Source organism: Durio zibethinus, chromosome 16 (assembly GCF_047325235.1).
Source record: "Durio zibethinus cultivar Kanyao isolate XHJ-2024 chromosome 16, ASM4732523v1, whole genome shotgun sequence".
In the NCBI taxonomy this organism is placed as follows: Eukaryota; Viridiplantae; Streptophyta; class Magnoliopsida; order Malvales; family Malvaceae; genus Durio; species Durio zibethinus.
This window is the reverse complement of record NC_143177.1, coordinates 1,557,600-1,622,706: the sequence shown is the minus strand read 5'-3', so window position 1 is coordinate 1,622,706 and position 65,107 is coordinate 1,557,600. Positions and strand designations below refer to the sequence as shown.

The 65,107-nt window shown below is 31.8% G+C and overlaps 9 protein-coding genes and 2 pseudogenes across 15 annotated transcripts; 7 read left to right on the top strand and 4 right to left on the bottom strand.

Moving 5' to 3' along the window:
- The first annotated feature begins 4,374 nt into the window (after window positions 1–4,374).
- Window positions 4,375–11,422, top strand: LOC111292240 (pre-mRNA-processing factor 19 homolog 2-like). 2 transcript variants are annotated; one of them, XR_016328545.1, is made up of 18 exons: window positions 4,375–4,535; window positions 4,625–4,710; window positions 4,991–5,062; window positions 5,154–5,216; window positions 5,585–5,671; window positions 6,198–6,342; window positions 6,430–6,551; window positions 6,667–6,783; window positions 8,440–8,535; window positions 8,626–8,685; window positions 8,885–8,959; window positions 9,080–9,184; window positions 9,651–9,767; window positions 9,862–9,939; window positions 10,015–10,111; window positions 10,252–10,323; window positions 10,420–10,471; window positions 10,715–10,785. XR_016328545.1 is itself a non-coding variant. In XM_022884511.2 (18 exons), the coding sequence occupies exons 1-18, from the start codon at window positions 4,523–4,525 to the stop codon at window positions 10,980–10,982; spliced, it is 1,572 nt and encodes a 523-aa protein (XP_022740246.2). In that variant the 5' UTR covers window positions 4,375–4,522; the 3' UTR covers window positions 10,983–11,422. The 2 variants fall into 2 exon arrangements, 1 of the variants encoding a protein (XP_022740246.2); XM_022884511.2 differs by lacking the exon at window positions 10,252–10,323 and adding an exon at window positions 10,867–11,422.
- A 2,370-nt stretch (window positions 11,423–13,792) lies between these two features.
- Window positions 13,793–15,602, top strand: LOC111298288 (plasmodesmata-located protein 2-like). Its single transcript, XM_089744993.1, has 3 exons — window positions 13,793–14,652; window positions 14,825–14,938; window positions 15,080–15,602. Exons 1-3 carry the CDS (start codon window positions 13,866–13,868, stop codon window positions 15,085–15,087), a joined length of 909 nt encoding a protein of 302 aa, XP_089601119.1. The 5' UTR covers window positions 13,793–13,865; the 3' UTR covers window positions 15,088–15,602.
- Window positions 15,603–21,080: 5,478 nt separating this feature from the next.
- On the top strand, window positions 21,081–23,724 carry LOC111298555 (28 kDa ribonucleoprotein, chloroplastic-like). Of its 2 annotated transcripts, none has more exons than XM_022893274.2 (4): window positions 21,081–21,679; window positions 22,724–22,825; window positions 22,996–23,268; window positions 23,356–23,724. In XM_022893274.2, exons 1-4 carry the CDS (start codon window positions 21,245–21,247, stop codon window positions 23,407–23,409), a joined length of 864 nt encoding a protein of 287 aa, XP_022749009.2. In that variant the 5' UTR covers window positions 21,081–21,244; the 3' UTR covers window positions 23,410–23,724. The 2 variants fall into 2 exon arrangements, with proteins under 2 accessions (XP_022749009.2, XP_022749008.2); XM_022893273.2 differs by having other exon boundaries at window positions 21,112–21,679; window positions 23,344–23,724.
- Window positions 23,725–25,183: 1,459 nt separating this feature from the next.
- On the top strand, window positions 25,184–27,141 carry LOC111298556 (uncharacterized). Its single transcript, XM_022893275.2, has one exon. The coding sequence runs from the start codon at window positions 25,530–25,532 to the stop codon at window positions 26,934–26,936; it is 1,407 nt and encodes a 468-aa protein (XP_022749010.2). The 5' UTR covers window positions 25,184–25,529; the 3' UTR covers window positions 26,937–27,141.
- Window positions 27,142–34,879: 7,738 nt separating this feature from the next.
- LOC111298557 (auxin-responsive protein IAA12-like) lies at window positions 34,880–37,084 on the top strand. Its single transcript, XM_022893276.2, has 5 exons — window positions 34,880–35,398; window positions 35,581–35,891; window positions 36,210–36,327; window positions 36,524–36,585; window positions 36,659–37,084. Exons 1-5 carry the CDS (start codon window positions 35,040–35,042, stop codon window positions 36,706–36,708), a joined length of 900 nt encoding a protein of 299 aa, XP_022749011.1. The 5' UTR covers window positions 34,880–35,039; the 3' UTR covers window positions 36,709–37,084.
- A 2,152-nt stretch (window positions 37,085–39,236) lies between these two features.
- Window positions 39,237–44,111, bottom strand: LOC111292260 (3-isopropylmalate dehydratase large subunit, chloroplastic-like; annotated as a pseudogene). Its single transcript, XR_016328544.1, has 15 exons — window positions 43,902–44,111; window positions 43,676–43,810; window positions 43,413–43,583; window positions 42,833–42,985; window positions 42,653–42,721; window positions 42,440–42,559; window positions 41,680–41,754; window positions 41,443–41,519; window positions 41,225–41,320; window positions 41,028–41,077; window positions 40,518–40,572; window positions 40,198–40,329; window positions 39,945–39,992; window positions 39,678–39,834; window positions 39,237–39,515 (listed from the first exon to the last, which is right to left on the bottom strand). The product of XR_016328544.1 is annotated as a 3-isopropylmalate dehydratase large subunit, chloroplastic-like (transcript).
- Window positions 44,112–45,533: 1,422 nt separating this feature from the next.
- LOC111298289 (F-box protein SKIP23-like) lies at window positions 45,534–46,888 on the top strand. Its single transcript, XM_089745703.1, has 4 exons — window positions 45,534–45,659; window positions 45,784–45,980; window positions 46,022–46,344; window positions 46,449–46,888. The coding sequence occupies exons 1-4, from the start codon at window positions 45,534–45,536 to the stop codon at window positions 46,886–46,888; spliced, it is 1,086 nt and encodes a 361-aa protein (XP_089601829.1).
- On the top strand, window positions 46,491–49,018 carry LOC111298559 (universal stress protein PHOS34-like). Its single transcript, XM_022893278.2, has 2 exons — window positions 46,491–48,571; window positions 48,734–49,018. Exons 1-2 carry the CDS (start codon window positions 48,153–48,155, stop codon window positions 48,897–48,899), a joined length of 585 nt encoding a protein of 194 aa, XP_022749013.1. The 5' UTR covers window positions 46,491–48,152; the 3' UTR covers window positions 48,900–49,018.
- A 248-nt stretch (window positions 49,019–49,266) lies between these two features.
- On the bottom strand, window positions 49,267–51,842 carry LOC111298558 (uncharacterized). The gene is made up of 7 exons (XM_022893277.2): window positions 51,371–51,842; window positions 51,089–51,158; window positions 50,748–50,803; window positions 50,517–50,592; window positions 50,363–50,399; window positions 49,960–50,074; window positions 49,267–49,880 (listed from the first exon to the last, which is right to left on the bottom strand). The coding sequence occupies exons 1-7, from the start codon at window positions 51,655–51,657 to the stop codon at window positions 49,640–49,642; spliced, it is 882 nt and encodes a 293-aa protein (XP_022749012.2). The 5' UTR covers window positions 51,658–51,842; the 3' UTR covers window positions 49,267–49,639.
- Window positions 51,843–53,195: 1,353 nt separating this feature from the next.
- On the bottom strand, window positions 53,196–58,881 carry LOC111292266 (histone-lysine N-methyltransferase family member SUVH9 pseudogene; annotated as a pseudogene). Of its 3 annotated transcripts, none has more exons than XR_016328542.1 (3): window positions 56,573–58,881; window positions 56,228–56,382; window positions 53,196–53,606 (listed from the first exon to the last, which is right to left on the bottom strand). The product of XR_016328542.1 is annotated as a histone-lysine N-methyltransferase family member SUVH9 pseudogene, transcript variant X2 (transcript). The 3 variants fall into 3 exon arrangements; XR_016328543.1 differs by having other exon boundaries at window positions 56,278–56,382; XR_016328541.1 differs by lacking the exon at window positions 56,228–56,382 and having other exon boundaries at window positions 56,573–58,879.
- A 3,145-nt stretch (window positions 58,882–62,026) lies between these two features.
- On the bottom strand, window positions 62,027–63,618 carry LOC111292293 (uncharacterized). The gene is made up of 2 exons (XM_022884593.2): window positions 63,528–63,618; window positions 62,027–63,267 (listed from the first exon to the last, which is right to left on the bottom strand). The coding sequence occupies exon 2, from the start codon at window positions 63,265–63,267 to the stop codon at window positions 62,218–62,220; it is 1,050 nt and encodes a 349-aa protein (XP_022740328.2). The 5' UTR covers window positions 63,528–63,618; the 3' UTR covers window positions 62,027–62,217.
- Window positions 63,619–65,107: the final 1,489 nt, after the last annotated feature.

Sequence of the window (65,107 nt, the reverse complement as noted above, 5' to 3'; positions counted from 1 at the left end):
ATCATCTCAATGATGAATCCTTATTTAATTCATTTTTTACTTATCTCAAACTATTTGTAACAGAATATTCCACATGCTTTAACTTATTAGTTTCTGCAAGTAAAAGGAAAATAAATCAACTTTTCCGAACAAAGTAAGGAAAGTAAATCAAAAAGGGAATTGAAAGCAAAAGTAAAATGAATCAAACATGTGTGCATTACATGACATCAATGTAGTCAATTATTCTTCCAATACCAAATCCTAACTATTCTTCTTCTTTTTTTTTTTTTTATGGAACATAATTTTGTACTTTTAATTGTGATTTAGGAACATGATTACATAAAGATCTTTTAAGGTAATACAATTCACAATTAGATCACTCAAACTTATTTTGTACAATTCAAGCATAATAATTTACAAAATTGTTAGTAAATCATTTCATCAAAAATTAATTAAATTATTATTATTTTTTTGTTAATTATTATTTTTTGTTAATTACAAGGGGAGTTTCAAGTATAGGGATGGTAGGGAAAGGGGAATTACAAGCAATAGGGATTGAATTAATTGAACTCAAAACAATTCAATTTTGAATATGAAATTTAATTTAATTGATTTATATAATCATTATTTAAATATGATAGTTAACATATCTGAATTTAAATTTTAACATTTATAATATCTTTTTATTTCGATATTGCGATCTATGTAAAAAAAAAAGAGTTTATATTCCATATCTTTAAATACAATATCATCTTGTTAATGAGTAAATATCAATTTTTAAAATAAATATATAAAAATTAATATTTTTTTAAGAACTTACTTATTAATAAAATAATATCATCTGATTTATTTCATTAATGAGATGGTATCGTCTAAGTCATTGATAGTATAAAAAATCTATATACCAACATTACATCAAATATAAATTTATAAAAAAAATCTACTTTTTTAACCAAATTTCATGGGTTTCTTTTGTTTCCTTCTTTGTTTTTTAAAAGATCAATCAACTTCGGGAATTTCTCAAGACACAAATTTAAAAACACAATCAACATTTTGAGTTTTTTTTTTTTTTCCCTACTCATGTGTTTGAATGAGTCCATTAATGTGGTGCTATAAGAAAGTGATTGATGGTCTCTATGCCAAGATTCTGGTGACTGCAATTATGGGCCATTGAAAGATGAATTTTGTAAAATGGTTCCTCCACAAATTAGAAATTAGGTGCCATATGACATGAGCAACTAAAATCATCCTATTGGCACATCCAAAAATTTTTCTCATGTTCAAAGAATCATATTTCAAAGTCCCATTACTTCATTAGGTCCAACACTAGTTGACCATTTTTATATGCATGGTATTTTGGTCTTTATTTGCATCAAATGGGATAGACAAAGGCTAAAGAAAATTGCAGCATGATTGGATTTTTTAACTACCAAACCAGACAACCACCTTACAACTATTCTTCTAGCCCTTCATTCATTCTAGTCTAAATTAATTAATGTAATTTGAAATGGAATTTTCATGGCTCTCTTACATCAACTCATTCTATATGAAATATATGAAATCCATTTTGTTTTGATGTGAAATGAGAATTACAAATTTTTATGATATTTTTTTATAAAAGAAATCGTAATATGATAATAGCAAAAAAAAAAAAAATTATAGGTGATGAGATTTAAATTTTATAGCTATCAAATATCTTTTTTTTTTTAAAATAATAAGTCAATTACCTTAAGCCTTAAATTCACATTATTTTAATTTTAATAAATTACATTTGAATGTAATTTTTTTCTCTTAATTTATTGTATACATAAACTTAATAATTTAAAATACAATACAATAACATAACATGTAAATGATATGAAAAAAACAATAAATGAGACATGATTTAAAATTTTAATAAAAATTATATATGGGTTTAATAAATTCAAAAAATATATTTTATATTTTTTTATCGATACAAATTATGACATATAATTTTCGTATAAATTACGATATCAATATATGAATTGCAAAATTTGAAAAAAAAAAAAAAAAACGTTGGCATACTTTCGACTGGTGTTTAGTATATTCTCCCAAATTCCTGGCATTTTGATAAAAGGTATATCCAGGAAGATCATAAAATAAACAATTTATCGACTCAATCAAGTGAATCTTTGAAAACGAGGAACCTTTTGATTTCTTAGGAACCGGCTAACCAACAACCTCATTGAACCAAAGAAAAAAAAAACACCTTTTTTGTTGTCTGTATTCCAAAATATACCTAACTTCGTAAGGTTCATTTTTTCAAACCCTAATAATCATGATGGAGAATGGTTGTTTTATGGGATATATACCATAATACCAACTTTACTTTAATCTCAATAGCCTATATATAGCAAGAGGGGGTGATTGGAAGTCTTTACTGACATCAGAATGAGTTGTTAAGGCACAGTGAACCATGGGGATAAGGTCTAATCTCTTATTAATTGAAGGTAGAAAGGGTGGAAGCAAAAATAAAGTCAAATAATTCTGTTATACCCTTAAGTTCATAGGCTATTTGACCTTAATTTAATTGGTAACATGCTTTTTCATTTTAGCTTGAAGTTATGAACACAATAAAAATAGGAACATGCAATGCAAATATAATCTTAATTTTAGATATTTTTGATTTAGGGAAAATGGAGATTTCAACTGTGTTCTTTGAACATAAAATTATTATGTCCAAATATATGGATGCAATAGCATCTATCTTCAAGGAAAGAAACATTCTTGCTAAGGCTTGGGCTTAAGCATAAATTGCTTTGAGATAGATATAGTAATTTGTGTCATCGTATCATATAAAATATTGTATTCATATCATATTTTATATGAAAATTATATGTTACAGTTCGTGTCGATACAAAAACATAAAATATAATTTTTTTATTTTATTAAACCTACTTATGATTTTTTTAAAATTTTAAATTGTATTATTTTTGTGTCCTTTATCCGTATCGTATTACTATATCTTGTTTCAAATTACTAGATCTACTTTGAGATGCTAAGTATTAGTGAGCAAGAAATGGGTTTAGTTGAAGCGTAACCAGTTGTAGGCCTAAGCTAGCTTGATAAATCCCCTAATCATAGTAAAGTTTATAGCAATTTTGCAGTGGGAAATTGGCTATCCAAGAAAACCAGCACAAAAAAAAATGTGGATTTGACTACATAAATGTAAAATATGAACCGATGTAAAGGGCATCATTTATTTGCATACCATAGGACACAATTATTTCTTTTTTCCCCCCCATTTTGTTGTTTTTTTCAAGATCAAACTCAGATGGAGAAATCCTGTCTGAAATAGGGGTCTTGCAAAATTGTAGCAGACTTGTTGTTTAATTAAACTATTTCAAATCCAGGACTGGATTTGGTAATTGCATTTGAAGGAGTTGACACCACTAATGTGAGAAAAAAATATATGAGGAATCAACCATTTCTTCGTCTTCTTTCACAACAACCTGTTGGGGAAGTGACAATAAAAGTATAAATAGATATATCAGAAAGAATTATAAAGAAAATAAAAGAAAAAAGATCTTTACTTCATCATCGATCATCTTCTTCATGACTGCTACATGCTTGCCTAGAGGTCTCTCCATAATCATCATTCTTCACAAATCTTCCTCTAACTCGAGGTCGACTATCCGCTAGTGTCTTGCGGCAGGCATACTGCAGATTTGATTGTGACATTAGTACTTTAGTTCTTCAAATGAAAAGTAAATTAAAAAAAAAATTATATATATAATTTAAATTTTTATTACATAAAATAATTATTTTATATATAAAATTATTTAAATATATTAAAATTTTTATTAAAATAATATATAAAAACAAAATTTAAAAATTTAAAAATCGATAAATTGAATCAAACTAATAAAATTCAATTCAAATTAAATCAATTTAAAATAAAATCTATTTAAATTTAGATTTAATTTAAAATTTTATAATATTATATATTATTCAAAAAATTGAATCAAATTCAATGAGATCCAACCCGTCACTTTTAAGATGCAGTGAACAAAATTTTATCCCTTTTATTAGTGGTGTGAGTGTCCGTGGCTCTAAGCAACCCATCAAAGCCCGCTCATTTGGGCTTAATTATACAAAAATATTATTAAAATATTAAAAAGTTATTTTTATAATAATAATTTTAAACTATAAAATTAAAATTAAATAATACTTAATTAAAAAAATAATATCTTACATCAATTGGACCGTATTTAAAAAATCATGTCTAAGATTGGTTTGGGCCCAAATTTGTCCTCAACTCGTTTAGATTTGCTCCCAAATTCGGCCCAAAAGGCTGATGAATTTCCCTAATCTGTTGACCTTTTTTGACCCATCTTGATTTGTTTTTTATTTAATTTTCTTGGCCTCTCCCTCGCTCTCTTCCTTTTTCTCGGGCTCCTCTTTTCGCTGCTGGCTGGTGGCTGCTGCTTCGTTTTGCCTATCGAATCGTTTCGAGTATTTACTTCAGCACTGTTCGCCCCCCAAAAGAAAGGGAAATCAAAACCCTAATTCCTCTTTCACCATGAACTGCTCAAGTAAGCTCTCTCTCTCTCTCTCTCTTAAATTTCTTTTTGTTAAATGCTGTCGGTTTCTTTGATCTGAGATTTTTTGGTTGTCTGTGCAGTCTCCGGCGAGGTGCCGGAAGAGCCCGTCGTCTCCAAGAAATCTGGTTTGCTTTACGAGAAACGCTTAATCGAGAGACACATTGCAGTTCGTCTTCTCTTTTTTTACCCCTTTAAAAGAGCATTTCTAGGGTTTATGTTTGGTTTCTTAAAAATTTACTCTCGAAGTTCATTTTTTTTTAAGTTTTAGTTCTTAGAAAACTGTAAAATTGCAAAAAAGAAAAAGGTTTCCTTTTAAAGTTCTCTTTTTTTCTCGGAAATTTGATTTTTTTTTTTACTTTTATATTGGAATTTGGACATTACTTACTTAATATTTAGATGAATTAGCTGCATGTTTGATAGAATAGTTGTTTTGCTGTTTTGATTAGGATTATGGGAAGTGTCCGGTCACAGGAGATCCACTTACAATGGACGACATTGTCCCAGTCCAAACCGGAAAGGTGATTTTATTATTGGTATTTTCCTTGCAAGCACTTGTTTCCATTTCTTCTTTCTGAGCTGATTTGTTTGTTTTTACGGTGTTTGATGCAGATTGTGAAGCCCAGATCGTTAACAGCGGCTAGTATTCCTGGGATGCTTGGAATGTTTCAGAATGTATGTTTTCCTGATACATTTATACCTTTATTATGTGGTTTTTTATGTATGAATTAGTGTAAATCATTGCACACTTCATGTTTTGAGACCATGCATTCCTTTTTGTTATGCATGTATCCTTGTGAGTGCATGGTGGGTGGGTGGGGGGGATTTCACTTGTTCTGTGTAATTTTGTTACAATTTTGTGGCCGGTTTTACTGTGGGGGTCTAACTTTGCAGCTTTTTTTTTTTAGCTAGATATGATTTCTCTTCATTTAATTCCTTTTATCTTTTCTAAGGAATTGTTACCAAAGCAAATTTCCACTTACCAATAAATTTCATTGTGTTTACATTGATTTGCTTAAGTGTTTTGCTTCTGATCATTGCAGGAATGGGATGCTTTAATGCTATCCAATTTTGCGTTGGAGCAGCAGCTACATACAGCTAGGCAAGAGCTAAGTCATGCACTCTACCAGGTAATTAAAATAAGGTTATAGTTGTCTAATTATCTTTTGACATTCCTATAACCCTTTTAATTTATTGGTTTTGTTTATTATGTTATGTCACTGCATGAGAAAGAGCATGACATTTACTTTAGTCTAGATTGAAACAAAAAAATCTTTTTAATTATCTGGTATTATATCTTTTTGTCAAAATCTATTTTACAATCTTGCTAGTGGTTTAATTCCTTTTAACATTCCCGAAGAAGCTGAGTAATTTAGCTCAATGGTTGTATAAAGGCTTTTGTTTTTAGCCTTGACTTTTAATGTATAGTGTGTGTTGCAGTTTCTTCATTGGGGATGCTTTGCTTCAAAAATGTTTACTTTCAACTGTAAAGTAAAATGATTAAAAAGATCTATTTTAAGGTCCGTATGGTTGTGAAATCTGGTAATTGAAGGATATTGAGTTTTAGCCCACCTGGTGAATTTTGTGTCTTTTGCCTTCTGATACTTTATTTTTTATCAAATTATAATGTAGTTCAATTTATTACTTTTTATACAGCATGATGCTGCCTGCCGGGTGATTGCAAGACTTAAGAAGGAAAGGGATGAAGCCAGGTCATTACTTGCGCTGGCTGAGAGGCAGGCACCCTTGCCAACATCGGCAGTTGTTGCCAATGTTTCTACTCTTAGCAATGGAAAGCGAGGTTCTTTCTCAGTATGCTTTTCTTTAATGTTTATTTACCTTTAACTAATCCAGTATCTTATTTTAGATTTATTTTTTGTGATCATAGCTGCCGAGGATGAAGATTTGGGCCCTGGTGCAAAGCGAGTGTGTCCTGGGGTTTCTGAGAGCATTATTGCTGAGTTAACAGAATGTAATGCAGCTCTGTCACAACAGCGTAAAAAGCGCCAGGTACCCTTCATCCATTTTAGTTTGGTTGATTCCAACTATCTCTTTGTAGATAACATCCTCATATTGTCCTTGTAATAGCCCTCCATCCAATCTTTTCCTTGTGTTTTCTTTTCAGATACCTCCAACATTGGCTCCCATTGATGCTTTGGAGCGATATACCCAACTTTCTAGTCATCCCCTCCACAAGACAAACAAACCAGGAATCACTTCAATTGATATCAATCTTTCAAAGGTGTGGTTCTGCCTTTAGATAATCCCTCTCATGAAACTATAAGAGTTAATAACACTTGTGGTCTGCAAACTTTACGCGAAATTCTATTTTGTCCTTGATCTTTAAAAAGTTTTAATTTGATCTTAAATTACCTAAAGTTATCCTATTTTTATCATTTCGTTTATGGAACCGACTAAATTGATGATAAGTGTCAATTGGCCTTATGTAAGGGTGCAAAGATGTTGCTATCTCAATTTTTTATATTTTGGATTATAAAATATTAAATTTAAAATAATATTTTTATATTTTTATTGTAATATAATTTATTAGTAAAATATTTTTTTAATTGAAAATAGATTTTCAAAAATAAAAAATAAGTTAAACATTTTTAAATCCTTTTAAAATAGTTTCATATCATTTAAAAAAATTAAATAAAAAATTTTATATTGGCTTAAAAATTAAATAAAAAACTCAATATCGTTTTAAAATGCTAAGTAGAAATTTTCATATCACTTAAAAAAATAAATTTTCTATTGGAAAATTTTGTTTTAATTTTATTCTTTATTAAAATTTTGTATTTATAAAAAATAAAAAATAAAGAATCATAATGGGCCTTACCTTTGTGAATCTAGTAAGGGGAAGAAATCTTGTTATTGAAAACAATATATTTTATTTTTTATAAATATAAAAGTTTAATAGAAAATAGATTATTTGTAAAAAATAGATTAATAATATTTTTAATAGAAATAGATTTTTTGTTTTTAAATTAATATGAATTTTTTTTAAAAAAGGATTTTGAAATGTTTAACTTAATTTTAAATTTTGAAAAATTTTTTCTATTAAAAAATATTTAACTAATAAATTATATTACAATAAAAATATAATTTTAAATTTAATATTTATAAAAATATATCTAATATATAAGAAATTTGAAAATATTATCATTATTTATCCCTAAATTGACTCTTTGAGCAAAATTCTATTTTAGTCCTAAGTTTTTCATGTGAGATGTTAGTTGATGTTATTCGCATAGAGCCAATTGGCATTTATTTAATTTAAACAGTTTCATAGATGGATGGACTAAAATATGATAACTTTGGGCAATTGGGATCTAATTAGAACTTTTTAAAGATTAAGGAAATAGAAATTGGTTCAAAGTTTAGGGACTTTAGGTGCTATTAACTCAAACTATACTTATGCCTGCACCTCTCAAGGCAGAAGGTGGTTATGTTTCGGATATTGCATGTTGTGGACTTGATATTTAGCTGCCAAAATTAAGAAAAATGTGAAATAGATCTCTTAGAAACATGGTTAGAATTTTAATTTTGGAAATTATGTTAAAGAGATTATCAAGATGATAGGCAATTTAATTTTTGTTTTTATGGACTCATGTCATGTTAGACTAGCAATTTCCAATCTTTCCATTATTTTTTTAAGGCCGTATTGATCTAGCCTGGGGAACCAAAAAACCTGTGCCAGTTGCCAGTCTACTGACCGTATTGTTTTGCTTTTCTAGGAGTATAAATTGCTTAATGCTATAATCACTGGACTAGTGTATACTAAGGGAATTTGTTTTGCAGATTACAATGTTAAATGTAATTGGAATAGCCTCTACTTTTATGTTTCTACTATTCTTCAAAGTTTGTCCATTTACTTCCTTTTACATCTGTTTGTTAGGACATTGTTGCCACAGGAGGAATTGATTCAAATGCTGTACTCTTTGATCGAACATCTGGAGAGATCTTATCAACACTAAGTGGTCACTCTAAGAAGGTTTTTGTCAGTTTCTTTTAGTTTGTTCATGGACTGCTGTTTACAATTTTCTTTTGAAATTTATTCTCCAACTGCATTCTTCTTTGGTAGGTTACAAGCGTAAAATTTGTAGCTCCGAATGATGTATGTCTAAGTGGTTCAGCAGATAAGGTAAGCTAAATTTTCAAGTCTCAAGTTCCAGTTTTTGTTCTATTCTTGTGATCCTTATGTAAGGTTTATGCTCCATAGGATATGTTTTTTAATAGAATCTAGTGTTGACATTTTAATCATTTAACCATAACTAAACTACTCCATATTTTATTTAGGTTTTAGCTTGCGTCACAGTTTGATTGGTCTTTGAATGTTGCAGACTGTTCGCATTTGGCAAGGTTCTGAAGATGGAAACTATGATTGCAGGCATATTTTGAAGGATCATACAGCTGAGGTAAATAAATGCTCAAATCTAAATATTCTGAAATACCATCTGCTATGATTATCAAATTCTGATTCCGGTTTATTTGCTGTCTTGTGGACATGAGAATAAATCTAACTTTCACTCTTTTAGGTGCAAGCTGTCACAGTCCATGCCACAAATAACTACTTTGTAACTGCTTCCCTTGACACAACATGGTGCTTTTATGATCTTTCCTCTGGCTTATGCTTGACACAGGTCCTATTCTTTCTCTCTCTCTGATCTTTAAAGTTTTCCATTATAGTGAACATCTTATTTATTGCTCGTGAAGTGAATTGATTAATTGATCTCTTATTAATTAAAAGTAACTTATATTAGTATTTGAATCTCTTTAATTAACCTTGAATGCTGCGTTCGGACAGTAAATATAACTTCTGTTTAATTGATTCGTGAAGTGCTAAAAGTTAAACTGTGAAGTTTTAATTGTTTCCCATAGTCAATAGAGTGTTATGTGGGCTATTAGTAGTTTCTTGTGAATTTCTAGCATGTATTCAAGTTTCCCCTAAATTTCTTTACTACTTTCAATGGAAATATGTAGTCACTGTTTTCTTTACTGGTAGGGGTGATGGTAAAATGATTTCTTTTTCCTTGAACTAAATTTTCATTTCATTTCTTTTTTTAACTAGGAAATCCTATAATGTGACTCAGATTTTTATTTCTACAGGTTGAAGACCCTTCAAATTCCATGGGCTATACATCTGCTGCTTTTCATCCTGATGGTCTCATCCTTGGAACAGGCACCACAGGAGCTACCGTTAGAATTTGGGATGTGAAGAGTCGGGTATATAGAAACTATGTTATGAGACCTGAACTTATGTTTTCAGATATTTTGTCTTCCTTTCTTTATGAATAATCGTTATTTTATTACCCTGCAGGGAAATGTTGCCAACTTTGATGGACATACTGGGGCAGTAACAGCCATATCTTTCTCGGAAAATGGTTACTTCCTTGCAGTAAGCACTTAGCCAAATATGCACATTAGATTGATGGCCATGAATTCCTCTATCTGATTTGTGTTTTAACTCCAGACTGCTGCACATGATGGTGTTAAGTTGTGGGATCTGCGTAAATTAAAGAATTTCCGATCATTTGAATTATATGATCAAAACACACCAACTAACTCTGGTATGTAATATCTGGATAACATACCCTGTCTGGCTATATATTAGCATGTCTTCTATTGGCTCTCTCTTAGGAGTGAACAACATATCTGATGATGTTTTTGGTATAATGCTTTCATTTACTGTTTTGTCTATGAAAACTAGTTTTTCCATATGCTCCATGCTTTTCACATTGGCAACTCTTGAGCTAAAGGGCAAAAAAAAGAAAGTGAACAAGTAAAAATTCACTGTCTTGTGATCAGAGTTGGTAATCTAGAAAAGCTATATTTAGCAGCAGCTTTAATTCTGTTTCTTTTTTTTTTTTTTTTTCAGTGGATTTCGACCATAGTGGGAGTTACCTTGCTATTGCAGGCTCAGACGTAAGGTAGGTGGTCTTAAGGTCTCCAAATCTTGGTATAGGATAGTTCTCTGGACTGAAAATTGGATGTAGAGACTGTTGCTTGCACATGATATTTCAATAGAATGCTTATATGTTGGATTCCTCTTAACTAAAATTTCAAATAACATGTTTAGTGCACTTCTCTCTAGTCACTCACGCTCATCCTCTCCCAAATATTATTTCAAATATTTACTTTCTTGTGACACTGATTTAATTTTGTGCTTCCAGAGTTTACCAAGTTGGCAGTGTCAAAGCAGAATGGAATTGCATCAAAACTTTACCTGATTTGTCTGGCACCGGTTTGTCTTCTGTTCATTCAGTCTATTGTTATTTCTGATTGCCAGCTGAAGTTGAAGTCCATTATTCTCCTCTATTTGCAGGTAGAGCAACTTGTGTCAAATTTGGTCCAGATGCAAAGTACTTGGGAGTGGGATCAATGGATCGCAACCTCCGCATATTTGGCCTTCCTGAAGATGATGCTTCAACAGAGCCATAAAAGCGACCCTTTCTGTTTGGCATATATGGGAAGTTGGCTCTGAACACTCCTGCAATTGCTAGTTGTGACTGTTGTGTTTCGTGGTTGAAGTAAAACACCAGATTCTGAGGTCCATTTAAATCTTAGTTTTGTGCTTCTGTTCCCAAAATGCTGAGCAGTTTTGGCCATTCCTCCAGCAATGTATGTGCCGGTTGTATCATCTAAGATGTGAAGAAATGAAAGCCAGTCAATTATCTGTCATTTTATCAAAGAGAACCTAGAGGCAATTTGAACTCCTACTAATGGGATTTTCCCCTACTAGCCAACACTTCATTGAATTTTTATTTTTACCTTTTTTTTTCTTCAATTGTGTAGCCTTGACTAGTATTTTATTTGTGGATGGCATGTGCAGTTTCATGTACCATTATTTATACTGGCTAATCAGACCATATTTCTCTCTTTTTCTCTTTCTCTCACCCTGTGGTAATCTACTTATGGGAGATGTAATGCCCACCATTGAAGGGGAATGAGTATTCCTCAATTCTCATTACAACATTCTCTCCGTAATTCAAACGGTTGCTTCACTAGCATAGTGAGACATTCTTGGTTGATTGGCCAACAACTAAAGGTTTGTAAAGGACAACTTCTTCATATATAGCTTACGGATAGGGAAGACAAGGTATTGTCAATTGTTGCCTTTAGGGCTTTGTTCAAAGCTTGGAAATGTTTCTTGATTGTTCTCTATTCTCAAGCTTCATTTGATGGATGGAAAAAATTTTCAGCCTACAAAAACTGTCGTTTTGCCACTAAGAATTCCTCTCACCAAGAGTTTCTCTCACCACTCGTCCAAATTAAGTATCAGTGAAAAAGAAATGACATCCAAACGAAGCATTAGTGAAAAGGAAATGAATCGTGGGACTTCCAATTAACACAAGGACAATTACCATTCAAAGACCCATAATTTAACCTACAAACAATATGCCATCACATTCAATCTATCGGCCCAAAAATGGGGCCGAAGCAGGAATAGTACCAAGTCAAAGAATAAAGAATGGCAACTTAAATACTTCCTAAATGATACAGATTTCTCAGCCTTGCTTTCACTTGAAGTATTTGTGATGCATGCATGAATCCCCATAGCTGCGCAGTTAAAATCACGTTGAATACGAAATACAATCAGACGAGTTAAAAATGGAGAAAAACTGTAAAAGTCTCGAACATAAATAAATGTCAAAGGCGCATGATTGCTAAAAAGATGTAAACAGGGTATCCACGAGAAATGCACTGGAATTCCTTGAAAATGAAGCTCAAACTTAGTGTTAAATTCCTGACCCTAGTTTTAGAAAGAGCAACACAGAATTTTTTGAGAGTTCAGTTCAATAGTATGTTCATCAATATTCAGATCACAAGTAAGAGCATCTCAGCCAACCGAAGCAATTGTTTCATCGCCTACGGTTGAGAGGAGTTACAAAGGCTGGCATTACATAGCCAAAGAAGAGAGAAATTTCCTTGTTGGCAAGTTGTATGCATCAAATAGAACAGGCAAGCAGAGTTTTACTATGTACATTTACTAATAGTAGGCATTTCAGGGCTCAATGGTATGGTAAATTTTTGGTAGTACAAAAAATTATTTGTTTACTAAATATTAACCTTCTATCTTTCGTTTAAAGCTATTAAGTTGAAGACACATCAGCCTTTTTTCTCACTTTTTCACTTGAGAACTGCCCCATATTTGAGATTCAATTGGCAGCCTATCAGATGATCACTCAACTTTTTGTGTTAAGCTTTATGCTGAGAAAAAAGATAACTAAAAGTGATTATAACAGAAAATGGTCCAAAGAAACTAAAATTACCTCGACATTCTTTAGCTCAAAGTCATCATTATGAGCTAAACACAAGTTCCCAAATGTTTCACATGAAAAAAGAATAAGAAATATCTCTAACAAAAGACTATTTGGCAGAACTTTAAAAGAGAAAACTGTAAATTGCAACTTACAGGTCTCCATCCAAGCACAAAGCAAAGTCGCTACCACCACCAAGTGCTAATAAGTCATTCACACATATATAATAATAACGATGGATGAGTGGTTACATAAATATGACGCACGATCAGAGCCTATAATAGCATGGAAAATTGTTCAGCAGCAGCTCAAGCAACGTATTTAAAACTTTGTCAGATTAAAAGATACTAATCTCTCACTCAATGAAAAACCAGCATATTAATCCTTATAACAAAAAATGTTAAAAAATGTTAATTTATGAATAAATTTTTTTGTATGCTTTAATATATAAATTGCTAATATGAATATAATTATATTTTATTAATCATAAAAATTAAATAAAAAATCTTAATAAACCAATGCTAAGATGGCAGTTATGAATGATTCAAGGTTTTGTCATGAGATTTTCCTTATGGTTATAAATTCTTCCCCAGGCTGTCATTTTCTTGTGAAAATAAGGCACAAAAGAACAATTTCAATTAATGCATCATTTCTTTCATATGCACATCCATGCCTTATGTACCCTAAAATTTAAACAATGCCTCCCCCAATAAAACACTACTACTACTACTGATTCTTTAGCCAATTATTTAATTTAAACACTAGCAAAGCAATTCTCTAGTGAGATGTACTTGAGTTAAACTCCATGGCACTTTCCCCCACAAAATCAGTACATTCATACCTCCTTGCCATCTTTTAAAGGGAATCTTGCTTCTACTCTTCAAATTTATTTCATCTTAAATAAATATATTTCTTTATTATCAATTTTGTTGTGCATAACACTTCGAAAACTCAACCTTTTAATCTATGACCAGTTTAGTTAAAACCCACTAAGCTGCTACAGATACCTACCAAAGTTGCAAGGAAGTTGTCATGATTTAATCCAAGAAAACTACCCTAACAAATGGGCTTTGGCTTTTCTTCAAAACCCTTCTTCCTTTTCCTCTCATTTCTTGTCTTGTTTACCAATCTTCAACTTTCTCCGCTAGTTGAATCTGCTAATGATTACACAACCCTGGTCTACAAAGGTTGTGCAAATCAGGCTTTCACAGATCCAGCTGGGGTATACTCACAGGCCCTATCTGCCTTGTTTCAAACATTGCTTTCACAGTCCATGAAGGTCAAGTATTTCAAGACAACAACAGGCACCGGTCAAAATACCATTACTGGTCTTTTCCAATGTAGGGGAGACCTCAGTAACAGTGACTGCTATAACTGTGTCAGCCAGCTCCCAACGTTAGTTAACAAACTTTGTGGCCAAACTATAGCTTCAAGAATCCAACTTTATGGCTGCTATATGTTGTATGAAGTTGCCGGTTTTTCTGAAACTTCTGGCATGGAAATATTGTTCAAGACATGTGGTGCTACAAATGTTGCTGGAGTTGGATTTCAAGAGAGAAGGGATACTGCCTTTTCAATTTTGGAAAATGGGGTGGTTAGTAGCCATGGTTTTTATACCACAAATTACCAATCTGTTTATGTATTGGGGCAATGTGAAGGAGATGTGGGAGATTCAGATTGTGGAGATTGCATAAAAAGTGCAGTTCAAAGAGCTCAGGTTGAATGTGGGAGTTCTACCTCAGGTCAAATCTATCTGCATAAGTGCTTTTTTAGTTATGGTTATTATCCTAATGGGGTTCCTGGAAGATCCTCATCTTCTTCATATTCACATGCTTCTTCATCTTCATCAGGTAACCGGAAATGGGTTGCCTTTCCTTCTCATTAAATTTGATTCTTTGAATCTTTGTTTGATTGATTAGTTTCTACCCTTTGGTTCTAATAGTTTTTTCCTAATTCAGATTCGCGACTTCAAAATGGTTGAACTTTAAAAAAAATTTATTGGGATGTTTTTGATTGATTTAGGGACAGAACAAAATACAGGAAAAAAAGTGGCCATAATATTAGGAGGGGCAGCAGGAGTAGGATTCCTTGTCATATTGTTGATGTTTGCCAAGGGTGTGATGAAGAAACATGATGGTATGTATTTCTGACATACAAAAACTAATCTGTTTTCTCCATTCCTGCATTCTATTGTTGAATAGCAATTGGTAATAGTAACTTTCTTTCCTTTGGGTTTCTGTGATTGCTGATATGCATTTATTTATCTTTTTTGTTCAGATCCTTGATGGGGTCAGAGTTCATTTAGAGGTGGATTCTTACTGGTAGAAAATTTCTTTCCTTCTTTTGAAATTTGATATGGCTTTTTCTGGTGAATGTAATTGCTGAGGAAAGAGGGGCAGATAAAAAAAAGTAAGTGGGATTTTGCTGTTACAGTTGGGTAAGAATTTGAGGGTCAAACTTCAGAAAAACATTAGCCATGAGGGAGGCATGAAAAATGTAAACATGAATTTTTCACAAAGGTGAAAAAGAGGATATTGCAAGGAACTATAAAAGAATTAATGTTCTGTCATCTTGAACAGATGATAGAGAAGGAGATTTTGAACAATGTGGATGTTTTTCTTTTTTCCTGGCCATGTGGGTGTTTGTCCTTTCTTTTCTCCCTTCTCCATGTTAATGTTTCTTCATTTTCTTCATATATTTATATGCTTTTCATAAAGCAGTTCCCTATGCCCCACAATCACTGTCTCTCTTCATCCTTTTTAAATCTTTTGTATTAGGAAACCATGATGCTCCTTTATTTATTTATTTATTATCTCTCTTTCTTCTGCTTTTGATTTTGATCATACAATGTTTTTCCATGAGTTTCTAGAAAATGTTGCCCTAGATTGAACTGAATCATTATTACTAATTTTTTATTGCAAGTAATATGTATTAGTGCTTGTCCATGTTAAAGTTCCCTCCCATGGCATAGTTGGGGCTGCTGATAGTGATATATTGGATTTAGCAGTTTTCTTTTCTTTCAAGCTAGTATTATTAATCTTTTCTTTTTCTTTCTCCTGTATTCTCCTTTAAGTTAGCCTTAAGTAAATTTGACGATTTATATTATTGTGTCGTATTTTATATTATAAATTATTTTAAACATGACACAAATAATTTTAATATAAATATGACATGAATAATCAAAACATGAATACGATATATTTATTATACGTATTATACACGACATGATATGATTAATATATATATTTTAATTTATTTTAAAAATAAGTAACACAACATAATACAATTAATATGATTATATATGATTAACATAATTAAATACGATTAATAGTAACATATCTAATCAACAACTCAACATTAAATCAAATAATAATATAATAAAAATACTTAAACATGACTATATGTGTGTTGTAAATATGTCATTTACTTGTATTAACCACTGTTGGCTTGTCAAAAGAAATCATAAGGAAATGAGTTTGTTTTTCCCATTTTTAATGTTAGCTTAATTTCCTTTCTCCATTCCAACTTCTGTGTATAAACTGCAAAAGAATGAACAGCAAGCTGTAACTACCACAGTTTGGCTGCATGCTGAGTGCTTGTCTTGTACAGGGAAGGGCCTGGCAAGTTGCTTTCATGACCCAGATTTTAGAAGGGAAGAAATGTCATTTATACTCTTCATTTTCATCATATATTAGTGTTTAAATCATAACCAATGAACAGTGCTAATCATTCCATACAACTTCTTTTAGAAGAAGAAAATGGGAAATTGAAAACTTCGGAAGCAATCAAAGCTTAAATGTAACCCTAAAATCTCAAAGGAAAACGTAACAAAAAAAAAAAGAAAAGAAAAAGACAGGTGGAAAGTGAGAGCACATTCATAATCACATGACTTGCCTTTTGTAGGGTTGGCTGAGTTGTTATTGAGTAGAGATGATAACGGATAGGGTTAAGGTGAATTTTTACTTATCTTGAATTTAATATAATTTAATATATTTAATATTTAAATTTAATTTGATTTGATTTAATTTTTTTATTTTTTAAATATTCAAACATGATTGGATTTGATATTATATAAAATTATATTCGACTCTAAATTAATAAAATATTATTTTTAATATAAAATATTATTTTTAATAAAAATATATGAATATAATATTAAATAATTAATTATATATATATCGGATAAAGACGAATTTATCAAAATTTGATTCAATTTTTTTAATAATTACACAATTACTCAATCAAAAACTTTATTTTAAAAAAATATTTATCCTATAAAATCGAGTCAGATAAAGATTCATCGACTTCATGTTAGATTGCCATCTCTACTAAGTTCTTTTTGTCTCAAATGACCAAAATTAAGGGTTGATTGTTCTGTATTTGGTAAATTTTCTTCTTCCAATGCAAAAAGTAAAGGTCTTTTTTCCATTGGTTGTTGGGAGAGATTTCCACCACCTAAGCCTTTTTTTTATAATTGAGACATGCACTTTTAAATATATACATAAAAAATATGAGATTTTTCTCATCATGTATCAATACGAAGTCTAAGACATTTAATCACAACACATCTCCTTTTATCTCAAAAAAATATTTAAAATTGATAAGAAATTCAAAGATTAAAATAATAAAAAAATTTATGAATTCTATCATTTTATTTAAATAATTTTTATTACAATTCAAATAAGCATTTTACGTTTACTTTGGATTTAAATAAACTCATAAATGTTAATTTATTTTTAAATAATTCTTTAATATTTAATTTATACTTAAAACAAACTTTTATCATAAGTAATATAAATAAAAAATAAAAAATTATTTGAATATAATAAAAATATAAAAATTTATTTAAGTAATAAAAGACAAAAAATTTGTTAATATTTTAGTCAAATTCAAGCTGCTTATGTTGTGAGGTCCACTTTCATAAACCCAAAGTTATTTCTTTTTACAGTATTTATCAAGGAGTACGATGATTATGTCTCTCTTGTTTTTTTTTTTGGAATTTGAGCTAAAGAAACTGTTTCATGGTAGAGTTAGGTTGTCAGAACCATAGCCTTCAGTCAGTGTCTTGTTCACTGATCAATTTTGGTTTTTTTTCTCGAAAAGAACAACAAAATGTTTGGCCTTATGTCTCAAGCATTGTCTTTAGACAGAACCTATGCAACTTTTTTCATTTTTTTCAACTTTTGCTGTGTATTATAATTAAAATGATGGATTTGAATAATAAAATATATTTAATTTTAATTATTTTAAATCCTTTTCACTTCGTGAAAACGACAACATTCTTCTTTGTTTGATCAGCTTTAAAGTGAAACACCCTCCAGCGAGATTCAACAGTTTGTTGCTGTCAACAGCTGAATAAGCTCTCACAAGTCAAACCTGATAAAAACAAGAGGTTTTTTTTTTTTTTTTTTTTTTAAATTTCTAACCTCTATTTGAGATTTGATTATTGAAAGTTTCGATTTTGTCAGAGATGGGGTTGTTTTTATTCTTTGGAAATTTTGTAGTGTATCCAAGGAAGAAGGTGAAGGAACTGAGACCTAGATGATCAATCTGCCAGGCTTGATTACAAGATAAACTGTTATCACAAACAATATTTTAAAATTTATTAATTAATCAAACAGATTATAAATATAATAAAATTTATTCATATTCAATTTCTTAATCTTAAATTTTTCGTATTGATTGACAACTGATTATGATTTTGATGCTATTACTCAAATGAACAAATCATACTAAAACTTCAGAATAATATCAGGATACAATCCAAACTATGATTTGCTATCTTTGGTGTTAGTGTTGTTTATTCTATTTCTTTAAAAAGGAACTAATTGGTGTATAAAAAAGGCTTTGCACTATCATTAGAAAACTTAAATAGAAGCATAATTGCAGGTGGAGCCCTGGGCTACATGCTATATCCTGAAACAATCTATAGGATGTTTCTTTTAAACGTAGGAGTTACATTATATTGTTTTCTTGAAAGTAATGATGTTTATTTGGGTGAGAGAAAGGCAACAGAAACAACAAATAATTAAAATCTCTAATTCATTACTCAAATTGCTGCAACATTTACTTGATGTGTTTACATTTCTGTGTACAACCATTAAGTACTCTTTTAACTCAGAGCTTTCTGCAATATTTTGTTTAGATAAACAGGATCAAAGGCAAACGTTGCACAGCCTTGAAAAACGATAATATGGTTCAAAATAGACACACAACCCGAAGCCATATCTTTGCTGCAAGTCCTGTAAAGACAAGGAAAGTCCAAGGATGATGCTGTCTGTAATTTCAAAATTAGAGGAAAGAAAGGGTCGGGAACAACAGTTTCGAGTCAGAGAAGACATGTTAAACTGAAAGACCAAGCTGGCAAGATCCATAGAAATTTAGGTGTATTAGTATTTTCAACTGGACCTGTGCACTTACTTGAAGCTGATAGTCCACAATTAGAGTATCACCTTTTTTACCCAAACCTTCTTTTTAGACATTTCTTTTCTAGTATGAAAACAGCATATTCCTTTTGCTAAGGTAACTGATACATCTTTTGTAGTTTTTTCCTGTACATTTTTTGCATTAATTATGATGAAAGGTCAAATGCTTGAGTATAGAACAAATCTTAACTTGGTCAGCAGCATATATTTCAACAACAATAATTTATCAGGAGAGATCCCCATGGAAGTGACAATCTTATTCGAACTGCAGTCATTGAATTTGTCACTTAATCTTTTGACTGGAACAAAAATTGGTGAGATGAGATCACTAGAAGCTGTTGATTTCTCTGTGAACAAATTGTCCGGTGGAGAAACCAGCAACAGATTTGAAAATAGTTTTGTTCAATTTAGGCATGGCACTAGGATTTGTTATCGGCTTTTGGAGTGTCTATGGCCCTTTGGTGATTGATAGGCGATGGAGATTCATTTATACACTTTCGAGTTATCAAACAAATATGGCGTTGGTGCCAAGCTGTCTTGATAACGGCAAAAAGCTATAATCACGAGATGAGATAAGAGGTTGGATAATAGTAAAGATCCAAGGTTTTTTTAATGTTTGTGTTTCGACATTTAAGTCAAAGTTAATAAGAGAATAAAGAAGAGAAATTTTTTTGGTTGATATCTATGAAAATTGAATTACTAGCATAATATAAACTAGCAGTCAACAATCTAACAGATGACAAGTCAACATTCTCATGTATCATCAGATGATTAATTGAATTGATTAAACTAATGTTGATTTCGAGATTTTAGGTTGACTCAACACATTAATTCGGGCTTAAAAAATCGAATTAACCCAGATTTATGACTTATGTTTTGAAGCAAAACGTCTATTTTACATCTTGGACCATAAAATATCCCTAACATATGAAAAATGTGTAACTATGTAATAATGTCTCTAGACAATTTCTATAATTATATCTCACAAACAAACAATATGAATCAATCATTTTTCTACATATGTGAATTTACATGTTCATTGCTCCATTTGCAGAAGTTATGAGTTAGTAAATTTAAGTTTGCACAATCACTTGTTTAACAGATGAACATTAGTTCTTTCTTTTGAACAAAGTTCTCAGACCAATATTTTCTTTTTTTCTCTTATCATATGACATCAAAAAGGCCCTATCTGGTTTAGATGTTCAACAAAATTAATCAGAGGAATTGTTAAACTTGGAAGCCTCACATTTCGAGGGCAGATTCATGTAATAGAACACTTATGCAATTGCCTGGAAATCTGTACATGGTAATGTAAAGGTCACGAAATTTCCAGGAAAAATCACTCTTGGACAAGACAGTATAAATAGCAGATATTTGAGGACAGAATTATGGGCTGGAAATGACTTCCAAAGTTTTAACCAGATCTCAGGTTGTCGTTATGTGAGTGTTGATTGTAGCCAATGCCTGTAATTTTACATCTTTACTCAAAATTGGTAGATCTAATTACTATAATTTTATGAGACATGAAAAATCATTTGACAAAGTAAACAATTTCAGTTAATTTATATAATTATTTTTATAAAATAAAATTTAATATATTTAAATTTAAATTTTAAAATCTGCGATTCTTTTATTTATTTAGCCTATGAACTTTTTTTTTTTTTCAAAGGCAACTCCTTATGCTTAATTAAGACCAAAACCCACCAAAAGATCTAGGGGGACAAACTATAAATAAACCAAGATCTAGTCCCATAAGGAAAAAGACCACTTTAAACAGTCTAGAAAAGCTGATCCATGCTGACGTGAACTGAACTCACCTTATCCCAATCTTTGGACAGAATCTGCCCACATCAGCTTGGATAACTTTACACTCCCTCCGGTTGCATGCATTGTAGCACCTTTTTCAGCTCCCATTTCCATATCCCTCTTAACTGAAAAACCACCACTAACAACACCACCACCACCACCACCACCACCGACTCCATTGCTGCCACTGGTGCAGTACATCCACATAACCATGGCTGCAACAGCTGCAGCAGCAGTGGGCTCATCTTTCTCTCAATTCATCCAGACCCTCAAATGCATGCGTTTTAAGAAATTGACAGCTGAAGCTGATCATTCTGTCCTCAATTTTCCATCTACTCGCATGATATCATCGATATCTCACTCTTACTTCACTCATGAGCTTTTCCCCACAAACGGCACAGTTCAAAAGTGGCGTGTGCTTAAGGTATCTGCTGCTGTTACCCAACAAGAAGCTGCGGCAACTGCCCAAGTGGAAGAAAGTTTGGTGGAGGAAGAGGAGAAGGAAGGAGAAGCTGAAGCTGAGGCTGAGAGTGAAGCTGAGTCTCCTGTGAACACTAAGCTTTACTTTGGGAACTTGCCTTACAATGTTGACAGTGCCCAACTTGCTGGGATAATACAAGAATATGGCAGTCCAGAGCTTATTGAGGTATGTGATATGTGATTAATTTGACTGATCAAATATAGACTTCTTGATTACTAGGAGAGTTGTTAAAGATGCCAGGATCATGAAATAAAGTTTATTAGTTGAAGAATCCATGAGTTTAGTTCAGGTGGATCACACAGCCACAACGATAGGGTCACATTTACAGGATTGGATTCAAATCCTAACACCTGCAACTCTTCCTATTACAGCCTCATTTGTAAAATAGAAAGTTATTAGTTGACAATTGAGATAGGCAGATTAATTCTCATGCCACTTCCTCAGCCGGCATGCAATTGGGGGATCTTGTAGTTGATCTGACAGAATTATACAAGGATTATATGCTTTGAGAGTATGAGACCTATTTGCTACAGAAAGTCGAACTCTTGAGGCTTGATAAATTCAACACCAAGCTAATTTACACACCAATTTCAATTATTTATATGATGAAACTGGGTAGTAGTATATGAAGTTAAATTTGTAAATACAACTCAACAGAAGTTTTGAGATTGTTGAGATGAAAGGACACAGCTTCAGATTCAGCTTGGTTCTACACAGTAAAATTTTGAATAAGTTCAGGCCTGCTAAATACTGAATGAACAATTCTCAAATGGGATACTTGATGTTGATTGAGCTTTGGATAAAGAAGGTCAGGCTTCATTAACTTCAATCATGTTGAGTTTGAGTCTTGAACATCTAAAAATGCTGTTTAACATCACACTTTGATCCTTGGAATAATATCTAGAATTACGTTTGACTACATAATTACATAATATTACATTGCTATAGTGGATGAAAGAGTAAAGATGGATTATTTCCTGACTTACAAGTTTAAGATTTAAGAGCTGAGAAAAGAGAAATGCCGAGCAAATTAATCAAGCACTCCAGGTTTTTCTTTCCTCATTACTGATATAGTGGTATCTAGATTTCTAGTTAATTTATATTGTGTTGAATTAAGGGAAAGGACATAGCTCACACAAATCACTTTCATGGCATTCTGTGTAATATATCATTTTTCTGTTTTCTAATAGATTTTGTGAATGGTTTTAGGTGCTTTACAATAGAAACACTGGGAAAAGCAGGGGCTTTGCATTCGTGACAATGAGCACCATTGAAGATTGTAACGCAGTTATTGAAAATCTGGATGGAAGTGTAAGAATTTCTCCATTTCATTTATGTATTTCTTGTTGTATGCGTGCTAGTGCATACTTGAGCACACAACAGGAGACTAGTTCTCATATTTGAATTGGCTGAATAACCCGATAATTCTAAACCAAATGTTTGTTAATTCAAAATGTTTCACTCTTGAATGTCTGTTTCAGGAATATCTTGGTCGAAATTTGAGGGTGAACTTTTCGGACAAACCAAGACCTAGAGAACCTTTATATCCAGAAACCGAATACAAGCTTTTTATTGGGAATCTATCATGGTCTGTCACATCTGAAAGTTTGACACAAGCCTTCCAAGAATATGGAAATGTCGTTGGAGCAAGGGTTTTATACGATGGGGAGACAGGAAGGTCGCAGGGTTATGGCTTTGTCAGCTACTCGACAAAATCAGAGATGGAATCTGCTCTTCAATATCTTAATGGAGTGGTATCAATTCCTACTTTTGTTCTTTCTGTGTGCTTATTCTTAATGCATCAGACATCCATTTACCAAGGTCTATAGTTCACTTTTCAGGAACTAGAAGGAAGGGCAATCCGGGTGAGCCGGGCTCAAGGAAGACGATCATAAGATCACGATTGAAAATGTGAATTCCAGAAGCATTGGCAGTAACTATCAATCTCTTAGAGGAGATAGAAGGAGGGAGTCATTCAGATAATATAATCAATCACCCTGAGTGACCTGAAATTCCTTTTCATTTCTCCTTGTGATATATACTTCATTTTCCCCTTCAGCATCTTATGAGTGGAACTCATAACAAATCTCATTTTCACCTTTGATTGTTCATTGGACTAAGACATGAATTGTTCTTTGTGGTTCATAATTGACAACTAACAACTGCTGTTGTTACTTGTAAGGGTGCAAGAACAGGCAGTGTCTTGAACATCATAGTTCGCAATCTTGATAGCCTGATGGCAAAGGAACATCATCTTTAATCATTCCCCTCACTCAAAAAAAAAAAATAGAAAAAATCTAAGTCTTGATTCATGGAAATTGCAAATTTTACTAGTTATATGCCAAGTTGTATTAGTTGCAGAAATGCATGCTGACATTTCACAGCAAAGGAGCCCCAATTTATTGAATCTCTGATAGAGTTAAAAAGTTCCATTGAATTATTGCATGTATGTTTCCATTGTTCATAGAAGTTTAAACCTAGGAACACTTATTTCACTCAAAGCATTAGAGTAAACTCAACATGAGAGATCTGCACTAAAAATGATGGCTTCGAAGGGAGTATGTCACTTACAATCATTATAGTACAATTAATCAATCACAATTAAAAAAATTATATGAGATTCATCAAAATTTATATAAAATTCCCTATGAGCTAGTGAACAACAAAAAAATGAATAAACTAAACTCAATTTGACTTCCACCATTAATAAAATGAAGGTAATTCACATATAGTTATGTCAGCAATCTTAACAGTAAAAAAGGAAACCACATGAAAATTGCTTTATCAATTGCTTAAAAAATGCTGGTAAGGTAAGGTGAGCGATGCCAATTTCTGGTGGGTTAGATGTGCCTTAGAAGAGTGTGAGTTTATCTGACAAAATCAAGGGATTGAATTGAAGAGTTGATGAGTTTAAGATTAGAAATCTATCATTCTAATAATTTCATTTGTTTTCATAATAATTTGAAATTTGAACATTGGTTCTTCTAAATTTTCATGAATCAATACAAAATAGAAAGCTTTCTGAATTTGAAGGCCCAAAATTCTAAACACTAACCTATGTTAAGAAAAATTTACCTAAAATTTTATAGGTGAAATTCGTAAAAGTTTTTATTAGATGAATAAATAAAAATTAAAATAAAAAATCAAAACAGATAGATTAAAAAATCTAATCACATAAATCACATATGCAAAATTTCAAAAAAAATTTAATTAATTATGATATATTTGTTAATTAAATATTTTTAATAAAAATATTAACAAAAGTTTTACTGTTAAATAAGTATTGATCAAATTTGAATTATAAATAATATTTTTAATTTTTTTTACATGTTATTGATCTTCACAATAAACTCAATCAATTTATTAATTCATATTTTTTATTAAAATTTTTATTTACTTATTTTTAATTAAAAATTTTACGAATTTCTCTTATAAAATTTCATATAAGTTTTATCCATCTATGTTTGCTAACTCTTGCACTAAGTAATCAATAAATGAGTTTTTATTTTTCAAGTTTGGCTTCATGTAAAAAAAAATCTTAAATATATAAATAATCACATGAATTATAGATAAAGTATTAAATTATTAATTTTAATAATCAATATTCAAATATTCGTGATCTTAAGTATAAAAAAAATCTTATATGATTTAATCAAAGTCAAAAAAAATTTTAATTGACATTTAAAAACAAAACGATCTCAACTTTCTAGCTCTCAACAAGACACAAATATTTTTTTTTTACCCAAAAAAGCACAAATTTATTACCACAAACATTTGAAACAACGGTTTCATCTGTTACACAAATCCCACACTATTTCTATATGCCCTCGATTTTATTCTCTTCCTCCGTTATTCTCTTCAATATTTCTTCGACGATAGTGGCCCCCACCTTTCGTCGTTAATAGATATAAACAACAACTTTAACGACGACGAAAAGAAAAACCGACGTTAAAGCCCCGAATCATTTAACGTTAATATTAGCAGTTTTTTTTCTTCCTTCTTCTTAGCCAAAATTATGAGCATTTTGGCACCATACCAGATATTGGAACTCAACTTGATCTCCGCCCAAGACTTGGAGCCCGTATGTCGTCGCAAAATGCGAACCTACGCGGTGGCTTGGGTCCATCGGGAACGCAAGCTTTCGACCCGAATCGACACCCAAGGTCACACCAACCCAACATGGAACGACAAGTTCATTTTCCGTATCGACGACGAGTTTCTCTACGGTGAAACGTCAGCTGTCATGATCGAACTCTACGCCGTACATTGGTTCCGTGACATCCAATTGGGAACCGTCCGAGCCATTATCGGAAACCTTTTCCCCTCAATATCCCGGCCGCGCCATCGTCATGAAGTCCAACTAGGGATGAGATTCGAGGTGCTTCAGGTTCGGAGACCGTCGGGTCGGCCACAAGGGATTTTGAACATTGGGGTGGCGTTGCTTGATAGTTCCAAGAGGAGCATGCCTTTGTATTTGCAAATGGGGTCGTCGGCGGTCGGGTATCAATATTTAATGGGCGAGGAAGACCCGTTTCAAAGCTCCAAAAACAATCCTCCGAGCTCTACCAAAACTAATAAAAATGACCATCAGCTTTCGCTTAATGGGTTAATCAAACCCGAGCTTCGACGTACCAAGAGTGATTCCAGTTCGATTTTCGGGTCAGATCTATGGCCCAGGAGACCCATCAAAGGGTCATCCATTATCAATGGCGGGTCAGCGGTTAACGGGTCAGAAATTGGTAAAAACAACTATGGATCTAATTCAACGGGGAGTTCTATGGCAAATTACAAGTTTGAAAAAAGTAATAAAAAGGGAAAACCAAGTTCGATTATCAACGGATCGGATGATCCAGCAAGAAAAGGTCCTGAAATCGTGGAGGTGTCAGCGGAAAAAGGCAACAATGGTCCAAAAACTAGGTTGAAAACACCACCTGGCAAGTCACCGGCTGGGTTAAGATGTAAGGGGTCGGATTACGGGGCTCCGAAAAAAAAGGGTGGGTCGACAATTTGGAACGATTCAGAAATGAGTCCATCACCATCAGAAGTGTCGGCTGCGGTGGTCAAAAACATGTACCTTAACAGGATAGAAGAGACAGAGAGTTCATTGGTCGGAGGGTGGAGTTTAGACGAAAGCAATGAAGGGCTTCGATCAAAACTTGAAAGATGGAGAACCGAACTGCCACCAGTGTATGACAGAGGTAGTGAAATTTCTAGTCACGTGTCCAGTGGGAATACTACAACGACCAAAAAACCAAGACATGTTAGAAGACATACAGAAACAGGGGGAGTGTTTTCATGTTTTGGTAACATTTGTGGGTGTGAAATTTCCATTAGTTGTGGACCTGGTGGTGGTGGTGTTGCCGCTAGAAAAAAGGGGAATTTGCATCGAAACCTTTCGGTGGATGACTTGAGTTTCCTTTGAAATTGAGAATCAGGGACTTAATTGAAACAGTAGTTTTTTGTGAGGCCTTGAGGGCTCTTGCTCAAAGTTCATGAACCTTTTTTTGTCATAGTTGAAAGATTAACGTTAGTTTTTGGGGGGCTACTAGAAATTTTTTTTTTTTTTTGGGTACATTTCTCTTCTTGTAATGAGATGAATACTGAATATTTACTTCATTATTGTTCTTTTTATATCATGACGGACTATACCTATATTAGACAAGTGTTTTATTTTGATAGATTTAGTTAATTTTGAATTAAATTAATTAAATTGAATTTATTAATTTTAAAAATTAATTGATCAATTTAATTTGATCGATTTGATTAATTTTTTATTAATCAAATAATAAATATATTTAAATTAAATTATATTTTAAACTTTTAATTTTTTATATTTTAAATAAATTAAGTAAAATTATTTAATAAAATATTTAAATACCAAAATATTACGTTAAAAATTTTAATAATTTATGAAATAAAATAATCATTTCTTGTATTTTTAATTTTATATTTAAATTATATTATATTTTGATTAAAATTTCAATTAATTTGATTTGAAAATTGAATCAATCAAAAATTAAAATTTCTCTAAAATCATTTTTATTAATAGATAGAAATTAATTTAGTAATCAATCAATTAATCAATTAAATCAATTTAATTAATTCGATTAAAATCAAATTATAAATGCTCTTAATATTAAATACTACATTATTGTTGGATTAGAAGTTCTGACCTCTGAACAATGGAACTTCCCTGATAATAGTAACCCAGTTTTGCTGATCACAAATACATATTTCAGACAAGTTAAACTGCAAGGCATACTGAAACAGCACGATTTACAGTTGATGCAATGTTCCCAAGTACTATTATCTGCTGTGCTTTCAGGATATAATTAAGGATTGGTTGCCTATTTGCCTTTACATTTCTCCTTTTATAATGCAAAGCTCCATAACAGCTATATGACACCAAATAATATGAGTTCTGAAATAAAATGATGATCTTACAATTGCAGGTTTGACTAATCTTATTAATCTCCATAAACAAATTCATCTCTCTATTCAGCTTTTGAAACTTTCTCTGACTTGTTATAAGAGTCAAGATCAGTGTTCATGGCTTTCCCCAACAGTGGGTCTTTTTTCTATGATGCTCATTGATGACAAGCTATCCTGAAAACATATATATAAAAAAAAAAAAATTCACATTTCCATACTAATATTTCCTGATTTGCTATTTTTCTTTTTTTCACCTAGGGCATGTTTAATTTACTTACAAGGGAATGAAGAGTTACCAAGTTAGAACTCATGCTCATGTATCTTTCTTGACTAACAAGTGAAAGGATTAATCTAAACTTTATTTGAGTGTAATTTCTTTCTCACACAATCTTAAGGTTTATTCTTTAACTTATAGTGTATTTAAAAAATTTTTTAGACGTTCAAAAATTTTTAGATTTTGTCTTGTACATATTTTTTCCGGGTTGATTTAAATAAATTTATTTACGTTGGATCTAATAAATTTATGAAAAAAAAATTGAATCTAAACAATAAAAATAAAATACTGTCTTTACTACTTGAGAATAATCCCATAGAAATTGATTTGCTCTTTGTTTGTGCATCTATCTTTGGTTGAAAAGAAAACAAAGCTCTTCTACAATTATTTTCCTTGTATGCTCTTTAATTGTGTATCTAATCTAATCCAAATAGGACCTTTCATTGCTAAATTGGCTTTCAGTGTCAAGACCCCACCAGCCACCACCTTCAGCCTTGAGATATAGATAATGTAAATAAATCAATCTTGTTGCTAATATTATATGAGAGGAGTCCATTTTGATTCCTGTCTCCATGACTTTTTCATTGATATTACTTCAACATACTAAAAGGGGAATAATTTGAAGATAAGTTTATCATATATGCGGTCATTGATCCATGTTGTGAATCTTATCTCCTTTACCCTTAAATTCCCAAATGCATCTTATGCCTAAAATGATTCTGAGTGCCTCTCAACTTTAATTTTCCTGTTTTTGTCTATTTTAATTAGGGACGGCAATCAAGTCCGTCCCCGACGGGTTTCAGTCCGACTCGAATCTATAGGGTCGAGTTTTTTTTTTTTTTTTAATTTCGAGTTTCGGATCGGGGTCGGATCGGGTAGATTAAGTAATAATCGGGGTCGAGTCGGGTTCGGGTATGCCTAAAACCCGACCCTACCCGATCCGACATTATTAAAAAATTATTTTTTAATTAATTAATTAATTATTTATATATATTTCTATAATGATATTTTTAAATATTTATATTTAAAAAATAATATTTTATATTTTAAAAATAATATTTTATTAATTTCGGGTCGGATCGGGTCGGTTCGGATACGATTTACATATTATCAGGTCAGATGAATTCGAATTTAATAAGCATAAAATCGAATCGAGTTCGGAGCGAGCAAAACCCGACCCGATGTCATTCCTAATTTTAATCTTACAAATAGACTTGTCAATTGGACAAATCAAATCAAGTTTAAGTCGAATTAATTCAAGTTGAATTATATTATTTACATTTAATCATAATCTATTTCACAATGATCCATGGAGAGAGTGAGGATTTGAACCTCGTTTTTTAGCAAAAACTTATATATACAAACCATTAAATCAATTACTTGAGTACATTATATCATTCTATTTCTTTCCAAATAATTCCATTTGCATCCCTAAAAAACTTGCTAAATGTCAATAATCAACAACATCTTCATTGCCTTTATTCTCCGGCAAATGTTTTATCTTCTTATTTGCTTATTTCGGACAATTTGCCATTTGCTGTGTTTAACCCTTAAGCACACACATAATTTGGTTTAGACCTATTTAAGAGTTGGATTATCCGTTTAAGTTTGAAGGCTCATCCAAATTTTATGAGGGCATGAACAAAAAATTAAATTTCATTTAACAGTTTTAAGTATAATTTTTTTATTCATTCAAATTTCAAGCTGTATCTTGAACAAAAAATTTAAAACTCGAACCTAATGCAACTCAACTCGAATTCATATATATATATAAATTTTTTATTTTATATATATGTTAATTATATATAAATTAATTCATACATATATATAAATTAAAAATAAAAAAAAATATATTTTATTAAACTTAATTATTATTTTTAATTTATATATATTTAAATTAAATATAATTTTATTAAACTTAATTTAATCATACTTTTCTTAATTTTTTTTATTATATAAATTAAGTTTAATAGGTGAATTTGAAATTTATTTTTTTAATTTGAGTAGATCTTGAAAAAAATTTTAAATCTGAATAGAACAGACTTGAACAAATATATAAGTTATTAATATAAATATGAACTCGATTTGAACTCGAACCAAAGGACTTTGAATAAATTTGAGTTTTTTTTTTTTTTTTTTTTAAGTTAAGACAAAACATATTGCATCTCAGCTTTTGCTTTAGTTTATTCTTTTCCTGATAAAGACTTTGGTTCAAACCTTTGGTTGCACCCATTGCAAAATGATATATAAAGTTCCTAAAGAAATCATCAAATTTAACTTCTCAAACATAAAGAAATGTAAAGTATGCGTAGGGTGTACATGATCGTGCTAAAATTGAATTAACTGATTGAATCGAATAAATTTTATTAATTCGATCAATGATATTTTTGGTTGATTACTAGAAGAAGTTTTTAGATATTTTCATTAGTTAGTTCATTAGGTTAACTGAATTACCCAAGAATTATTTTTAAATCTTTATTACATCTTTCAAGTTTTATATTGTTGGAGTTTCTGACTTATTATGGGTATTTGAGTATTTCTTGGGAGATTTATGTTTTTAAGATGAAATTTTATTTTGTATAGATGTTAAAATTTAAAATTAAACTTGATTAAATTAATTAAAATATTTTAATTCAATTAAAAAGATAATTCGATCAATAAATTTTGATTTTCATTGTAATCAAATTAATCAAATAAATATTGTACACCCAAGTAATCAATAGAATTTAATATTTAAATTTCATCATTTTTAATGAAAAGATAATAGATTCGAATCTTATCGATGATCATTTGTTGAAATTATCTTTAATACACGATTTATAATTATTTATTATAAATTATTAGATATGATATATTTTATCTTGATCTAAAAAATTAAATAATTTATTTATTTCTAAATTTAAAAAAAAAAAATCAAATTTAAAAGTTAAAACGAACCAAACAAAAGCAAGGCGACCAACCAACCACAAAATCATTAAAAAGAAATGTAAAAATGAAGTTTTAGAAACCCACGCTTCCGTACCAATGTCTCTTTAATGTATACTCAAGGAAGTAGGAGTAATAAATGTTGCATTCCACGCGCTTCTTCACTTGTTTGACTCTCACTGCCTTGAAAAAACATTTTTTTTAAAGAAAAAGAATTAGAGCAAATAAATATTTTATATTTTTAAGTAATAAAAAAACAACAATTTTTCAAAGAGAAAAATAAACTCAATTATAATGCTATTGAATTTATTAGGAATTTATATTATTAATAAAATATATTTTATTTAGTTTTAATTTATAACATATTTAAAAGTATTAATATAATATAAATTTTAATTATTTTAATAATATTTTTAATATAAATAATATTAAAATAAATCAAGCTTGAATTCAAATTAACATTTAAAGATGTCAATCAAGTTTGATATTAGTTTATTTAAAAAGTAATTATTTTAATTTTTATTAGTTCCTTTTTTATGACATAGAGTTTGTATTAATCAAACTTAAAGGGTATCTTTATTTTTAATTTAACACAATAGTTAAGTATGAATGTTAAATAGATTTGATAATTTATATATTAATTTCGTATAAAATATAAAAATTTTTATATTTATATCGTATTTTATATAAAAATTATTTATCATAAATCATATTTTAAATAAAAATATAAAATATATTTTTTAATTTTATTAAATTTATATATATACTTATTATTAGAATTTTAAATTGATATTTTTGCATATTATTTTTATTCGTATTTTAAATAATCAAATTTATTCTCAAAATTTTTTTTTATAAATTCTTGAAATTTTTTGAAAAAATTGATAAATACAATCAGATTTTATCAAAATTAGAGAAAATATGTAAAAAAAAAAAAAGAAAAAGCACGTGGGAAAATTAGGGAAAATTGTGTATTTTTTAGTTAGAAAAAGGTGCCAAGCTCTCTCGGACTAAAAAAGCGTAAGCAAAAGAAAGGTTAGGGTAATCCACTGAGCCGCGTACTTTGTCGGCTGACGTGGCATTTGAACAGCGAATAGAAAGCACGTGGCCTTGTCGGTTTTTCCCTTAACATTGACTTAACCCCTCCCGTCTTCTTTGGATCCTTAACATTACGTTAATAATTCTAAAACCTGACAACTGTCTCCTCATATTTTTCCTCGCCACCTTTTTTTTTTTTTTTTTTTTTTTTTTTCACTTTGACGAAGTATAACAAATTGTAAGAAATATTATTAAAAAATTAAAAAAAATACTTTGATCCATTTTGAGTAATTTCTTTATTGACTACTTTGAATTAATTTATAATAAAAAATTTACAATTTAATTTATATTTACATTTGTTGAAAATAAAATAAATAGTATTAAAAAGCTTTTAACATAAATGTTAAGGTTTTGTTTATGTTAACATAAATGTTATAAAAACTTTCTAAGAATGCTTCGCTTTAAATTTGATAATTCGTGTATATTCATGATATGTCGATTTTTTATTATACATTATAAAATATAAAAATTATTTTATTATAATTTGTATTAATATATTAATATAAAATATATTTTTTAATTTTATTAAATATATATAATTTTTATCAAAATTTTAAATTATATATTTTTTATTTTATTATCATATTATATATAAAATTATCAAATCTATTTTGTGTGTTGAAATTATTACCATGGGACATATTTATATGCTCTAGTTTCCCTATATTGACCTTTAATTACTAAAAAAAGGAAACAAAAGAAAAGAAAAGATCCTTTGTAAGAATAAAATAAAGGTGACTCAAGGATTGGAAAACACAACACAGCATTATGGTCTCTAGTTCCAATCCCACATTCTTGTATCTAAGCTTTGGGAGAGGGTCTAATGACTTTTTTTTAGCTATGAACAGTCCATTAATGACATTTTTAAGAACAACATTGATTAGGTTAATGGTCAATGGTTCCATATTTTTTAGGCAAATAAGCAAAATAAAAAAAAATTATAGCTTTACTTTTTTTCTTTTTTTTTTTGCCTCCTTAAAGTTATTTATTTTCCATGCTTTCTCATCATTTTATTTTCTAAACAATTGATTCATCATCCTTGGCTAGCTAAATTATATAGTTATATTTGTGCTTCAATTATAAGATTTTTTCACTGATAATTATATAAAAGAAAATGTCGGTAACAATAAATTAATTATTTAATCTCTCAAATTACAATAAGATATATTATATATCGTAAAAATTATATATTCAAAATTATTTATGTTGGTATGGAAAAAATATTATTGAAACAAATTCGTATTAATGAAATGATAAATATATAAATGTAATGTTTGATTATGATTATAAGTTTTGTTATACTTGTAATTTTAATTAAAAATAAATATATGAATTTAAATGGAATTTTATATGTTAGCACTTTGTATAGTATAATCAATTTCATTTATGTTTTCAACTTTTTTTTGGGCACCTCATCCACCCACTTGGAATTGCATAATCCCTTTAGGTCTCAACTTTCTAAAGCAAGGTTTTGTGCTGTTTGTCCTTGAAATACTAGACAACACAAAAGGGAAGAAAAGAAAGAAATTTAAAATTAGAATATACTTTTTTTGCCTTGTAAAAAGACTCAATACCTTTAACCCTATGCTTTTTATTCTAAAGATAACAGCTAAACCTGAATTAAAGCCTCTCTTAAACTTTAATTGATTATCATAATTAAACTCAAAATTTAAATTAATTAATTTATATAATATTTTAAAAAATTAATATTATATAAAATTAAATTTTAAATCTTAACATTTTAAGCGAGGACTTTTTTTTATGCAAAAAAAATCATAATTATCATTAAGAAAGTAGGATTTTTTATAAAAATTAAATATTAATTAGGTAATTTTTCTTTTTGTGCTGTTAATTTGTCATTTAGTAGATTTTTCTTATGTTAACCCCATTTTCCCTACATTAATCATCATGTATTTTGTTTAGGTCTCAAAGCATGATCAACAATTACTATTCAACTTGAGAGCTTTCTTTAGAAAAAGAAGACTTCTTTTATTAATCTAAAGACAAGTTCAAAAGTAACCAAACCCCTTTTTTTATAGAAGACTTCTTCAAAAGGTAAAATTTCCATATTAATATAAACATGATGTGTTGTACCACATAACCTTTTAAAAGTTTATAAGGATTTAATTGAAAAAAAAAGTAAAATTTTGAGTAAATATGATGAATAACTATTTCTCATGGAAACATCATGAATAAAAGTATAATATGGTGAACATACTTGGAGCTAAAAAGGCAAAAACCACAGTTCACATTCACAACAATGGAGACCATCAGACCAAGACATTCACTTTTATTGCTGACTTTCTAGTTATAAGTTATGCCCTGACTGTAGATCACAACCATGGAGACCATCAGACCAAGACATTCACTGCTATTGCCTTGACTTCCTAGTTACAATTTATACCCTGGCTGTAGTCTACAGAATTACAGTTTCTTTTTTTTTTTTTTTTCTTTTATGGGATTTTTCATATTTTATTCTTTTTTTTCAACCCCAGCAGGGAAAAACCAGATTCTAAACCGACATGATCATGTCAAGGAAAAAACTTTTTTTCTTTTGAGTAAAGAGGGTGGTGACTTGTGACAGTGCTAGGCGCACTAGCAGACATATGGGTCCCATCATCATCACTTCCTCCACCACCTTCCCCAACCGACCTTCCCTCCTTTTGCCTGACCTATACAGTCTCTCTTTCTCTCTCTCACCGAAACAACCCTTTTTTTTTTTTTTTTCTCTCAAAGCTGCCTATTTCTTCACCTGTGCCAAGTCTTGAACCTTCTTAATTTTCTTGCTTGTTTGTAATGGAAGGTGGTTTAATTTTACTTGGTGGCGGTGGTGGTGGTTCTTCTGGGGTTTCTACAAAGGAGTCAGCAGTTTCTAAAGTGGAGGTTGTTTCTGAAGCAAGTTCGTATCCAGCGGAGAGTGAGCTGGAGTTAGGCCTGGGGCTGAGCCTTGGTGGTAGTGGTGGTGCTACAGGGAAGACCAAGCCCGCCTGTAGTTCTTCATGGGGTGAGTGTGGAAGAATCTTGACTGCAAAAGACTTCCCTTCAGTGGTCTCTCATAAAGCTAATAACGGTGTTCCTTCTTCTATTGCTGTTTCTGGGACCAAGAGAGCCGCTGAGTCTGTCTCCCATGAGGGTGGATCTCCTACTGGTGTCGGGTATGTTATTTGAGACTTGTTTTCTTTTCTTTTATCAATATCTTTGCTTGTTTTTGAGAAGATTACATGAACACAATCTGAATGTACTCATCTTTCTCTGATTTCTTTTTGTTGGGAAAATATTTCCCCTTAAATTAGTTAGTTAGATTATTTATTGTTCCATGTTGTTCTTTTGGAAGCAGTCACGTTGTGGGATGGCCACCCATAAGGGCTTATAGGATGAACAGTTTGGTTAACCAAGCAAAGGCTCCAAGAGCTGAAGAGGACAAGGAAATTTGTGAAAAAGACAAACTCAAGGATGCTTCGAAAAAGAAACTTTACAATGGCAACAAAATCAGTTCTGCTGTTAATGAAAAAGGACATCTTGGGTTTGTTAAGGTCAATATGGATGGAATTCCAATAGGAAGGAAGGTGGATTTGAATGCTCATTCATGCTATGAGAGTTTGGCTCAAGCACTGGAAGATATGTTTCTCAGATCTGCTAACTCAGTTGGTAAGTTCCTTTCTTTGTTTTTTGTACAAAGGAGGGCCTAGTCTGAGATAAGGAAAAGGTAAGGTTGCAAGTATTAAGATTCGAACTCAAACTCAGATCCCTTGGATGCCACTTCTTAAGAGTACTTACGTGAACTATTTGAACAAAGTTTCGCGTTCCATTGAAATAAAAAGTCCTCTATATATTATAATTGTGTTCTAGTGTTGAGCAAGACTCATTTCTGATTGACTATATTTCTAGTTAATAACCAAAGAGTGGTTTAGGTATTTATAATTGTTATTTGTGTTTGTGAGTATAAGTGACGTTACCCTTTTGTAGGTGCAGAGAAGGAACAAGTAACAAAACCCTCTAAGCTTTTGGATGAATCATCTGAATTTGTTCTGACCTATGAAGACAAAGAGGGAGACTGGATGCTTGTAGGAGATGTCCCATGGAGGTTTGTTGCTATCTTTTACTAATTGTAAGTGTCCATGATGCAAAGGAGAGAGAGGAAAGGTGTGCAAAGGGCGTTGGATGGGGACATGAAAGAACAGCAACCCGAAAAAGAAATAAAAAAGAATTGAAAGTCGTTTGATATGATTTCCATGATTATGATGCTCATCGAATGCTTTTCGTTTCTTTTCGTGTTTCAGGATGTTTCTCAGTTCAGTCAGAAGGCTCCGGATCATGAGGACGTCGGAGGCTAATGGACTTGGTATGTATAAGAATTTTTATATTTGGGTTTCAGTTTTTGCTGCTCTTTGGTCTCTAACTCCTATTTTTTGCAGCTCCAAGATTTCATGAAAGCAATGAAAGGCAAAGAAGCAAGCCCATTTAGCATCATAGCCGTCCATCATTTGAATTCCAGAAAGACAAAAAGAAAACCCACAGTTTGAACACAGAAGCTAAAAGAAATTAGAGAAGTTGATGAGTTGAAGCATATTGCCAAGATTGTTTTCTCACTGCTTGTTAGAGTTATTCTCAAATCATTTTATGTTTCTTGCTGCTTTTTGTTTTGTTAGGTCATATTCAATTTAGCTTTCTCTCTTATATACTGCCATCATACGATCCTGCGACCTTGACTGGAATGCTGCTTTGTTACACTGTACATATGGGAGTACTCGAAATCTAGAGTGCTTTGAGTATTGCTGCCATCAAGCAGCTCAGTTTTACTGTTGAGATATAAGAAATGTTTGTGTGATTCTGATGTTAAATGTGTTTTCATTCTGTTGGTTGGCCCTGTTTTCGTTATGTTATACTTTAATCCGAGTTTCTGAGTGTTTTGTTATTACCGGCGGCTTTGGCCTACAAATTCTGATCATTCTAAGCTTCCTTACCTGAAGCTGTTATTTCATAGAGGAATCAGGAAAAGTTTCCCCCGTAAATAAAAAAAAAAATGAATTTCGTGTTTGGTAACATAACACAAATTATAATATGAAAATTTTTATATTTTATATGTATTTGATATAAAATAAACGAAACATCACATGTGAATTATCAATAAAATAAACATAATACATACAATATGAAAATGTGAATTATCGACATGAACTATGTACAATACGAATATGTGAATGATTGATATAATATATTTAAAAATACGAATATGTGAATTATTGATATAAAATAAACATGATATGTGAACATAATATATACAATACACATAATTCGCACAATTTGAATATACGAATTGTCACGTTTATATCTTCAGTGTCTTCAATAAGGTGGATTTGGAGAGAATTGAAGCTTCGATTTACAGAAGAGAATGAAGTGTTGAAGCGAAATAGCATCTCATACCAGAGATAAAAAAAAAAAAATGTATGACAGAAAGTAGGTAAGAACACAAGAAATTATGGAAGAAGCATAACAACAAAACTTAGTGAGTGGACATGATAATGCTGGCTTTTGTCTTTAGAAGCATCATTGTCTACAGTTAAGTGCTGCAGTTACAACCAACAACAATTTGTCATGTGGCTATAATAATCACCATCTCAACTATTTTACTGCAATGCAACAACTCCATAACCACAGTTCTGTGATCTCCAAACCATTTTCATTTCGACAAATATAATGAAATAACGTGTGACAATTAAAGTGTCTGGTCCTTCATGTCCAGAATGAAAGCTCTTTTTCATGACTGATCAAAGGTTGGAGAGGAAAAAGAAATGAATTTTTTGAGGGTTTAATGAGTGATTTGTAACCATAATGTCATCAGGATTAGTTTCTGATAGAAAAAAAACCAAAGAAATTTTGTGGTGGACATCAGAGACAACCATAAAAAAACTTTGGAATAATGGGAAAAAGGTGTTTTCTGGTGCTTGATCCAATCAAATGTAATCTGAGCTATGAGAGCTGTAAGATACTTGCTTATGAAAAATGGGACACACATGGTGCTTGAGATTATGCAATCATTTTGATTTTGACTCTGCAGATTACTAGCCATCTGTAATGATGGTGTTGGCCCATTAGCATAATTGCTTTCTTTTAATTGATTGAGAAACAACTGTTTTCTACTATAGCTCTCATGCTAAGCCTCTTGTATTTACAAAGATCATTCACCTTGAAGATGACTTCTTTTCCATTGCCTTTTCATCCTCAGCAATGGAAAGATAAAGACCCACCATCCAAGACACAGTTTCTCTTTTTTTTTTTCTTCCGGAGCTTGTTTTTTCATGTTTAGTCTCATGCAAAACACATATAATAGCATTGGAACCCCAACAGCTGGAAAGGTTTTTTATGGCAATCCATATCATCTCATCAATTCAATATTTTGGCTCCACCTTCAATCCTAGGAAGCTCTTGATGCCTGTAACACAAAAGATAGTTTCACTATCATGTTTAATTGAGTGCTGAGACATTTCAATGAGTAGTGTTATATGTCATATCATTATCTTTAATTCATTCTGCTTATTCTGCCGTACGATCACATGTATATATATTTAAAGGCAGTATATGGTGGACAGTATGAATTTTGTACAACTGATAATCCCATTACCCCAGATTTGTGCCCTCCAAATGAAGTGTGAAGTTGAACATGTTATGGGGCCCCTTGATGTCCATTGCATGATTTCCCCACTTTGTTAGATTGATGAAAATTAAAGAGCTCCCAATCATATTTCGATCTGTGACTAGAACTGCATTCTTGGGCAGTCTGACAGCCCCCTACGGCATTAATGTAAAAAAAAAAATTGTCATCGTTACAATTACATTCAAATATATTTTCACGACTAATTTTGGTTTGTCGATGTCCAAGTGAACTAACAATCATACTAATAATCCATAAATTCTTATTCTGAACATTTCTTGTGCAAACATCCTTGAAGCTTAAGAAAGAGAAGTTTCAATTTTGTATTTCTTGCATGAATAAACTGAAAATGAACTTAGATACAAAACAAAATCTTACAGAATTAGCACAATAGTAACCAACAATAGAGCTCCATTTTCTTTTCTGCCTCCAGTTATTCATGCGGGTTATAGATTCAACTTCAGATGTGACTCAAGTTTCTACTGCCAAAACTCCCTTGGATCAATGACATAACCAGTCAAAGCTAATGCAGCCGCTGTATACGGGGAAGCAAGATATATCTGGCCTTCCTTGTGGCCCACCCGACCGGGGAAGTTCCTGTTTGTTGTTGAGACACAGACCTGCAGGGGTGATCCCGTAAAAATTATTGCCTTAAAATATAAAAGGTTGCCATTTTCATGAGATTTATCTCTAAATTCTATTCAAGATCCAAAAGGGTGAAGTATGGGGAACAAATTGCATGCTCTTCAAGGTATCCTGCAGTGGAAAAGATGGCTAAGTACCTTGGGTTCATTCATTCGCGCATATGTCTTTAGGGCCACCCAAACAAGCACCACAGCTAAGGCTTGCAGGTGTATCACAGCCAGCTTCTTCAAATATCTGCGAGCATGTCTTCCCGCCAGATCCTGGTACAGGGAGAGCATATACATCCGTCCAAACCTGCCAAATTTACCAAATTAATAGGCACATTCTTTTATGGTTACTTCTTTCGTACTTAATTGTAATTGAAAATTGAATCACATTTTAACATTAATGATATGGAATCGCACCTTTTGTGTAGCAGGGACGAGGAATGTGGGAACTTTGACCTTCTTTCCCTGCATTCAAGCAAATTAAAAATTTTAAGCTTAAGAAAAAGAAATCACAACTTAAGACTGATACTTGTAAATAAGATATGCAAAAATATCGAAGCTCTCCCTCGCTCTCATCTTAACTCTTACCTCACCCACAGGAATTTTGTTCTCAACTTATTTCAGCAAGTAAAACAAAAAGGATGAGAAATGAGAATATCTGACTCTTAACTGAAGCTAGGAAGACTTTAGCAGCAGCAAGAAAATCTTCTGTTTTTCCACTAGTACAGGATCCTATATATACTCTGTCAATTTTAACATCGTTGCATTCTCTTGCCAAAGCACGATTATCAGGAGAATGTGGCTGCAAAGGAGATTTAAGAAATTACTCCGGTATATGCACAACATACATGAAAGAAGAAGAAGATAGAGAATTAAAAAGCAACTTTCATGAGATAATCATTATTAAAGAGAAAAAGGGATAGGGAGAAGGGAGGTGGAGGTGGATATCAGAAAAAAGAGCCCATCACTGGACTTAATAGAGACACCCACCTTAGCTACCAAGGGCTCCAACTTTGAGATATCAAATCTGTACTCAGAAAGAAAACTGAAAGCCAGATGATATAAATATATAAGTACTCATCTTAATGCAGTTCCCACTTCCAAGCATGAAAGGACACAACAAACATCAAATAAAACCATGAAAGAACCATGAAAGGACATAAAACCATGAAAGAACTCAAATGAACTCAAAATCAGACCCACTTATCCAGAAAAAAAAAAAAAAAAAAAACCATGAAATAACAAAAAACCACATACAATTTCCATCTCCAATACCATTATATATGGGTATAAATCATAGCGACACATACTAGAATTTACAAAATAATTTTGTTTACACAATCATTTTATTCCAATCAGCTCTAAATTTTCATATGAGAGAACAGTAAGTCAAAGAAGAAGAAGACCGCCCTCCCACCAAACCAAATGAACCAACAGCAGACAAGACTGTAATAGTAAGAACTTGATCTGTAGATTAACCACTTAATCATAAAAATCTACCTTGCTTGTGCATCACTGTAAACAGGTTCATATGGCACAGATGTTTTATCCTGTGCGAAGCAAAAGATATAACCCATAAGCCGCTGCTTCGCAGGAACGCAGCAATAGACATTCAAAGAAAACAACTTTGTGTAAGAGTATACATTGATCCAAGCAATGAATTGGGACAAAATGCACTCAATGATTTTTGCACTCACCTCAAGGTACTTAAATGTAGTACCATCAGCAGGAACAACACCATTCTTTCCACCAGCTTCGACAACCAGATTGCACAATGTCATCCGTTCTTCCATCTGCCCAATACAAATAATCAGAAAAAATAAATTCATGATTTCATCCGGTGACAAAATAAACTAGGAAGATTTTGGAAGGACCTAATTTTACATCAGTTATGGAACATTTCAAGTTCACTTACATTAAAACTTTCAACAGTTGTTCCAACAAACTCCATGGATTTTATGTTGCACCAGCTGCAGATATTTCACCAATGATCTGCAAAATGGCAACCATTTTAAGACAAAACAGAATAAAAGCTGTACTCTTTCCATGACCTACCAATAGAACATGAACAAGAGTAATATCCCCAGGATAACAGAGTTATGACTTCATACTTATCAAAATGGAACAAAAGGCAGAAAATATATGATCTTACTTGCAAAATCAAATCCTTTGCAAGCAAATAATGAGGCATTTCACCATTCATCACAAATCTCAAAGCCGGTGGCACCTGCAATTGGACATGCAAAAAAACAGCATATATGAATTATACTGCCTAATGTATTATAAGTACCAGTCTTCAACCTCATAGCAACCATCAATATCCATACACAAAAGAAAAGGCCAAGATGGTCATCAGATCAAACTATATGCCTAGAATGAAGGATAAAACCACTCATCAAACCACTAAAACTTTGCCAAAAACCCTTCAATGACTTTGGTTAACAGAGTTGAATCACTTTAATCTCATTTGGTAAAAAACGGTTCCTAATCCCCTAATGTATTATAAGTACCAGTCTTCAACCTCATAGCAACCATCAATATCCATACACAAAAGAAAAGGCCAAGATGGTCATCAGATCAAACTATATGCCTAGAATGAAGGATAAAACCACTCATCAAACCACTAAAACTTTGCCAAAAACCCTTCAATGACTTTGGTTAACAGAGTTGAATCACTTTAATCTCATTTGGTAAAAAACGGTTCCTAATCCCTGGGGAAGTGTAATGCTAAGAACAGATATGGTAGCCAAATACAATGTCTGACTAATTAGTCTAATACATAAACAATGATATTAAGGAAAGCAAACATTTAATAAGTTACAATACTAGTAGGAAACCAAATGAAAATCATAGAATGCACAAAACAAGATAGAGACACATGTAATCAAGTGAAACAGTAAAGCATAATTAACAAACCTTGAGCAGAAGCTTCCGGTGCCTAAAACAAAGCCTGCATCTGTATTTCCAATTCCTGTAGCAAATTGACCAAATGCTCCAGCTGTACAGGTGTGAGAATCTGTCCCTAACAAAACCTAAGGCAGCAATAGATAACTTAACAACAGTTCGAGAACATAACGCATAAATTGAATTTTTACAATTCAACAATTCTGGTAAAGCATTGATACCTCTCCAGGCCTGCAGTGACCTTCTTGGGCAAGTGCAACATGGCATACACCTTTATAATCAGGGTTTGCCTGCAATGTTATGATTTAGAATTAAGCTTTACATCAATAAACAGAGAATATACCCCGAGTTCCTCCGAACAGTGAACAAGAAAATGAAGTCCAAGACAAAAAGTGTCATACCTTAAAATTACTAAGATCTTTAATATTGTAAAAATACTTGATATTTTGCTTTGCACAAAAATCCCTCAAAATATCCACATTACGATTTGCATGTTCATCACTTGTGAATATATAATGGTCAGGTACAATAACAATCTTTTCACGGTACCAAACCTTCAATACCAAAATGATAATACATAGTTAACAAATTCAGCCATTGCAAATAGACAGCTATGAACACACCTAAACACACACACAAGGCTCTACTCTACCATGTAACACTTAAGTTACCAAGCTAAAGGAAATTTTACGTATTTTAACAGATAATGAAACAAGAAAGAAAATCCACCAAAATCAGTTTCCAATCTTGAAAAATATCCAATTGAGAAGAAGCTTTCAGCAGTGACATAGCTATAGTTACTTAATCAATCACAAAATTCGATTTTGAAATGCTACCTAAACACAAAAAGCTAATTAAAATCTAATAAACATCAGCAAGAGCTCAACTATGCACAAAGCTAACCTAAGATAAAAAAAAAAAAAAAATTAAACCCAGCAAAAAGAAAAAGAAAATAAGTAAGATAGTAGATGAATTGAATACCTTTGCATCTTCACCAAATTCTTTCTTGAAGATACCAATGGAACCAGGACCACAAACATCATGTGTCATCAATATATCAACATTAACCCAAACATTATCACCAGGGCTCAACTGTGGTTTCTCAGAGGCCCTTGCAAGAATCTTCTCCGTCATTGTCATTCCTGTCTTCACCTGAAAAGGAACCCAATTAAAAAAAACCATCAATGAAAATCCATCAAATAATCAATAAAAATGAAATCAATGAGACTAAAAATGGAACTAACAGAGCCAGTGGTGGCTGGTTTACGCTCTGATTGCTGAGGTGCCATGACTGAGTCGATTTTCTTGGAAACTTGTTTCTTGCATTTGTGAATAGCAATTTGAGACGTCGAAGGAAAAGCAGAAAACCCTAAATCTTTCTGGTCAAATAAAAAAAAAGGTTTTTTGCTTTTTAGTCAAAGTAATCACAAAAATCAAAATCTAGAACATGGGTAATTCGAAAGCACTGACCTTGTTGCCGATGAAGGAAGAAGTTAAGGAGGAAGAAACCAACGAGGAAGGCATATGATTCAGCTCTTCTAGTTAATTACCAGAGAGATGGAAAAGGAGGAGAGGGCTGTTGATTCTCTGTTTGTTTCCCGAGAAAAAAAATGAATATAGAAAAAACACGAGCACTACACCAGTGTAGGAGTCGGGGCAGCGAGAAACTGTGTAAACGTCGGGTTGTCATTAGTTTGTTGAGTAATATGGTCCACCTTGAATATGTTTTTGCCGTTTTGGCAAAACAAAGTCTTCCAAACTTAATAAACAGTGCCATGTTTTGTTGATGAAATTAAGGGTAAGTTTTGGACGAGATTTGATTTAATTTGGATTGATTGTTTTTTTTATAACACATAATATTTCAAAATTTATAATCTCACTTAAATTTGAATCAATTTTGTTTTGAAATTAATTTGATTCAAATTTTATTAATACAATTCGATTGAATTTATTAATTTTAAAAATTTATTTTTTTAATATATTATTTTAATAAAATTTTAAATATATTTATATATAAAATTATTATTTTATTTTATAAAAAATTTTAAAATATATAATTAGATTTGATTTTTTTTAAATTTTTAATATTTGATTTAAAATTAAAATTAATATATATTTAATATCTAAATTTAATTCAAATCAAATAAAAAAATCAATGTAAATCCAATCAAACACTAAAATTTCAAATCCATATTTTATTTTTTTTTTATTTTTTCTCTTGCCTTATTAAGAATTGTTTGAGTGATTTGCATTGGTTGTCACTTTAGTCACGTGTTGGTAACAGGGACTGATACTCTCCATTTGTGTTTCTTAGGGCTGAGTGTTGGGTCTAGTTGGACTCTTGGAAGCCCTCTTCTCTACCCAAAATCAAAATCTCGTTAATTTTACCCTACAATTCTCTTGTACTTTAATGTAAAAAAAAAAAAATCATCGTTGATACGTTAAACTAACAGAGTTTAATGGAGTCTTACCAGGAAGCAAATTATGGTTAAAACCATATCTAATTGCAAGTGGATCTATCCACATGAACATTGTTGCAACAAACAACTTCTTAATTACTTCAGCAGCCATTTTTAATCCTCCACAATCTACAAAGCTAATTACTTTATGACTGTTACCCCAAAACAGAAAGAAGTTGATCTAACATGTGGGTGGCCATGAAAGCATGAAATCAATCAGAATATATGCCAAAAACTTATGCAGTGTTAAAAGGAGATGGAAAGAACCTTGAAAGGGATTTTTTTTTTGTTTTTTTGCGTTATATTTCTTCGTTTTTAATTATGATTTTGTTGATTTGATTTGATTAGAAGCAGAACAGAAGAAAGGGAGCCGAAGCTTTGAGTCAAACTTGAAACCAAAACTTGGGTTAATATCTATTTTCTTATGGAGCCAATAGTGGCCCACTTCTCTGTAATAAGGTTTATAAGATTTCTTAGAACACAAGTTTCACTAGTTTCATAGTTTATAACAATCCTAGTTCTACAAGGAAATCATATTCCTAGGAGGATTTGAGTGACTTTGCTTATAAATATATGTCCATTAGTTCATTATGATTTACTTCAACTTCAGAATTTTGAATGTTTTTTTCATAGTTTTCTCACAATGGCGGTGCAAGCTAAGAGAAAGGCAAATACCATCGATTGTTCGTCCACCAAAAGAAGAAGAACAGTGCTTGATTCATCAACATCAAGCCGTGTTGATCAAGTTCCTAGTGATGTCCTGACTGAGGTCTATGATCTTCAACAGGCTTACTTTCATTGATCTGGTTCAAGCGAAAGCTGTTTGTTCCTCTTGGAACTTGCTTGGAGAAGAGTTTGTTTCCAGGATAACCTGGCTGATGCTTCCTTCGAAGGAAGAAGTTGAAGAAGAAGATGGTCTTGATGTTAACAATAATGGCTACAGTGGGTTATTGAATCTTGGAGAAAGTCAGGTTTATAGCCTGAAAACGATACCAAAGGAGTTCGGAGAAAGTTGCTGCATTGGATCATCACATGGGTGGCTAGTTTTCTTGGAGGAAAAGGCTGTACCGTTTCTGTTCAACCCTTTCAAGCAAGTGAAAGTACAACTTCCTTCAGTTGATCATCTGCTAGGTTTACTGAAGATGAAAGAAACATGGATGGCGAATACGAACTCCAATATTTCAATGGTTATGAGGATGCTAGGTTAAAGCAACAACTACAAGAATGCTATATTCGGAAAGCAATCCTGACAGGAGAACCTGATTGCAACAATAAAAACTATAGTCTGATTCTGTTGTGCAAGAGAGGGAAAGAAATTGCATATCATGAAAGTGGAGGCAATTACTGGACTGTACTTGACGTTAGCCATCCACCCTACCAAGATATCAAATTCCATGAAAACCATCTCTATGCAATGAGCAAGGATCATAGTATTGGAGTATGGGTTGTTCAAGGTGGTTGTGTGAGGAAAAAGTTTGATAGGAGAAGTCACTAGCCAAAGGAAACTCCTTCGGAGATCTTTGCACAAGCAAGTCTTACTTGGTTGAATCATGTGAAGATCTTCTGCTTGTTGTGAGGTACATTGGGGAGTTTGTGGATTGGGATGGGACACTGGTTCGTGAAGAAGATAGGTTAACTGATTACTGCACACAGCCTAAGGTTTGTCCATATAAAACATGTTTATTTCATGTCTATAAGCTGGATTTCAATGAGTTAATATGGGTGGAGATGGAATCTTTGGGGGATCGAGCTTTGTTCTTGGGTGGAAATCAATCTGTTTCAGTCTCAGCTCAATCTTTTTCCAACTGTGAAAGGAACTCAATTTATTTCACGGATGATTATTGGGAAAAAATGGAAGAAGATTACTTGTATGGACGTCATGACTATGGCATATACAACTTGAAAGATGAAAGTGTGAAGCCAATTTATGAATTTTCTTCAGACAAGATTCAGCCACCACCCTGTTGGATCATCCCCCAAGCCTTGCTAGAAGCCTAAACAGTCTGATGCAAGCCTGCAACTAATTTCCTCTCTTCCTTCTTTCAACTTTCTCAATTCATTACGTATCTTATTAAATGTTATGAAAAACTTTTGAGGAAGTATGTGAAACATGATTCCTTGTAGTGAAGAACAGCTTATAAATATGAACATTCAATTTAGCTTATTTTATTTCCTCTGCTTTTCTTGTTGTGGCCATGGTCTTGTTGTAATAATGAACAAAATTAATAGACAAGCAAGGATAATGTTAATGGACCAAAGGGTGACAATGAGTTCTAAATATAATCTTTTTTCTTTAACAGCAACTTACCATTTTTATTTTTTATTCCTTAAAGCCAAGAAATGAAAAGAAAATAAAGAAAAAATTTTCTCAATGATTCAAATCATTCCTAACTCTTTCTAGTTCCTCTTGGCGATAATGCCATTTTGGATTTATCCATTTAGAATTTGGGATCTTCACTCACTAGGCTATGGTTATGCAACTGACAACTTATATATATAATGCAGATTTAACAGATGATACTAGTTAGTGACAATTCCAACTCAATTATCAATGATATATATTTTTTTTTACAAAAGAGGCCACAACCTGGCAATAAAGGAAAGGGTTGCAAATGTTGGGATTTGAATTTCAGACCTATTAGATGCCAGGTAGATGCATGAACCAACCGAACTAAGCATTATCAATGATCATTGATCTTCCTTCTCTTTTAAAGTTTGGAAGGCAAAAAAATTCTTGGGTTCGAAACCTGTAAATTTTATATGGTACATTTGGCCAAAGATCATTTGAATCTTAGTCTATGCTAAACCTGGATTGTTCATGCATTATTTTTAAAATGGGATCGGTAAACTGTTTCAGGAAATATACTAACCCTATCCTGAGGCAGCATTGGTCATTTTGTTTTGGAATTGATAAAAACAACATTCCTAGCCCTGTAAACAATTCTCTTCTGTTCTGTTTTTAATTAGCAAAGGTTTTGGTGGCATTGACCAAGTCTTATGGATTCAGTAAATTTAGCATACAATCAGGAAGAACTGATTAAAAACCCTCCAAAATAGCTCAAAGCCACCCTTGTGAATCACAAAATTAAAGCAAACTATTTGTTAATATGGTTAACTTCCGGATAAGCTGATGACCAAAATGACAACCTCATATTACATGTCATTGTTTTCACCTCAATTCCAAACCTCTCTTTCTTGGTGGTGGTGGTGGTGGTAGTGGAGGTGGTTTTTTTGTTTCTTTTTGCTGCTGTTGTGGCCATTGATGGTGACTCCACCTCCAAGAAAAGTAATGGTGGTAGCTGACCCGACTCCCCACTCAGCGGCAGCCCTCCAATATGCTCTTTCCCATGCAATGTTAGAGCAAGATGAGCTGATTCTTTTTCATATTGAAAACCCCAATTCATGGAAAAACACTTTCTCTACTTTTCTAAGGAGACCAAGTTTTCCTTCTGGTACCACGGCTCCTAATTCCGTCCCTGAAGGAGCTTCAACTGACATAGATTTTCTTGACCAAATGAAACGTGCATGTGAGATTGCTCAGCCTAAAATCCCCGTTCGTATAGAGAAAACTGACATGGATGGGAAGGATAAGGCTACTGTAATTCTTTCCAAGAGCAAAGCTCTAGGAATTGATCTTATTATCATAGGACAGCGGCGGAGTCTCTCTTCAGCAATACTTGGGTGAGTTTCATACCCTTCTCTTCTAGTTCTTTTGCCATGCATCAATGGCATACATGATGAATAATCTTGTATTCTATTAACCATATTAACGTTCCATCCAAATGGACCCTTATCCAGAACATACGAATATGTATGAATGTTTATTTCCGCATGTACTAACAGATACAGGCGGCCGAGCGGGTCAATGAAAGGATCAAAACTGATAGACACGGCAGATTATTTGATTGAGAACAGCCCATGCACCTGCGTTGCAGTGCAGAAAAAGGGACAAAATGGTGGTTATGTCCTCAACTCGAAGACCCATAAAAATTTCTGGCTCTTGGCATAATTTGCACTTTGCATTCAATCAAGTACCATTCCATTGGTCATAGTTCCAACAGTCAATTTGATTATCACCAGAACTTGATAAATCTTATAAAGTTGTCATATTTAGTTAACTTTTAATTCAATCCCTTCTTTTTCTTCTCTTTAGTGATGAATGTTCCATTTGTATTTTTTTCTTCAGTTTGAAACTACATAGAAATTGTAAATATTTGGAATTTGGAAATGACTGCTTTTTAGGGCCATATCCAAAGAAGTGAGTTACAGATGAAACAATCACCCTTTTTCTTGATTTTTACATTTTCAAGTTTCTTTCTTCAATTGTGATTCAGGACATTCATATTTCACCAAAATAATCAAATCCAAGGAGAAAAGAGAGAAAAGGCTGCCAGATGCATTCTTGACACGCTATTATATAAACATAAACATGGTATGATAAATGAGTTCCAGGACAGTGTTGGGGTTGTGAAAATATTCGTGCCTAGAATGAATGGACCAACTTAAACAATAGTCAAGTATTATAACTCCAGCTGTATTCCAGTTGTTTCTCTAAAGGCCTATATGTGATTCTCCTTCTCTATCACAGCACCATCACTCATTCTCTTATATTTTATGGATGGAACATTGCTTAAACTGTATTCATTTCTCATAGAAAAAAGAAAAATACAAACCCAACGCATCTTGTAGACAGCAATCTGGTTTCTGCTGAGCAAAAAAAGATCTGGTTTCTATAACAAAAACTACATCTCAAAGTTCATCATGCATGGGATGGTGTAAAGGGATTCCCACCTTGGGAACCACATGGTCGTGAAATTGAGCATGGTTAATACCATCTTCTACAGCTTTGCGAGCAACCTCTGCCTTTCCAGCCATACCAGCCCTTATGGCTGCAGTAACTGTCCTTTGCAACTTAAGTATGCCAATACGCTTTGAAACAACATAAAGTACAGCACAAGAGAACAAGACAAGTCCCACAATAAGTATCACCCTGTCCATACAAATTGCAGCACATTCCTCAGATCAATAGTTCCTACAAGAATATAAAGGAAAACTTAACTTATTAATACCTGTCAATAACATCCTGACGCTGCATTGTGGACAGTAGATTCCGAGTTCGCATCAACAATGAGCGGTGCCCCTTGTATTCACTTTCAGCCTTCCTTAATACTCCCGTTGATTCCTCTACATATGCAACACATATAAGTCAACAAATCGAAACCATATTTGTCAAATGAATACATGTTCTTCTGAAATCCGAACCATATTTGCCAAACAAATACAGAATACTCATCTCGGTTTTCTAAGCAGAACATGAACCCATAATCAAACCACATAGACAAACAAGACAGTGTCATTTGGATGAAACCATTTAGCAAATGACCTCCTCAAGTACTCAATTTTGTAACACCACACTATCTTCAGCAAGTTTCATTAAATTACACATTTTGGAATGGGGATAGGAAGACCTACCGAAAGTCATGAGTGTGCTTGTGCTTCTTTCCACCTCCTATATACATGTAGATGTAGAGCAATAAAACCAAATTGAGAAAAACCATAAGAACCATATTATCATTGATGATAAATACAAGAAGAAACAGAAGTAAAAAAAAATCACGTTATTCACCTGAACCATCAATTGACGGGTACGGCGAAGGCTCTCTGTGATGCTTTCTGCTGCAGATGTCATTCCAGCCTTTGTCCTGAAAATGATGAATAATACATAACAACAGAAACCAGAGCAAACTAAAGCGCATGAGATTAATGTTTTCATTGTTCAACAAAGTTACCACATAAAATATGGCGATCCAAGTTAATGACTATGTTAATAAAGGTCAAAGAAGAAACTAATACATACTGCAAATTGCGACGTCGAATAGTGGATTCTTCTCCTCCACCCAGAAGAAGTTCTCTCTACAAAACATGCATAAATATAAAATCAAATCCATAACTTGATCTCTCCTTAAAAAAACCAAAAGAAAAAAAGAAAAAAAAAGGGAAAGTTCATAATGTAATTGGCAACACATCTATCAAACTTTGTATGGAAAGGTAACCATTTTCAGATACTGTCACAAACAAAAAGGATGTTCTAAACCAAGGGGCTATTTCTATCAGTTTATAATAGTGACTAAAAAATGCTAAATTGGAGCAAAAAAAAAAAAAAAAAAAACTCTATCTTAGTAAAAGAAATTCTTCTACCTCTTTCTGAGCAGTTTTCCTCATATTATCCTTTGCTTGCAAATTCGCATTCCTCAGACTCAATCTCAAACTAATCACAGAGATAACAATTAAGTCCTATCAGAACATTTAAATGCAATTGAAAATGGTAACAAAACCACTAACATTGGAATTAAAAGTTTGAATCTTTTAAAACAAGAATTAAAAACCCAAAAGCAAATAACCAAAAAGTTTACATCTTTGCTTGAAAAAACTCAAAATTTTCAATTCAACAGAGAAGAAAAGAGGGGGGTTTGAATTTACCTTTGGCGTTGACTTGTCCAAGCTTCCAGCAAAGCTTTAGCAGACTGGACCTCTTCATCGGTAGGAAGCTGTGGGGCGAGAAGATCAAGATTAAACTGCAATGAATTAAGCAGAGCCAAACCATCCTGAGCCAACCCATTCAATCTGGGAAAAGAATTTTTGTTCTTAGTTTCCTCAATTGTTGATTTCCCATATTCCTGGATCTCCTTTATATGTTCTTGGGTCTTAGCATAGGCTTCGTCCCACTCTTTCTTTGTCTTCTCCACTTCTTCCACCACCTTGTCCATTTTCTTTTTTATTTTTTTATTCGACTTAAGTTTCCTCGTCTGCTTGTTTGATGGGAAAATGGAATGGAAAATTCTTGCGAGGTTGGATCCCAGGTTGAGAGTAAGGGGAAGTTCCTTTCGAGAAACAGAGAGTCCACAGACCACATCACTTAAACGGCAGCGTTTTTATTTTACGCTTTGTTGTCTTTGGAATGAAACCGCCCAGCCATTTTATAGCTTCTTTTAACCTTTTTTTAATATTAAAAATTTGTTAATCTTCCAAAAAAAATTGTTAATGTGAATGATATATTTACTAATGTTCATAATTTTGGAAAGTTTTTGAATTATTATCCTACAAATTTTGATAATATTAAAGCTTTGTTTATTTCGCAAAAAATAATTTTCAAAAAATGATTTTCGCATTTTTGATTATTGAAAAAATAATATATTAATAAATAAATAATATTATATTAATAAATTATATATTAATAAATAATATAAAGAATAATAAATCATTTTATTTTTAGTATTTTTTATATTAACATAATATTTTCATATTAAATATTGTTATTAAAATACAATTATTTTTTAATATTAATAATTTTAATAATAAATAATTTTAATATATTTTAATAATAAATAATTTTTAATATTTTAATAATTATATTAATATTATTTGAAAAAAAAAATTTCAAAAATAAGCAAATAACGAAAAATATTTTTTATTAATTCATTCAAATAATATATTTTTTATTAATTCATTCAAATAATAGAAACTCTTTTTCAAAAGTAATTTTTTAAAAATCATTTTTTGTAAAACAAACGAAACCTAACAGTAATTCACAAATTCAAAATGGATTACGTAAAATAATTTTTAATTGTTCAAAGTTTAGATCTAATCGAATTTAAATTATACTATCATTTTCATGTTTAATTTCTGAGTTTTTATAAAATTAGCAATCAAATTTGTATTTTAATTTTAAGCTCGAGTTATTAAAAAATTGAGAGTTAATTTACTATTCAATTAAATTTCAATTATTTTAAATTCAAATCATTTGTTGTAATCAAACAAAAATGCACCTTACTAACCATACAAAGAAGCACCCTATCATCCACTATGATAATGCTTGCTCCACATTTATTCATACCTTTTGGGTTCTTTACATGACCAGAATGTTATCAAACTAGTGAGATGGACACAACCAATTTTCTTGAGCTTTTTCTCTGCACTCACCAATCTATTTATCAATCTGTGTGTCACGTTCCGTGGTTGTAAATATGAATCCATTTGAATGCGTGATGAGAGAACTCCCGATGTAACAGTCAAAAAAAAAGAGGGCACCCACAGCCCCATGTGCTGAAAATGATGGAACCTTTTTGAAGGAAAAAAAAAATACCTACTACAATTAACTGTAATAAAATAATAAGAGTAGCAGATACATCAACAAGCTAGCGACTGGCATTACATTGCCAATGGCTTAACCTGAAAACAAATTTTCTTGCCCTAAGTCTCCAATTCAACCGATATGGGAAGGGTAAAAAGAAAAGATACATTGGAGATTACATGGACTTTCTTCATTCACCTACAAATACAGTGATACAATTCCTGTACAACAATGTCCATTTTGGACCTCATATATACAATGGGTCGAGAGGAAAACTTTTGAAAGAACAAGTTAATAAGAGTTTTGAGTCATGAGTACAAGCTTACAAATGCATACGGTGACTATTCCCTGGGGAAATCCATGGATGAAAGGGCTTCAGTAAAACGCTGCAGCAGCAACAATAGTCTCCCAAAATTCCTTTCAGCAATTTCCCTCTTTTCTAACTGCTGGGGAACTAATGCAAGAAATATATCCGTAAAATCATGACAGCAGATTGGCCAAATCTTATTTGATCCCATTGTCATATTTGCAGCAATCAAAGAGAATGATGAGGACCAAAAAATTCAAAGAACCAGTTGTAAAAACCTGCAGAAAATCATTGAAGTGAGCAACTAGAGATAAATGATAACTTAATATGATAACAAGGTTACAACAAATTTAGCAGTGTATTATGATGGCAGTAGACTATCGAAAAAGTGTTTTCACTCTTTTGTTTGTATTCTTGGCATGAATAAAAGAACTAAGTAAAAAAAATATTTTCAAGCCCACAATCTTGCAGCATCAGAACCAAATAAACAAACATATCCACATTATCAAGCCAAAGATTAAGAGCAAAGAACTACATAAAAGGATACTAAAAAAAACCAACTTATTCTTTCCTAGATAGGCCATTTGATGTGAATGCTTCACATAATGGATTAGCTGACGGTAATCCATGCTATATGGTATGAACTTTATCATTTTTAAACTAAAAAAGGGAAGAAACAAATATGGAATATTTCCCATTACATTCTTCCAGACCTCAGGTATCATACATTTTATGATTGATCACCTTCCAAAGTAACAGAACATGTGTAATTTGTTCAAGGTGCAATACAATCACCTTCCCATATAATTAAAATGTTGAATTCTTCCAAGACAAAACAATCATCTTCAAATAGTCTAAAATTTCTATGGGAACAGCGCACTATAGAATATGAAAAAACATGATCAGACATGAGACAAGTACCATAAGGCTTAATCACCAGGGCACCAACACATCCAATATATTAATAAAAAGTTATCAAAAACAATAAAATTTTTTAACAATTCCAACGAAGAGAAGAAACCTCCAATGAAGACATTATCCTCCAACCTATCAAAGGAGCATAACACAGAAAGAAGCACGATATTATCCCTTCCTCCAAACGATGAAAGTATAAGCCATTGAATAATGAACTAATAAGACTTCATGGTTTTATGAACGTACCCATATTCTGAAAGAAGCACGATACCTACAAATTTAATTAAAACCTTTATGGAACTGATCTATTTTTACTTTAGATGGTTGTAGCTTTTCTTTCAACATTCAACATAATAAATCCAACGAATTTACCTAGTTCCCATAGAAATACAATATGCACCAGCACAAATCTCAGCTACTATACATTTTCAAATCCTCCAAGACTAAAGACAGTCAATTTTCACCATTATTGAAGGATAAAATCCTATGGATAAAGACAATTATTTTGTCAGTGCGAGACTAATTATCGCATCAACTTAGAACAGGTGAAAAGATCCAAATATAAGCACATGATCTGTCCCTTATCTTCGCATATGTATATTATATAATATAGCAATAACTTTTCAGATCAAATATTTAGCATTTAAGACATCCAATACGGATCCCATCAATGTCAACCTTATTCAACATCCATCAATATTCCCACATTGCTTTCATCTTGATCGACTCAAACATACAAATATCTTATAGCAATAAACTTAGGTATATTACCATGCCAGAAACCATCAACCATTTGACATGGTGTTGATTTCTGTTATATGCAAAGCATATATGACAAAAATGGAAAAAAATACAGTAACATAAGCAGCAAACAGGCTGAGTGTTCAAATCATGCAATCACTAATTCCATCCATATCAACTCAGTCTTTCCCAGCCTCCTTTTACAGTCTCTTAATTACCAAAGCTACTTCACATCCAAAACTAAATGTTCCATGGCATTCACTGATAAAACTATCTTAGCCTTTCATTATTCAACAGAGCCAGCTTTAAGCTCACAGCATTTGATTATAATGACTGCCACACCACATCCAACAGAAAATATGATTAATCTTTCACATTCCACTAGATTTAGAGAACCTTAGAGCTTAACTAGCTTTAATGACCTTTTAAGTCATTAAAACAGCAAGAGTAATGGTAAAACCACCTATCAATCACTTTTGACGCATATTGTTATCAAGTAAATTGTTGTTCATATATCATCCAGTTATTGAAACAAATCAAAAGTGTTAAATTGATATTTTATGATGAATATGAGATACAAGTCTAAGGTTTTTTATTCCCATGGAGATATAATAAAGGTTTGTCCTGATCTATGAATCACTTTGCTGAGAATCCTTAAATATGACAAGGATTCAAAACAAACTCATAATAGCACCTTGTCATTGGTCTTCTTCAAAGCAAAGAAGGTAGTTGCATAAAACCCTGTATCTAATAAGCAGTACCAGGTATTTAACATTTATTATTATTTAAGTTTTACGAATACATGCTGGAGTAAGGTTTTTAACTGCGTAATGTACATGGCCACCCACCTTCTGCTAAAATCCAGTTCCTTCCTTCTATATGACTAGCCAATTTCTCACAAACTCTTACTTGTAAAACTGAAGGACCTATGAAACACCACTTATTTCCTCCATCCCTCCCTCAAAGAAAAATAATCCAACAACTGAACAAAAAAAAGACTATAAAAACAGCAGAATCAGTCAATCTTAAATTGATTCAGCTAGATCAAGGAAATATACAATACTGAAATAACCGATAAAAACTTTATGCCTTTCTTCCCTTGACTCTTAATATGAGCAAGAAGGTTTAAAAACAATCATTTGATAGAACTCGGCCAGACACAAAAAGTAGATTTAGACAGGCATAACAAAATAGATGTAGGAAACAATTACCATCTAACCATTCAGAATAGTAGACTACATACATATATTACATTAAAGAAGTACACTGCACTGCAGAAAACAAAGCATGTACTTAGATAAGCAACTGCAAGGGAATAAGGTCCATTGAGCACTGTGGAAATGTTAAATGTTCCATCCTCCTGTATATGGATGACTACTTGATGTGTACATCATGAAGCTGCACAAGGAAATGAGGAATAATTCTCCTATACAATCAGGTAATAGGGCAGACAACTATACTACAACAAATTATGAGAGACATAAATCAAAAGCAATATTTAAACATAAGACGGCTATACCAAAAACTAATATGATTTTAAAACTTATGTATGACTGGAAATGCTTGCAGCAGCTAAAAGTAAGCTCACCTCATAGCATCATGTCTCACTGCCCTGCTGCACCACATCAAAATCCAAAAATCTCCTCTAAACTATTTAGCTACAGATAGAGAGCTTCCCAGTCCATTCATCAGCCACACCATAGTCAATACTAAGCTCTCTCATAGGAGGGATATTCTCCAATGCAAAAAGCATAAGGTGAGGGAACATCAAGTTATTGTGATCATACAACACATACTGCACCAAGACATTGGGACTGGAACTATGGCTCATATAACAAGCAACATTCCTCATCCTTGATACATCCATTGCAAAATCCAAAGGTGGAATTGAGGGATATGATGGCCGCACATATTCTGCAAATATCTTAGACAAATCTCCCCATTCTGCCCATCTTTCAGAAAAGCGACTGGGATAAATTAAAGTATCACCATTCATTGTGAAAACTTGAGCTTGCTCCCTAGTGAGAACTACCCCTGTATATTCACATATGAAAGCACCTGCTTGTATCAAGTCCAAGGACCTAACTCCCCAACCTGTTTCCCTTGACCTAAATATTTCCAATCTATTTCTCAAACCATGTTGTGAAACACGGTTCCGACAAGTAGGTGGGCATTGACAGAAATTCCCACATTCAAATATCAGTGGTTTCCCTCTCAAGAGCAAACCATTATGATCATAGGCAAAATCACCCCCATTCTTCATAGCACAAAAGCACCCTTCCGTACACCCTGAAACACACTCACATCCAGTACCATTACTCCCCTGACTAAACGAATATGGAGGAAACACAGTGTTCACAAGATAATCATAATACATAGGATCATGATCACTATCAAGATCATTATACAGAAAAACTGGAACTTTCTCCTTTTTCATGGAAATATCAAGAGTCAAATACCCCACTGGCCTAGCAGACAAAGGCCTAGTTCTAAGACTCTCAGCAAACCTCATTATCGAACTACCCATCTCAGGTTGCCCATCAATTCTCAACAACCTATACTTATAAACCCCGAAACCTGACTTCCCCACATCAAACCAACAATCATGAATCTTATATAAACCATCATAAACATAAACTTTACTTGAAACTCTATTCTCATATTTAATCCCTCTAATCACTCTTACCTCAATTCCATAATGCATACTCCTTTCTAGTGCCAAGTTCCCTCCTTCAAGCTTCTGATGCATACATTGCCGTGAAAACTTATCTTGTCCACCATGACCAGTATATATTATCGAGTCACCAGCATCTTGATCATCCTCGTATCCACCAGAAACAATAATGCTGGTGGCAATTGGCTCTCCATTCGAGCTCTGGCTCCCAGGCAAGTAATCGATCCCGGCTTGGACTTGTCCATGTAACCCCATCACACAAAGCTCCATTCTGAAAAAGAATAAGTCACCAATTTCAATACCTGGGATTGCACCCACAATTCTTTTATCACGATTCAACCACAGCCCTCGATCCCTGAGCACCGCGGCTGCCCTCAAATCGCCACGTGCCCGTCTCCCATTCCCCGGTCCCATCCTCTTTTCTTCCTCTACAATGACCAAAATGCGGAGAGAATCATACATCATTCGGGTTCTTCGGACAGCATCCCGAAAATGCCTCTCGTCTTCAATTCCCAAATTAGTCACCCGAACCAGCTCATTGGATCTTCCGGCCCTGCGACGTGAAACGACGACGGAGAGAGCTTGGTCAGGGTTGGAGGTGTTGGTTGAGGTGGTCTCGGAGGTTACAATAGCCTGCGAATCCGGGTCAAGGACTTCGACGTTGCCGTATTTTTGTAATCTTTTGGCGAAAGCGGAGCGGAAGAGTTGGGAGACTCTGAAGTATTCAGAATAGAGGGCGTTTTGGTCATCCGTGGAAGAGGAACCGTTAGACAGAGGGGTAGTTTCGGGATTAGAAAGGAAGTCAAGGGTAGAACTGGAAAGAGAAAAGTGTAGGTTCTCCTGTTGGTAAGAGGTCTGGGTTGGTGCTGGTTCATCAAAAGGTTCTTGCTTTGGTTCAATTTTGGGTATCAAGAAATTGATCGTGGTGGTGGTGCTGTTGGCTGTCACGGTGGAAGAGGTGGTGACGCTGGTGGTTTGGGGTGGTTCTGGGGAGAAATTGAGGTCTTGGAAAGGTACAAAAGAACCCATTTGGCCGTTATTTAAGTTTAAAGACGAATGTGAAAGAAATTAGTTAAGGGTTTTTTTCCATAGTCGGGAGGAATGGGGAGGAGAAAGAAAGAAACAGATAAATATTTTTCCTTATGTAAGAAAAAACGTTTTTTGTTAGAGTTCACGTCCAGATGCGCCTTGGGCGCACCTAGATATGTTTGGATAGATTGTAATAAAACGAAAAAAAAAAAATGGTAGGGAAATTTGTAAAAAAAAAAAAAAGAAGTAATTTTAACTATTATTATGAAAAAAAATGGTAAAAAAAAAGATTTATCATAATTTTTATAAAATATAATATCAAATTAAACTTATTTTTTAAATATCAAATTACGCAATAAATAATGTATAATAATTATTAATTATAAAAGATTAATATCTTTTTAAAATTTTTTTTATATAATGTAAAAATAAAAAATAATATCAATCAAATTATTTATTATTTATTATTTATTATTACTACTTCAACTGATAAAACTAATAGTTCAAAAAAATAATATAATATATTTATTTAATATTCATTATCACACATCAAACAAACAAATTGTATAAAAGAAAAATTAAAATTAAAAAAATATAAAATCAAACTTATTGTTGAAAGCAACAAAAAGAGAGACTATAATAATGGAAGAAAATTTTAAGTTGCAAAAGCCAAAAGATTTGTGGTTAGGTTTTTACTTTTTTTTTTTTTTACTTTATGCTTAGTGAAAATTGGAAAGAAAGAAAATGTTAAATTTTATAGAATATGAAAAAAAATTTTAGTAGAAATTTCACATTACTATTGCAATTAAAAAAATTTCGGATTTTGAAAAGTGTATTTAAAAAATGTGATAAGAAAGATAATGTGAATAATTAAAATATTTTAAAAAATATATAAATAATAAAATATTAAAAAATATAGAATAATATAACAATTTTTTATTCCAAACCTTTTTTTTTATTGCAAAAACACTTTTGAGGAGTTTTTTTTTTTTTTTTTTTTTTTGGTTTTGTAAATCAGGTTTTTAAATAAAAAAATTATATTTTTTAATTGTTTAGCATTGAAATTGCCTAAAGCCGAAGCCAGATGTGCACAGAATGATTTATAAACCACCCAGCGCAGATAATGTAATATAAAAACTTGGACCTTTTCAAATCCAGCATACATAAGCGTCTTTAAAGCATCCCACTCTTTAAGTAACATTTGGTATCTATTACAAGATAGTAATATAATTATTGGATAATTTTATTATTAAAATAACCTTAACACTTATAATTTGAAATCATTTTATTTGATTAATAATGATTAATTTTTTAAAATTAAAGATTATTATATTTAGTATTATTAAAAATCAAATATTATTTTATTCAAAAATATAAAAATAATTATGTATATTATAATAATTACATAAATTTACAATTCAACTAAATCCGTTAATAAATAATTTTTTTCTCTATAATTAAGTTGATAAAGATTAAATCCTAATCACTGAAATTAAGAATTTAATATTTTATTAATAAATTATATAACTGTTAAAAAATAAACAAACCATTAAATGAAAGAAAATTCGTAAAAAAAAAAATTAACTATTATTATTTGATTAAAAAGAGAAAAGCAAAAGAAAAGATTTAATATAATTTATATAATTATAATTTTTATAAAATATAATATAATATCAAATTAAGCTTGCAAAATAATGTGTAATAATTATTAATTATGAGAAATTAATATCTTTTTTTAAAAAACTTGTTATACAATGAGAAATTAATATCAAATATCTATTATTTATTAGTATTACTTGTTTAAGTGATAAAACAAACAATTAATAAAAAATAAAAATATAATATATTTATTTAATATTTAATGTCACGTATCAAATAAACAAGTTGTATAAAAGAAAATTTAAAATTAAAAGAGTTAAATACAAAAATTATCCCTATATTTTGCATTTTTTATTAATTTGATATTTTAAGAAATAAAATTATAAGTTTAGTATTACAATTTTCATTTTATCATTTATTTTAATACTTGAGATTAAAATTATCAGTAAACTTGTTGACATGATATAAACATCCAATAAGATGCTAAAACATATAAAAAAAATCCAGTAAAGTTATCATGTTAACTGTTGACATGATATAAACATCCGATAAGATGCTGAAACGTATAAAAAAAAATCCAGTTATTGCATTTGTGCACCTGAAGATGATGGGAGGGTATGGGCTCGAAGGAGCATAGTTTGACTAGATAAAAATGTAACTGTCTATTTTGTTGATTTGAAATTAAATCAGTTCAATTTGGACATAACCTTCTAATTACATGTACTTTGTAAGTAGAGTGAGTGATCTTTTCATGTTCCCATGATGCATGTGGATATGGATTTGCAGCATATCTGGTGTTGTACATATTGCGTGGTTTGGTTGTTTAAATGGTTAGTTGGAGATTTTATTATTTCAATGGCTTTAAATTTTCAACAAAATTAACCAAATAAATAAGTTTTTTTTTTTTTTTTTTTTCACATTAAACATCATCAATTGTTAGACTTGATCAGAAGAGTGACTCATCAAAGAATATTAGCCTAAGATATTTTTACCTGGATTACAGAAATCAAGTTGCAATAGAAAACTAGTTGCTCCTTTCTGCAAGTTTTAAAAGTTCTATGTTTAGAAACAGAAGTTAAAAAGAGCCATTTTAAGGGTGAAATTGGGATAATCCCTTCCAATTCCACACTTCAACTTCTTCTTTTTGAATGCCCAAATTACATGCCAAAGATCTCACCTATGAAACAAGAAAAAATATATATTCCAGATTATAAAAAAAAATCAACTATTTTGGAAGATTGGTGACAAACAAAGAGAGTTAAAGCATGTCTATCCAGAATAATTCAGGATGTTCATGGGAGTTAAAAAGAATCTAACAGAGAATTTAGATCCAATTAAAAGAATGTAATAGTAATGGTTTTCTTGATTATCTATTAGCACTCTTTTCATTTTCACAATAACCACATGATGCCTTTCAATAGAAGGCAAATGCCTCAACCACCTAGGGAATAAGCCATGGTTGTCAACAATATGCCAGCAATAACAATATTTTGTTCTTGTTTTTCCAAGATTTATGGACTAGTGAGAGTAAGAAGCATACTATTCCACATTGATCCAATCTTGCAACAGTTTCTTTTATCAATATGACTAAATGAAACATTCAAACGATTAGCAAATGTTAGTTTTTTCATTTGTTACAATAATATATAGTCATTTTAGCATCGCTACAAATTGAGATTATAATGTAAGCTGAAGCTTGTAGGAGATTATTGTCAAAGGGCACAAATGAGGCCATAAACAATCAGAACCAAACATTTTGTGTTATATTAATCCAAATTCAGTTCTTAAATAACATTCATCCACTTTCTCTAGGTGGAAAAAGGAAGGGAAAGGAGAAGTAGTAACAGATATATGATGTTAATGACAACCCTATCAACAAGAAACAGACATATCCAAGCCACAGGCTATGGAAAAATTAAAAGAAACCAACCTTAGGTTGAGCCTTCATTAATGAAACCCTCCTTCCGACCTTCAAACCCTGGTCGCAACAGCTTCTTCTCCCTCTTTGCAATCCGCCGCATCTTCTTCTGGTGAATCTTATCTGCTATATTCTCCGATCTCTTCTGTTGTTTCTCTGCTTTCAACTTCTCCGTAGTTTCAACTCTTTCATTCCACTTCTCAACATTCTTCTGATGCCTCTTCCTCTCCTTCTGTATACTTTGTTTCAACAACTTTGGATCATCATGAATCTTAATTCCTGCAGCTCTGTCCATCGCTGCCTTCCATGAATGCTTCTTCGCGATAACCTCACCTCTCTCAGGATCTTTCCTAGCTTCTTCTAATTTCATTGCATTTTCAAGCTCCTTGAGCGTTGAAAGTTTTCTCTTCTTCTTCCCATGTTTTTCCTCATCCCCAAGTTTAACACGACTAAAAGTAAGTTCCTTTGCAGCCTCTTCCACATCCTTCTCTACTTTCCCCATATCATTACTAGTAGCACCTTTCTTTTCTTCAGCTCCGTTATCCCTCTTTCGCTTCTTTTGAACATTACCCTTCTTATCATTCCTCTCGTTTTTCTTCTTCCCTTTATGTGAACCAACATTATTTCTTCCACCACGAAGCTCTTCGATTTTCCTATGAAGCCTTTGCCGAAGTTCTTCATAAGTAACCGACCGTTCCTCACCACCATCTAAATCAGACATCATAGGCCTAACCTCAATTTCCTCATCGTCACTCTCCTGATTCAATTTCTCCTTTTCCAAATTCTCTTTCAACAAATCAAGAGTCGTTTTTGACGACTTCTCGGGATCTAACCTATCTCTCCTAGCTTTCTTAATGTTTTCTCTAGATTGTTTCTTAGCAGACGCCTTTTCGGCCTTGCTAAGACCCTGAAACCAAGCTTTATCTTTTTCATCCGGTAGATAAAACCTTGCAGGGATTAACTCAACCAATTTGTCAAAGAACAAAGCATTTTCATGAATCATTGATTTTAAATCAACTGTCGAATGGGGCTCATTAAAAGTTCTTTCCTTTTTCTTCCGCATCTACATAAACATTACAAATTGACAAAAAAAAAGAAATTTTTTAAAATAATCAGGAAATAATTCAGCATCTATTTAACATCTAATGCCTAATTAGTTACACTACATTAACATCAAAGAATTCAGAAAGATTAAAATAAAACCCCATAATTTGGGGGTTTTCTTATTCAGCTTATTTACAAAAATATTGATAAGATGATGAAAATTAGCATAATATTTTGAAGAAAAATGGAAATAAAAAGAATCAATCGAAAAAGAGGTACCTTTTAAGGCTAGAAGGAGACTTCCACGGAAACCCTAGACAGAGAGGATGTAAGTGGTAAAAGCCGAAGCCCTTAAAATTTACGCTTTTATAGGGCCACGTGAACCGGCTGTTTCGCTGAACCGGGCCGATGTTGAATATTAGAAATTAATGAATATATTATTTGTTAAGAAATAAATAATATCTCATATGATATTATAATTTTTTTTAATATGATACTTAAATTAAAATAATCTCTTTATATCTAAACTTTAATTTCACATATTAAGTTGTCTTTAATTCCTTAATACTATTAGATTATTGTTGATGTGAGTAATATGTGATTGTTATGTGATAATGATGTGTCTATCGCGTATCATTTTTAAACAATAAATAAAAAAATATTTTTAAGCACAAACGTCATTAAATTTAGCGGTATTTTCTGATACAAATGTCACTAAATTTAGCGATATTTTTTTATACAAACGTCCTAAATTTAGCGACGTTTGTACTAAAAAATACCGCTAAATTATGAATTTAGTAGCATTTGCATAAAAAAAGTCGCTAAATTTAACGACGTTTGTGTTTAAAAACACCATTAAATTTAACAACGTTTTCTGATACAAACGTCACTAAATTCAACATTTAATGACATTTTTAAATACAAACGCCACTAAATAAAAAATTTTACTTTTTTTTTAATTTTTTTTAATATTTATTATTATAATTAAATAAAAATTGTTAAAAAAAATAAAAATGAATTTAAATTCATAAACTGAATATTATAAATATTTAAATATCTAAATACATAATTTATTCCAATATGCATGTAACACAAAGTTTAATATATGTAATAACATTCCACTTTGCATTTGTTTTTCTCTTGCCCATCAACGGACTCCATAAAAGGAGTCGCACTTGCTTTGAGTGGAACCTATAACGCCTATTCCTCATCTTGGCTTCCATTGCTAAAGAGAATATTTCTCCAGGAACCTCAAAATATATTGTTAGAATTGCATCACAGTACATTTCATTTATCTTCTCCACAACTTCATGTTCTATCCTGATTGAAAAATGTCATTGGGTAAGCTATAAAAAGTAGCATAAAATTTGTAATACAAGATAAAATCAAGGAAGATATACAAGATCTCATTGATCTACACCTAATTGATGCTAAAACAAGTGATCATAAATTGGCATTGAAAAGATCAATTAAAGAACCAGAAGGAAAATTGATTTGAAGAACAAAAAATGCAAGAAAATACAAGAATTAACTAGAAAACACTGAAATATAAAGTGAAATTTAACTGAAACTCATTGAGTTGATGAAAGAAAAAATTAGGTCTACAAGCTTATAATGAAAATGAACTTGATATGAGCTAAGAAACAATTCATCAATCAAGTTTGCTACAAAGTTCAACAAGAAAATGGCAGCAAAATAGAGAAAAACCAGCTTAATAAACTAGTAACTCAAGTGATACTGAAAACAAAGAAAAATAGAGCATTAACAATTAAATCTATCCAAACACCAAATAAATTCATAAAAATAAATGCAATAAATTAAAAAATAACAATTAAACATGTAAAACTAAGAATGTAAAT

Coding starts and splice junctions, on each gene's coding strand:
- LOC111298289 (XM_089745703.1), top strand. CDS start 45,534: ATGGCGGTGCAAGCTAAGAGAAAGGCAAATACCATCGATTGTTCGTCC. Junction 45,660..45,783: donor CTAGTGATGTCCTGACTGAG/GTCTATGATCTT, acceptor CTTCCTTCGAAG/GAAGAAGTTGAAGAAGAAGA. Junction 45,981..46,021: donor TTTCTGTTCAACCCTTTCAA/GCAAGTGAAAGT, acceptor ATCATCTGCTAG/GTTTACTGAAGATGAAAGAA.
- LOC111298557 (XM_022893276.2), top strand. CDS start 35,040: ATGGAAGGTGGTTTAATTTTACTTGGTGGCGGTGGTGGTGGTTCTTCT. Junction 36,328..36,523: donor GTAGGAGATGTCCCATGGAG/GTTTGTTGCTAT, acceptor TTCGTGTTTCAG/GATGTTTCTCAGTTCAGTCA. Junction 36,586..36,658: donor GTCGGAGGCTAATGGACTTG/GTATGTATAAGA, acceptor TATTTTTTGCAG/CTCCAAGATTTCATGAAAGC.
- LOC111298558 (XM_022893277.2), bottom strand. CDS start 51,657: ATGGACAAGGTGGTGGAAGAAGTGGAGAAGACAAAGAAAGAGTGGGAC. Junction 51,159..51,370: donor TGGACAAGTCAACGCCAAAG/GTAAATTCAAAC, acceptor CTCTGTGATTAG/TTTGAGATTGAGTCTGAGGA. Junction 49,881..49,959: donor CGTCAGGATGTTATTGACAG/GTATTAATAAGT, acceptor TTGTATGGACAG/GGTGATACTTATTGTGGGAC.
- LOC111298288 (XM_089744993.1), top strand. CDS start 13,866: ATGGGCTTTGGCTTTTCTTCAAAACCCTTCTTCCTTTTCCTCTCATTT. Junction 14,653..14,824: donor TGCTTCTTCATCTTCATCAG/GTAACCGGAAAT, acceptor TGATTGATTTAG/GGACAGAACAAAATACAGGA.
- LOC111298559 (XM_022893278.2), top strand. CDS start 48,153: ATGGTGACTCCACCTCCAAGAAAAGTAATGGTGGTAGCTGACCCGACT. Junction 48,572..48,733: donor CTCTCTTCAGCAATACTTGG/GTGAGTTTCATA, acceptor ATGTACTAACAG/ATACAGGCGGCCGAGCGGGT.
- LOC111298555 (XM_022893273.2), top strand. CDS start 21,245: ATGGCTGCAACAGCTGCAGCAGCAGTGGGCTCATCTTTCTCTCAATTC. Junction 22,826..22,995: donor TTGAAAATCTGGATGGAAGT/GTAAGAATTTCT, acceptor TGTCTGTTTCAG/GAATATCTTGGTCGAAATTT. Junction 23,269..23,343: donor TTCAATATCTTAATGGAGTG/GTATCAATTCCT, acceptor CAAGGTCTATAG/TTCACTTTTCAGGAACTAGA.
- LOC111292240 (XM_022884511.2), top strand. Junction 5,063..5,153: donor TCCCAGTCCAAACCGGAAAG/GTGATTTTATTA, acceptor TGTTTGATGCAG/ATTGTGAAGCCCAGATCGTT. Junction 9,940..10,014: donor AAAATGGTTACTTCCTTGCA/GTAAGCACTTAG, acceptor TTTTAACTCCAG/ACTGCTGCACATGATGGTGT.
- LOC111292293 (XM_022884593.2), bottom strand. CDS start 63,267: ATGCGGAAGAAAAAGGAAAGAACTTTTAATGAGCCCCATTCGACAGTT.
- LOC111298556 (XM_022893275.2), top strand. CDS start 25,530: ATGAGCATTTTGGCACCATACCAGATATTGGAACTCAACTTGATCTCC.